The sequence below is a fragment of the Rosa chinensis genome, chromosome 1 (genome assembly GCF_002994745.2).
Source record: "Rosa chinensis cultivar Old Blush chromosome 1, RchiOBHm-V2, whole genome shotgun sequence".
NCBI classification, from domain to species: Eukaryota; Viridiplantae; Streptophyta; class Magnoliopsida; order Rosales; family Rosaceae; genus Rosa; species Rosa chinensis.
Window position 1 is genome coordinate 32,437,280 of NC_037088.1, and position 71,443 is coordinate 32,508,722.

The 71,443-nt window shown below is 38.1% G+C and overlaps 5 protein-coding genes and 1 long non-coding RNA gene across 13 annotated transcripts; 3 read left to right on the plus strand and 3 right to left on the minus strand.

Moving 5' to 3' along the window:
- Positions 1–7,037: 7,037 nt before the first annotated feature.
- Positions 7,038–8,931, minus strand: LOC112177354 (7-deoxyloganetin glucosyltransferase). Its single transcript, XM_024315652.2, has 2 exons — positions 8,329–8,931; positions 7,038–8,138 (listed from the first exon to the last, which is right to left on the minus strand). Exons 1-2 carry the CDS (start codon positions 8,849–8,851, stop codon positions 7,210–7,212), a joined length of 1,452 nt encoding a protein of 483 aa, XP_024171420.1. The 5' UTR covers positions 8,852–8,931; the 3' UTR covers positions 7,038–7,209.
- A 6,974-nt stretch (positions 8,932–15,905) lies between these two features.
- Positions 15,906–17,952, minus strand: LOC121051086. 3 transcript variants are annotated; one of them, XR_005805070.1, is made up of 4 exons: positions 17,642–17,952; positions 17,426–17,474; positions 16,717–16,802; positions 15,906–16,365 (listed from the first exon to the last, which is right to left on the minus strand). It is a non-coding gene; the product is annotated as an uncharacterized LOC121051086 (long non-coding RNA). The 3 variants fall into 3 exon arrangements; XR_005805069.1 differs by adding an exon at positions 16,477–16,569 and having other exon boundaries at positions 17,426–17,952; XR_005805068.1 differs by having other exon boundaries at positions 17,426–17,952.
- Positions 17,953–18,591: 639 nt separating this feature from the next.
- Positions 18,592–18,862, minus strand: LOC112191517. The gene is made up of 2 exons (XM_024330872.1): positions 18,741–18,862; positions 18,592–18,640 (listed from the first exon to the last, which is right to left on the minus strand). Exons 1-2 carry the CDS (start codon positions 18,860–18,862, stop codon positions 18,592–18,594), a joined length of 171 nt encoding a protein of 56 aa, XP_024186640.1.
- Positions 18,863–26,397: 7,535 nt separating this feature from the next.
- LOC112195869 (phosphopantothenate--cysteine ligase 2) lies at positions 26,398–32,807 on the plus strand. 4 transcript variants are annotated; one of them, XM_040516161.1, is made up of 11 exons: positions 26,398–26,539; positions 29,275–29,434; positions 29,560–29,683; positions 29,762–29,806; positions 29,915–30,000; positions 30,769–30,821; positions 30,977–31,036; positions 31,149–31,250; positions 31,510–31,629; positions 32,142–32,402; positions 32,510–32,807. In XM_040516161.1, the coding sequence occupies exons 2-10, from the start codon at positions 29,287–29,289 to the stop codon at positions 32,388–32,390; spliced, it is 987 nt and encodes a 328-aa protein (XP_040372095.1). In that variant the 5' UTR covers positions 26,398–26,539; positions 29,275–29,286; the 3' UTR covers positions 32,391–32,402; positions 32,510–32,807. The 4 variants fall into 4 exon arrangements, with proteins under 4 accessions (XP_040372095.1, XP_024191867.1, XP_040372089.1 ...); XM_024336099.2 differs by having other exon boundaries at positions 32,142–32,807; XM_040516155.1 differs by lacking the exon at positions 26,398–26,539 and adding an exon at positions 28,781–28,922 and having other exon boundaries at positions 32,142–32,807.
- Positions 26,400–28,838, plus strand: LOC112195855 (putative pentatricopeptide repeat-containing protein At3g49142). 2 transcript variants are annotated; one of them, XM_024336089.2, is made up of 2 exons: positions 26,400–26,539; positions 26,731–28,838. In XM_024336089.2, exon 2 carries the CDS (start codon positions 26,773–26,775, stop codon positions 28,798–28,800), a length of 2,028 nt encoding a protein of 675 aa, XP_024191857.1. In that variant the 5' UTR covers positions 26,400–26,539; positions 26,731–26,772; the 3' UTR covers positions 28,801–28,838. The 2 variants fall into 2 exon arrangements, with proteins under 2 accessions (XP_024191857.1, XP_040372079.1); XM_040516145.1 differs by having other exon boundaries at positions 26,414–26,539; positions 26,713–28,838.
- On the plus strand, positions 28,809–46,758 carry LOC112195879 (phosphopantothenate--cysteine ligase 2). 2 transcript variants are annotated; one of them, XM_040516147.1, is made up of 13 exons: positions 41,638–41,660; positions 41,867–41,915; positions 42,304–42,411; positions 42,920–43,018; positions 43,549–43,708; positions 43,840–43,963; positions 44,042–44,095; positions 44,205–44,290; positions 45,070–45,122; positions 45,298–45,357; positions 45,469–45,570; positions 45,839–45,958; positions 46,410–46,758. In XM_040516147.1, exons 1-13 carry the CDS (start codon positions 41,647–41,649, stop codon positions 46,461–46,463), a joined length of 1,083 nt encoding a protein of 360 aa, XP_040372081.1. In that variant the 5' UTR covers positions 41,638–41,646; the 3' UTR covers positions 46,464–46,758. The 2 variants fall into 2 exon arrangements, with proteins under 2 accessions (XP_024191878.2, XP_040372081.1); XM_024336110.2 differs by lacking the exons at positions 41,638–41,660; positions 41,867–41,915; positions 42,304–42,411; positions 42,920–43,018 and adding exons at positions 28,809–28,905; positions 43,179–43,343 and having other exon boundaries at positions 46,410–46,757.
- The last annotated feature ends 24,685 nt before the right edge of the window (positions 46,759–71,443 follow it).

The window sequence follows — 71,443 nt, forward strand, 5'->3', positions numbered from 1 at the left end:
GAGTTCCAACTACTCACATTAATCACTCAAGTTGAAGGCCCTAAACCATAGTCTTCTAGTCCGTTTGAGCTGGAGTTGGATAGTGGAGAATTGATTAGCTTGTCTTTTGTTGTTGGCTTCTTTTGCTTGCTTCTAGGAGTCTTTTAGTTTTCCATCTAGTGTTTACCTGTTCTCCTCAATTAATAGTCTTGAGAAGAGTAACCCGTGCTTGGAAGGTTGTTCCAAGAGTCCATTTATTTTTAGGAGTCCTGTGTACTGGAGAAGACAGTTTTGGGGAATCAATCAGTTAAAGAGTTTCCTAGAGAAGCTTTTCTCCTGCTCTGTATTTCTTTGGACAAGTCCATCGAGTGGTGAGTTTGTTACTTGAATCCTTTGGCAAACACTATAGGTGGTAAATTCTCTGTATAATAGGGTGTTGGCTTGGAAAGGGGTTTCAGTTTTATTTCATTCTGCTGTTGTTACTAGAATCCTTTGGCAAACACTATAGGTGGTGAATTCTTTGTATCCTAGGGTGTAGGCTTGGAAAGGGGTTTCAGTTTTATTTCATTCTGCTGATCTGGTATCATTTCGAGTTTTGAGCAGGCCAATTCCGAGAAGCAGAATGGAAAATATCACAGAGATGTGCAATGCTAGCTTTAGTAGGATTTCACTGCGTTCCTAATGCACTTGGGATAGAGCTTTTCAAGGATGGGACTGTTTAAGGATCTTTTCAGTTGATGATCACTTTAGTGATGATAAAAATTAAGTCATGGTTTTGATCGAATGAAGGTTGGTAGGACTTAGGGAGTTACAATTTTGATACTTCTTTAAGTAAAGAAGTTTTAAGAAAAGTTCCTTATAAACTCATGGAAGCACTGGTAACTGGTTGATCCTTAAACCTCAAGTTTCCCCTTGTAGATAAGCTACTTTGATTTGTAAATAGATTTTAATGCCCAGTGGTATAAATGAACGCCCCTCATCAATTTTGAAAAGATCGAATAGTAATATCTTGAATTCTATGTAACGATTTGGGGATAATCAGATGATTTAAAAACAAGATAGTTCTTAATGCATTTATTTTGCTTAAAGGCATGACAATCCTGCTATATCTTGTAATAGTTGTTCGTAATGCATTCCTGCTTTTGCTCAGTCACAGTTGTGTTAGGTATGTCCAGAAGGAAGATGCCATAAGTTGTCATACATTAAGCTCTCTATGTTTTGCGTAGGGCTTAGGCATTTCAAAATCTTTCGAGTTTTGAGCAGGCCAATTCCGAGAAGCAGAATGGAAAACACTACTAGCAGAATAACAATACACACGGATTTACTGTAGTTAAAAGCTACAGATATCCGTGTGAAATAGGAATACTAACAGAAATCCGTGTGAAATGAGTATAATCGGGCCCACAATAATTTATACAATAATAATATCAACGGAAATCCGTGTGCATAAACAATAGCAACATATATTTGTGTAAAAACTAAAACATTTTCACACGGATATCTGTGTGAAAATCATTTCACACTGATTTCTGTATGTATTATAAATTAGTTTATTTCAAAATCATTAATTTTGTTAGAAATGTGAATTATGGAGGGACAGATTTCCGTTACAATAAGTATTTGATACTGATTTCTGTGTGCAATGAGTAACACACAAATATTTGTGTGAAATGTTGACACAGATATCCGTGTGAAACAATAACAATATTAACGGAAATCCGTGTGAATAAACAACAGTAACAGATATCTGTGTAAAAACTAAAACATTTCACACGGATTTCTGTGTGAAAATAAATTCACACTGATTTCTGTATGTATTATAAATTATTCTATTTCAAAATCATTAATATTTTTATGTTATGTGAATTATGGAGGGACATATTTCCGTTACAATAAGTATTTGATACAGATTTCTGTGTGAAATGAGTAACACACAAATATTTATACAATAACAATATCAACGAAAATCAGTGTGAATAAACAATAGTAACAGATGTCTGTGTAAAAATTAAAACATTTCACACGGATTTCTGTGTGAAAATAAATTCACACTGATTTCTGTATGTATTATAAATTAGTTTATTTCGAAATCATTAATTTTTTTTATGTTATGTGAATTATGGAGACACAGATTTCCGTTACAATAAGTATTTGATACAGATTTCTGTGTGAAATGAGTAATGCACGAATATCTGTGTGAAAATATGCACGAATATCTGTGTGAAAATATAGACACAGATATCCGTGTGAAAAGAACTACAGATTTCCGTGTGAAAAATGACACTATACACAGAATTCCGTGTAAATAATCGACTGACAATTGACATGATAGTTAGTGGTTACCGAGGTAAATACACACGGAAATCAGTTACAAATATGTAAGTATTTCACACGGATTTCCGTGGCAATTATGCTTATAATTAGCAGATCGAATTGTAAGCAGAACTTGGCCATTGTTCTTCTGTTCTTCTCATCAAACCAGCTGCTGATGTTGTGCTCCCTATTGCTGTTGATTCTCTTTTCAGGTTTGTATTTCAACTTCTCTCCATCTCATCATGTATATTGCAAGTAGGTTTGATGGTTTATTCATTTTTGTGATATTGATAATAATAGCAATATTCTTAAAAATTTATTGTTTGGATCCTTATTTTAGATTTGTGTATGTAAACTAAAATGATCATAAATTGGTGGTTGTGAAATAGGTTGATTGATTTGCTAGTATGTGATATATAAATGATTAGAATTTACTACTTCAATGCTTAGAGTGGTATGGTTTAAATTTTTCAAAGAAAATATATAGGTATAATTTTATACCAATTGATTTTCTTTGAAAAATTTATACCATTCATCTTCCTAGAATGTTTATACTTTGCATTGCACAAAAACTTAGTACCCGTTTAAGGATTTGGTATTGGAATTTGAGGCCTCCATGCCAAATCCTTAAATTGTCCCATTTTTGGACAGTTTGGTAATGACGTATTATGTATATTCTATGATACTCATTCGTTGTTACATGTTATTGGAAAATTCGACCGGCCAACCCTATGATCCTGCTGGTGTGCATATTAAGTTCGTGCACATGTAGGATCATAGGCGGAGTGCTGCCGAATTTTTCAATAATATGTACCGACGATTTAGGGATCATAGGGATATACATAATATGTCATTTCCGAATGGGTTAGGTTCTACACCTTAGGAAAGAAGATATAAGGCGATAGTTGATTCATTCATCATATGCATTTTTTTTAATAGATTTTTTCATTATGCAGTGTTTCTCTATCAAAGCGGCTGAATAGTTGAGCAATATGGACAAAAATTGGGTGTTTCTGGATCGAGGAAGTGATGAATATATTTTTGGATTTCGTGCATTTATCAATCATGCACAAAATATCTCCCCTGTTCCGAATAAAATTTACTGTCCTTGTAAAGAGTGTAAAAATCGGTGGAGACAAACTGTAAAAGCTGTGGAGGACCATATACGTACGTTGTGTAGGCATGTGGAATGACTATGTAAATATTCCTTGGACCTCACACGGTGAGGAATTACCCGTAACAAATGAAAGATGTAACACGTCCCTCCTCCTCCCAACAAGTTATGCCAGACCATGATATGGTTGATATGTTACAGGATGCATTTGGGTTTCATGATGATACATCCAGGCCTCAGTCTTCTTTAGAGCTAGTTGGACGTCCAAACTCTGGTCCTACGCCAGATGCCAAAAAATTCTACAAACTACTTGACGATGCAGATACTGATCTTTTTCCGGGGGCACGTATAAAGAAGCTTGAATTTTTAGTGAGGTTATATAAGATAAAGTGTTTGCACTCAAATAGTGATGTATCTTTTTCTGAAACTTTGGATCTATTGAGAGACACATTTCCTGCAAGTACGACTCTCCCAAAGAGTTTTTACAAGACAAAAAAAATGATCAAAGATATTGGGTTGTCATATGAAAAGATTCATGCATGTCCGAATGATTGTATGTTATATTGGAAAAAGCATGAAAATGATACTAGTTGTCACGTTTGTGGTACTAGTCGATGGAAAAAGAAGAAGAATGGCACTGAAGCTGGTGGAAAACCAAAAGCAGCTAAGATTTTGCGTTATTTTCCATTGGGTCCTAGATTGCAACGTTTATATATGTCTCGCCATACTGCAGATTCGATGTCTTGGCATTCAAATTAAGGACTAAAGATGGGGTACTCCGACATCCTGCTGATTCTCCAGCTTGGGCAAAGTTGGATGAAAAGTATCCAGATTTTGGTAACGAGTGCCGTAATGTTCGCCTGGGGTTGGCTAGTGATGGATTTAACCCTTTTGGAATGATGAGCTCTTCACATAGTACTTGGCATGTTGTGATGTCTGTTTATAATCTACCTCCTTGGTTATGCATGAAGCAGCCATACTTGTTCTTGTCATTGCTTATACCAGGCCCAAAGGGACCTGGTAACAATATTGATGTGTATTTACAACCATTAGTGGTAGAGCTGAAGGTGTTGTGGAATGAAGGGATTGAGACATATGATGCATTCAAGAAAGAGACTTTTACCATGCGAGCCGCTGTGTTGTGGACTATTAATGATTTTCCTGCATATGCCATGTTATCCGGTTATAGCACAAAAGGTTACAAAGCTTGTCTGGTGTGTGCTGAAGATACCGAGTCTGTTAGGCTGGTGAATTGTCAAAAAGAATGTTTCATGGGTCATCGTCAGTGGTTGAATGATGATCATCGGTACCGTAGATGGAAAAACAATTTCAATGGTGCTGTTGAACGAAGGCATCGCCCAAAGCCTATGACGGGTACAGAATGTCTAAGAGCAATGCATGGTTTGATAATTCAATTTGGGAATGGGAAAAAGATGAAAATTCCTCGAAAACGTAAGCGAACATCTGAAGGACCACCCGAGCAGAACTTTGGCAATTGGAGGAAGAGAAGTATATTTTTTGAACTGCCTTACTGGGAGCATCTTTTATTGCGCCATAATCTAGATGTTATGCATATCGAGAAGAATGTTACTGATAGTGTTGTTGGCACTTTACTTGGAGTTAAAGGGAAAAACAAGGACAATAAAAATGCTCGAAATGACATGGTTATTCTCAATGTCAAGCATGGTCTTCATCCTGTGCCCGTAGGTGACGGCTTAAGATATCCTTCAGCTAGCTTTAATTTGTTAAAGGAGGAGAAAAAGATGATGTGTGAAGTAATGGCTGACTATCGACCACCAGACGGTTGGTCTTCCAATATTAGCAATTGTGTCCGAGTTGAAGAAAGAAAACTAATTGGGTTGAAGAGTCATGATTGTCATATTTTGACGCAGTATCTACTCCCAATTGCCATTTGTAGGCCCATTAAGTGTAAAACACTTATTAAAGTGCTACTAGAATTGAGTGGATTTTCAGGCAATTGTGCACTAAGGTTGGTTCAAAAGCTTACTTTGAAGATCTATCTCGGAAGATTGCCTTAACATTATGTGATTTGGAGTGTATAATGCCACCCTCATTTTTTGATATAATGGAGCATTTACCCATTCATTTGGCTGATGAAGCTGCAATAGCAGGCCCAGTTCAGTATAGATGGATGTATCCTATCGAAAGGTAATTTTTATCTGATACGTTTGTGAGTAATTAATATGTTAATTTATCGCTTGGCATGACTTATATATATTGTTATTGTTCAGGTACTTACACACTTTGAAAGATTACGTGCTCAATAAGGCTCACCCCGAAGGAAGCATTGCTGAAGGATACATAATAGATGAGTGTCTCTCATTTTGTACTATGTATTTATCAGGCGATACTGCATTAGAACGAACCATACTATCTCGTAATGCTGATGACCCTGATAACATCATCAGACTTGGATTGCCATTGTTCGTTACAAAGGGACGAGCTTTAGAAACTCCCCAAAAGTTTATATTGACTGATGAGGAGAAGCAACGAGCTCATACGCATGTGCTTCTGAATTGTCCAGAAATTGATAACAACCTGAAGTAATATTTGTTAAAGTGTGATTTTATATAATGTTACTTTTCATTAAATTGACTTAATTTACCTAATTAATGTCCCAAATTTTTTTTTTCAACAATAGGGAGCATGTGGAAATAGAAAAAAGTAAAAGAGGTCGACATTCCGTGCAGGACTCTGAGAGATTGGCAAATCTATCATTTTCCAAGTATTTTAAGAGCATGGTAAGTCATCATATATAAATGACATTCTCGTCAATATATTTAACTTGTTAAGTACTAACTCAAATAATGATCATTCTCTTATTTAGTAATCGTTATTGTGTTGTGCAGATAAGAGAAAAGATTAATGAAGGTGATATTAATATTGATCCTGATATTTGCGCATTGGCGGAATGACCAGACAATGAAGCCAAACGTTACAAAAAGTATGTTATGAATGGTTGTCGCTTTCATGTGAAGTCAATTGACACTGGTTCTACGTATCAAAATAGCTGTATTTTTGTTAACGCCGGTAGTAATTGCTATGCCACTGCTAATGATCGCCAACCAAGAGATGACATAAATGACTATTACGGCGTATTGAAAGATATCATAGAATTAGACTATTATGATGGTAGGAAAGTATTGCTATTTGAGGGGGATTGGATTGATAGTCGGACTCATAATCGAGGATTGAAGAAGGATGAGTTTGGGTTCATATTGGTAAACTTTAATCATTTGCTTCCACCATCCGATACTTTTATTTTTGCTAGTCAAGCAAAGCAAGTTTTTTATATAAAAGATCCAATTGAATCTGATTGGGAGGTTGTTGTGAAGACCAAACCAAGAGACTTTTTTGATATGGGTGTGGATCTTGATCCAGAACCGTACGCACCTCAACAGGTTGTTCATGGACTCAATGACGAGGAAGATGTGACGATAGCACGTACAGACATCTCAGGAGTTAATTTGGACTAGCAGATCATCATCCATGTGCACAATATTCATTTTTTGCTTCTAAATACTTTATAAGAAATATTGTGCGTTTTTGCAAGTATTTTTAATTAATATATTTTATGTCGTTAAAGGACAATTTTTTTTAATGTGTTAATTACAAGCTGATGATATTTTATAAAGTAAAGAAAGAATATATTTAATTTTGATTGGTGGTGAAATAGCTTAAAAGTAATTTATTAATAAATAAAAATAATAGCTAATTACTAAAACAATTAGAGCATCACCAAAATATTTAGAACTCCTCAGGGATAAACTCCTAGCTTCTTCTCATAGTAGGACTTGATTCACCAAGTTGTCCAAGTTTGTGGATGAAGAACCATGAGGACCAGTGGCTTCTTCTGCAAGTTTCTTCCACTCCATGGCCTGGTTTCTCATTCTCTTACCCTTCTCTCCTTCCATCACCTCTGTAACAAGCTTCTCTACTTCGTCTCTCTTTACATCGTTACTGATGATCTCAATGCCAATGCCCCATTTCTTGCAAGCAGACCAAGTATTTGTTTGTTGGTCCGAGAAGAATGGCCAACAGAGCATAGGCACTCCTGCAGACACACTCTCAATGATTGAATTCCAACCGCTGTGTGTTAGAAACCCTCCAACAGCTGGGTGGTTAAGCACTTGCTCTTGTGGGCACCAACTTGCTATTAGACCTCTTTGTTTGGTTTCTGCCACAAACTCCGGCGGCAAAATGGCTGGTTCACCAGCAACCAAATCAGGTCTAATCACCCAAAAGAAGGGAAGCTTGGTATTTGCAAGTCCCCAAGCAAACTCTATAAGAGTTTTTGATGTCATGATCATTATACTGCCGAAGTTCACATAAATAACTGAATTTGGTGCCTTGGAGTTGAGCCACTGGAGGCACTCAGTTTCTTCTTTCCATAGACTGTATCCAATAGGGTCCAAAGGGTGTTTTGGTATGCGATTGAGGAGTGATTGGAGAGGGCCAATGGCATAAACACGTGAATGAAGCATAGAGGAGAGAGCTTCCACAACATCTTCTTCCAACGCATCGAATGTATGAAGAACAACGGCTTCAGCTTTACCAAGTCCTTCAATTACTTCAAGGACTAAGTTCCAGACGCTGTCATCAGGATTTGTGACTTGAAAGTTGGTGGGGAGATCCCTTAACCGGATATCCTTCATTCCTGGAATCCAATCTATGACCTTGTCCAAATACCCGTTTGTCAAACAGCTCTCATCTACATGTTTTAAAAAAAAAACAAAAAAAAATAGCAAATTAGTCAAGGCATAGATGTTATTCACACACTTAGAATGTCGTCATGCACTACACGGCAACGAATGTTATCAAATATTTTGTTGTTTAAAATACTGTAAAATAACCATGAAGTTAATACGAAGGCCAATAAGCTAGTAATAACTATTTCTCACCTTTGAGTGGTGCGAGTCCTTTTTCCATCAAAGTGGGGAAGTGTGCATAGGCCATGATGCTGCTTGCACTCATTGTAAAGAAGAGTGTGACAGGAATTTGATGTTTTTCTGCTGCTGTAAGGACGTACGCATTCCAACCATCTGAAACTATGCGAGTCACCGGAGGATAAGTGTTTGAAGTACTTGCCAAGTCCTTGAGTTTTGTGAGGAGGCCATGAAACGGAGCCAAGAAGTTTTTCCTCAAAGACTCGCAAAGCAAATTGACGTCTTGCGATGCATCTTCATCACAAATCGGAAGGCCATCTGGAATGGTTTCAAACCGGAAATCAGGCAATCCATCGAGGGAGTTGGGTCCGAGAGATTTAAGAAATCTTTTGTGGTTGAACTCTGTGTTGACAAAGGTTATATGGAAACCTCGGTGGTGGAGGAGTTTTGCTAGCTTGAGCAGTGCCTTTATATGGCTTTGAAATGGGAGTGTAACACAAACAACATGAGGCTTTTTAGCTACTTCCTCGGAACCCATCTTAGTCGACTGTGTATATGAGTGTGTTCAACACTGGAAAAGATGCTGGTTTTATAGTGATCAATATAAGAACAGCGTAGGGCTGAGTCACTAATGACATGTTTCCTGCATCAATAATTCAATATAAGAGCAGCGTAGGGCTGAGTCACTAATGACATGTTTCCTGCATCAATAATTCAATATATAGCTTTCGCAGTGGGGTTTCCGGCTGTTAATGCATTTAGCTAAGAAATCTGTAGTAGGTCGGCCCAATTCTTGAAGATGCTCTAAAGATTTCGAATGGACAGATACAGATGATGAAAACACATGGTTAAGGCGGACCAATATTTATGTCAAAAAATAAGTACGTAGGGCACCAATTAGTAAAGACGAGAAATGTCAGAAAACGATGGAAGTCATGAATTCATAATTTATTTGGCAGTTCTGATGCATACGGATAGCAATTTCGAATGCGCTGAGAATCAGGGGAAAACTTCGTCTTCCATACAAGTTGCCCTCGAAGCATTCCAGACTTGCCCTATAAACTTTATACCGGAATGAGAATGATTTAGGTAGTACAGTCTCCGGCCGATCGGAGCAAGTAGAGCTCGCCTGGTTCCCTAGTCGATTCGGGTTTTTTTTTTCCTTGTCTTAAACATGAAAAGGCAGCAAAGCAGGAAGCCAGGAAGGTACACATGTTATTAAAAGAAGATCATGCCAATACAAAAACGGATATTGGACCTTGGAACAAAGGCATTCTCGATTCTCTTAGCACTAAGACGTGACAGAGAGTGTGGATTGGAACACGAGACGTACAGCTAGGTATTTTCTCTATATAGTTGAACCAAAAAAATCTTACAAACAGCATCAGTAATTGCCAACAAAGTGCATCTTGTGGCTAACACATATATTATACTCTTGTCCCGTGAGTAGACATGTATTACAGTGTGTATCTTTTTCTTTGATGAAAGAGGTTTATTTCTCAATCTTTCAAAATCATCCTTGAATTGGATTCCTTGTCCTTGGCCTCTGATCTAAATAAAGAGGAGGTTAGAAAGTGTCTTAATTGAGGAGGTGAAGACAATGTTGCACCCCTTTCCTTCAGTAGTTTGTACCTATTGCCCAATATACATGTTAGCTAGCAATGCGCTTTTGTTTCCTGCATTTCAAGTTTAGTAGAGGAATTAAGTGCCACAATGACTCTCCAATGTACTTTTTGCTTATGTACGTATCTAAGTGTTTCAATCAATATATTTCTTGAGTGGTGCCAGGAAAGAAATCTTGATAAAAGCAATACGTGATTCAAACTGTTCCAAATTATGTGATGAATTGTTATATGTTGCCACTTGGTTTATGTGATGATTTGCATTAGTTGTGTGTCGAATATCGGTGGGGTGGTTCTGAGGAGAAAAACAAGATTCATTAGAGGTCATGGGAACGTTTATGTGTTCCAAAGCAGGAGGGTGGAATGGGTTTTAAAAATTTACATTGGTTTGCCCTTGCAATGCTGGCTAAATAGGGTTGGTGTTTAATACAAAATCATGATTCTTTAATTGTTCAAATGCATCAAGCATTATATTATCCTGAGGGTGATTTCACTAAAGCATGCACAGTCCCCTTCTTTTCCTTGGCGTAGTATCCTGGAAGCAAGAGAAGTCTTGGTACAGGGTTTGAGATGGCAGGTAGGGAATGGAGAAAATTGCAATATGGAAGGATAGATGGATTCCAAATGTTTATCCTCATTACCCTTCTTCACCTTCAAGTAGGGATGCTCCTCGATTTGTTTCTGAATTGATTGATCTGCTAACTAGAAAATGGGATCAAGAGAAGTTGGAGAGGTTTTTGCACCGGTGAATGTGGATCTTACTCTTGCTACCCCCTTAAGTAGTAGAGCTTCAGTGGATCATCTTAAGATGAGATCAAGAGAAGTTGGAGAGGTATTTTGCACTGGTGAATGTGGATCTTATTCTTGATATCCCCTTAAGTAGTAGAGCTTTAGTGGATCGTTAAATCTGGCATTGTCACAAAAAGATTTTTTAGTACAAATAGTGTATACTATGTTGTTAAAGACATTGCATTGGGGCTAGTCTTAGCCTCCACATCAACATTGGATCCTTACACAGGCCTTCGGAATGCCATCTGGAACTCTAAAGTTCCTAGGAAAGTAGCATTGCATGCTTGGAGAACCTGTACTGGTATCTTGCCTACAAGAGAAGGTTTGAGTAAGAAGGGTTATGTGGGGGACATGAACTGCTTGGTGTGTAATCATGTACGTGAAGATGGATAGCACTTATTTGTGCACTATACGTACGCTCAAGAGACTTAGGTAGCAACTTCTTTAACACATGCTACTGGAGCTACAAATGTACAGGATCATTTGCTCGATATATCTCAAAGTATACAAAGGAAAAATTTATGCAAGTACTTATGGTCTATATGGAAACAAAGGAATTCTCAATTATGGGAGGACAAAAAATAGAGACCAATTGAGACAGCTATGTTAAGCTTGAGTTGGTATAACGACTTCAAGAAGGCTAATAGTAGTGAGGCTACTCAGTAATGACAAGTCATGCATTGGGCTAAACCAGAGTAGGGATGGTTCAAGTGTAACAGTGATGGTGCTTACATTGCAAGCTCTAGTAGAGAAGGTTGTGGTATGGTTATAAGGGATGAGAGAGGTGATTTCATTACGGGGGCTATCAAACCTTGCTTGCAATTGATGTCACCTTTCCATGCGAAATTGATGGCTCTCTTTGAAGGAATGAAGTTGGCTAAAACTTTGAATTATTGCGCAAAGTTATCTTTGAGACAGATTGTTTATTGTTATTGCAAGCTTTGAATCAAAGTGCAACTGACTTACCAAGCTTGGGTCTTATACTTAATCAGGTGGAAGACATTATGACTAGACATCCAGATAGTCAGCGTGAAACTAATAGAGTAACTCACGTACTTACAAATCATGTTCTACTTTCTTGTGAGAGTCAGATTTGTAACTACTCCCAAAATGATAGGGGATGTTGTTCTAAACGATTGTAATAGTTAATTTTTTCAATGAATTTATATATCAATAAAGAAACATAGAAGGACTTTGTAGTTTACAGAGTGACCTTGAGAGGTGAACCTAGGGTTCGTGTGGTGGTGACGGCAACCTTCTGGTCCCCTGACCAAGCAACGGTGGCAAGAAGATGACGGCGTGACTCGTGTGTTGTTTTCTCGACCTAATGTAGCTTGACAGAAAGGTTGAAGCGATGTCCAAGGCTCTGATCGCTGCTGTAGGCTGTTATAGGTATGAATCATAATGTGTAGTTCGGCGGGTGGTTCTCTCTTGGGTTGGGCATTGAAGGATCCTGTAGCGATTGCGTAGAAGGTTTCTGGTTCCAAGGAGGGCGGCTGTTGGCTTTTGCTGCTAATCAAGGTTGATTGAGCCCAAGTCAGGGTTGGGGTTTTTCGTCCACTATGATAGTAGAGGAGCGTGGCCATCCGCCAAAGTGGTGACGGGCGGCTGCTCTTGATGGTCTGTGTAAGCGGATCTAAGGGTTGGGGTAGGGATGATGGGCTTCAGGCCTTGGGCCTCAGCTAGCCTGAGTTGCAGCACTATAACCTAGCTGGGCTATTTTTGCTCTTTTTCTTTTTTTCTTAGATCAGGCTTGAGTTAGGCTATTGAGGAGCAGCTTAAAAAAGGCCAGTTAAATTTTTTCCCTACTTTCAATAAGTACCCTTACCTTGTTCTGCCCTCAATTATAACTATTTGCTGGTTGATGAGTGGCGCTCTGTACACCATGAAGGTTTTAGGCGTCAACGCTTTTCAAGACAGTGGCTCTGATTTAGGGCTGAGTTTTTCTATTAGAACCTCTAAATTTACTCACTTGACCTCCTATGCTTTTTACATCTCCTATCAAATTTTCAAATACTAAATTTACTCACTAAACCTCACTAAATTTCCTCAAATAACCTCACTCATATAAGTTGCAAACAAACTATTATCTTTAAAAAAAAAAAACTTAGTTAATTCAATGATTAATTACTCTATAAATCTTAATTACATATCCATTCCTTAATCAGACAACATAAATATTTTTTTCAATAAAAAAAATTAAACACAAGGTATTGAGTTTTAAAAATTAATTTCTAATCAACAAGAAAATAACATGAACTATTTTGTGGTTTTTTTTTTTTAACTTTTTTTTGTCTGTTTTAGCTCTGCAAAAAAAAATGAATTAATCATTTTTTCTTAATGTTTATTTTATGTACCTCATGATTAATTATTAAATTTTTTTTTTAATTGCTAGCTCATTTTTTGTTTTTGGTTTTTTGCAAATATAATGGATAAACTTAGATTTAGGTCATTATATGATTTGTTTTGTTTTCCCTCACCAATATGTGTTCAATATGTATATCATACATTTTTATGTCGCATAATCATAGTTTTAATTCTTATTAAATATATATGAATGCTTTAATGAGTATGTAGTGAAATTGGAAAATGAAAATAGATAAGGAAAATAATAAATGCAATCTAATATTATTGAATTGAAAAGTCTATAGAAAATCAATGTAATATTTTTAGGTATAATTATTGTCCTTAATAGTCATTTTATAGTAGGTTATATATGTACGTCATTTAATAATTCATAATAGAGTGATGTCAAGTAAGCAAATTTGGAGGTCCTAATAGCAACAATTTTTTTTTTTTTAAAGGGGTTTGGAACCCAGCCTAACTGGGAGGCTCAACCCCACGCCCGATAATATTATTAGTAGATAACATAGAGTACAACGGGGAGGACATAACACCTAAGCCCCGGGTAGAAATACAATTATCCTCTTAGAGCACATCCTGAATAATAACAGGAGCCTCCTCTAACCATAGTTCATCAATATTACTAAAACTAGCAAGGTAAGCTAACCTATGGGCTACACCGTTTGCTTCTCGGTACACATGGCGAAAGTGAATAAAAGAAAAGTCATGAACATACCGCTTGCAATCATCCACTATCCTGCCAATAAGTGAGAAATCTTGTTCAATGGTAGTAACAGTAGTAATAAGAGCCATACAATCACTCTCCACTTCGATCTCATCCCAACCTTCATGAATGGCAACAAGCAGACCTGCATGGAGGGATTCAGCCTCCATATGTAGAGCAGAACAGGCATCAGGGAAGTGGCGTGCCATGGCTGCAAGACAACACTCCATCGGCATCACGTATCACTATTCCCACACCACCCACGCCACTGGCATTAATAAATGCTCCATCCACATTAAGCTTAACTGGGCCCGTCAAAGGAGCTGACCACTTCCCAGTCTCTTTCCTTTTATGCCTCACATGTGTAGGCCCCAATGCATGGGAAGGACGTGCACCATGAATTTCCTCCAACCACCTTACCGCCCAATTAAAGACATTCTGAGGGCTAAAACAAGAATTCTTCCATATAACATTATTACGTTCAGTCCATATAGCCCATAATAACACACAGAATAACTCAAGGAAAGGTCCAGAGATATACTCAAAAGCAAACCTGACCTACTCATGGATGGAGAGATGTTGATGGCTAGAAAAATTAAAGTTGAAATTGCTGCACTTCCAAACCATTCGCACAATCTCACAATGCAAGTAGAGGTGCCTATCATCTTCAAACTTGTTATAGCACAAAACACGTACACTTTAGATTGGGCAGCTGTACCAGTTTGGATAACGCCGTCTTTGTGGGTAATATCATCCCCTTCACCAATCTCCAAGTATGCATCTTAACTTTAGGAGGCACCTTTACTTTCCATAGCTTCTGCCAAAACTGATCCTTCTGACCCCAAGTAGCAGAAGAAGAGGACAATGGTTGGTACATGTGATAGTTTAACAACCTGGCTACGTGATAACCATTCTTCACAGTATATCTACCAAATTTGTCATAGTGCCAAATAAGCCTGTCTCGTTAAGAACCCATGCTAATGGGATATGTGAAATCAGTTCCACCTCCACGTTAAAGATCACAGAGATGTGCAATGCTTTAGTAAGATTTTGCTGCTTTCCTAATGCACTTGGGATAGAGCTTTTCAAGGACGGGACTGTTTAAGGACCTTTTCCATTGATAATCACTTTCACTGCTATTGTTTAGTTCTATATTTGCAGCTGTTTTAAGTGATCTTAGTTGATTAGTACACTAGAAAATCCTTCAGAATCTGAAGATGGGTCATAAAATCTTGGATTCGAAAAGATGCAGAATGAGCCTAACCAAGCTTGATATGATACTTCAAAACTGCTTGGAAATTCAGATTGTCAATAAAATAACAATTTTTCTGAACCTATTGGTTAATTTTTCTTTCCCTGCACTACTACAAAAACTGCATCACACAACGGTGGAAATCTGTTGTGTGATGTGGACCATGTCTGTCGTCTATCTCGATGTTGTGTGATGAGCACAATCACACAACGGTGAAACACCGTTATGTGAATATCATAGACACAACGCACTGCTTATAACCGTTGCACCAATTCTGCGCATGCCAATGCCAGAAATTGGATGTGCCGCATTTTCGATGGTGATCAGACAACAGAAGTAAGACACGCTGTTGTTGGTTAACTTCTCACACAACAGGAAAATAACACTCAGACAACAGAAGCAAGTACACGCTGTTGTTGGTTATATTATCATACAACAGAAAAATATGGCGACTGTTGTTGGTTGTTCCTTCACACAACAGGTATCATAAGTAACCGTTGTATGTGTGAGGCTCAGTGTTGAAATCTTCACAAGTCATACAACATCTTATTTCTATACCGTTATGTGATTTAACATTGGACAACTGATATGTATTCGTTCTGTTGTGTGAGTTTTAATGAGACAACAAAATTTAGTTGGTACCGTTGTGTGATTAAAATGATTTGTTGTGTGATTAACGTAATGTAATTCACTATTGTATGTTTATTATCAATTTTTTACCTGAAATATTTGCACAAATATAATATTCAAAATATATTATGTACTGAAGTTCTCTAATTCAAGCATCTAATGTGCCAAAAGAGCTAGCATTTGTCAATCATCCATACATTCAAGTATCTATATATACAATGAAACAAAAAAAGAAGAAAGCAGCTTGATGACTGCTGCATTTTAACTAACAATGATAAACAACAAAAGTAGATACAATATATACTTGTTCCAAAAATATGCACATATGCAGCTGCTACATATATGGCTCCTACATAAATCGGTCACTGCTTTCCAATTGCTCAGTCCACTCCTACATATATGGCTCATGCACGGAAACAAGAGCAAGCTCTTCAATTAAGTGACCTGCCTCGTTTACTTCTCATAATCTTGTGCAGTGACATGAAAGACAAACTCAAAACATACTCTATTGTGCTTTCAATAAAATGTTAATGTAGGAGTATAAATGCTAAATCAATTACTTCTCCCTGTTTCAAAAATCTACCTCATCCATCTTGTACTAAAATCCCATCCAATCTCGGCAGTTGAAGCCATTTTGCGGTAAAATGTTGTTTCTCGGAAACACTCTCGATCATAGAAGCAAGTTCCTTGTCCTAACAAGCATAATATGTTAACAAGATTAGTCAGTCACTCTGTTTCCCCAACCATTGATTGATTGAAAAAAAAAAAAAAAAATAATGATCATTAAGCTGCAGAGGACACACAGTGGTTGAAGAATCAGGCCTGGGTTGGTTTCACATTGCATAATATCTACTTAAAGTGTGATTACAAATCCTGAATAACTACCATATGAGTACCTACATAACAGAACAACGGCGGAAACTAGCAACATTCAAAACCAAATACAAATAATAAACTAAAGCAGGATAGATATGCATTACTGTAAACACCAAATGAATGAAAACAAGAGAATGTGAAACTTCCAAAGTATAAAGTTTCTGTACCTGAATTCCAGAATTCGTGTTCTTTGATCATACAGGCAGAGCTTTTCTAGCGAACTCCAAATCTCCTATCATACATTTTTTACTTCCTAGCAATCCCCAGCAACGTAAAATTAAAGAGCCAGTTCATATATTTTTGTACAAGGAACAAAATCCCTTCAATTCCTAAATTCTGAGCATTAATTCCTAGTATTGCCTATCCCCTACCCAGCCAGAAGAGACAAAAACCACCATGCATATGTAGATTGAATCATTATAAGGTAAGCCACAACTTAAATACATATGAGAATCCTAAAAATGAAAACCTAACAAAACTGCAATTTATTATTAAATAAAGTGATTGACTGTAATTGGAAACTAAAGGTTTATTCCTCAAGCACTATGCCACTACACAAGATAAATAATAATCAATAGCCTAACTAAATGGGAATTCTGGGAATTCCAAACCTAAGTTAACAAACTTGTGAAAACCCAATATCATCGCTAACGAGAATATCATATTGCGCACAATTTATTGAAATGATAATTGAAAGTGTAGAGATAGAGACATGAAACTACAACAGAAGGACTACTTGACTATACAAGGGAAAATCTATCCTCAATTCAATTTTTATTTCTTCAATAGAAGGCTGTTTACACTGTCCCCATCTATGGAATAACATTTGTACAGGACATTAAACTGTAAAACTCCCCCTTAGGCAGTAGTATTTACCTGCTTATTGTCAAAAATAAGGAGAACTGCAACTTTAAACTCTTTTCTCCTGCCAAGGGTCAAGAATAGTAAGTTCAACAACACATAAATTTGCATAGATAAAACAAACAAAATAAAGATGTAAAATCTCAAGTACATGAAAGACAACAAATCGGGAATGCATGTGATGTTAAATAAAAGCAAAAGCATAAGGATATGAAAAGAGGTCCACTCAACCTTTAAGCTTAAAGAATATTCAATTTGGAAAACAAGATGCAGTAAAAAATGTGAGTAGAGAGAGAGAGAGAGAGAGAGAATCCAATCAAGAATGTGATCGACAACAACTCATATTACAAAGAATTTAGTATCACGATTATCCGAAGTCCCAATAGACCTATTTCTCTCTCCAACATAATATCCCTCGCATCAAATTTCATCAAGAATGTTGCAGGCAACATCTCATATTACAATGTTGCAGGCAACATCTCATATTACAATGTTGCAGGCTAGATATATATCAGTCAGATGCAAACCACAATAACAAATACAGATTTGTTACCATAGGGTTATAATAAGAAAGCTGTTAAAAATTCATGGTCATAACGCAATATAAGGATGTCTCAAAACTAAGTAAAGTGTTGTGGACACTGCTTATCCACAGGAAATACAAACAAATAATGAAAGAACAGTAAGGGTTCAACTTCAACATCGTCATTTCCTCACATGGGATTGGCATGTTACCTAAAACATGATGGAAAACAATGAATTCGCAATGGATAGCAGGGACAATTTATGAACAAAGAATGAAAGAACAGTAAGGTTCCAAGCATGATTACAATGCCCCATTCTTTTCTTACTTCCTCTGAAATTAAAAACTTTATAGATAGATATCTATTACCTTATATAGAGCAAACCGTGATTTATCCTCATTTAGGTATATGTGAGAGAGTCTTGTCACCAGGCCCATGAGTCTGAAGCCATTTTGCTGCAATTACATCGTTTCCTAGAGCATCTTTGGCAACTTGACCACCACTTCCTGCACCAGAGCTATAATTGTTCTCCGATTAAGAGTAAAATAAATATGTCAAAGAGATAATGATTTCTAATTCGCTTCCGTCTAAGCATAATTTTAGCCAAAGGACTTGTTGTATGCAAAAATTTATAATAGATTGGGTTGTTCGAGAGACCTACTTCTTATGCCTCTGTACAAAAGGCGAGTTCTTCGCATCCTCGATCCTTTGCAAAATTAGAACCCTAAAACAAATCAAATCAAAACCCTAGCTCATTGAAAGGGACTCATATTCACAAAATGAGAAAGAGAAATGGAGTGGAGTACCCAGTGAGACAGAGAGAGAACTTGGTGATGAGAATCCCGGTGATAGCGAAGCCGACGAGGAAAGGCCAATTCCAATTCCACTCGCGCTTGAAGAACACAAGCCAAGCATTGAACTTTCTCATCTTCGATGACTTCTTCTTCTTCCTTTCTTACCAACCATCTCAAAAAGAGGAAGTCTCAGCTAAGAGAATGACTTGAAATTGGGGCCAAGGTAAAAAAAGATGGGCGAATTTGGAGGATAAGAGAGTGAAACCTTACCAGAGAACCTTGCCGCAGTTATGGCGCCGGAGGGGTCGAGATTGGCCTTCTGGTTGGTATCGAACAGGAGAGATCTAACCCAGCATTGGTGGACAACGTAGCCACTGGCGGAGGAGGTTAGGTTTTGGGCCACGAAATCGGAAAACCCTAGGGTGACGCAGATCCCCACAAGAGAAAATTGAAATAGGAAGGTGAAGATTTGGTGCTGTGCGGTCTCAGAGACAAAGAAAGACGACCTAGAAAAGGCTAACAGCAGCCAAGGAATGCCATTTTGGTAGCAAAATACGGTGAACTGGAGATGGTAGAGTTGAATTGAAGTTTGGGATTCAAATCGGGGAAGCAATTGAATGAGATGAAGATAAGGAGATTTGGAATTTGAGGGTTTTGGATGAGATGATTAAGAGATAGCTCTGAGCTTTTGGCTCAGAGGAGAGAGGTTTCGTGTTTTGTGAGAAAAGAGAGAGACAATAGGTTTTGTGAGGATGAAGGTTTCGACACATTCAACAAGGGCTGGCAACTCTTTTTTTTTTTTTTTTTATAAGTCTGATACACAACAGATAGATAAAATTATGTTGTATGAATGTATACATACAAAAATTATAGGGAGGGAGTTTTTGCCGCCTGACTAGGTCTGGTGGGAGAGGTCAAATAAATTTAAGCCAAAATGAAAATTTTGCCGCCTATGTTCCTCGTTCAGACAACAGAATGATTACAATCTGTTGTACAATTTCTGCAGCATGCACTAGGTGTATCAAGTAGAAGACATTCAAGCGAGCTCCCTCAAAATCTAGCACCCAGTTTTTAATCATACAACGGAAATAGCTAAACCGTTGTACCTAGTAACCAAAATTTTAGTGTTTCAAGAGGCAACCAAGACTCAAGAGTGGAGGGAAATCTGCCGCTAAATTTTTTAAGACTCAGACAACGGACATTGCTTAATTGTGTTGTGCAATGTAGTTCTGAGAAAAAAGTTATCACTTTATTGACATTCACACAACAGAACATCACTAATACCGTTGTACAATAGAGTTCACTTAAACACACAACAGTCAATTTCTGTTCCGTTATCTGATTGGTGTTGTGTGATTAACTTTTTGTAGTAGTGCTGATACCAAGCATATACCATGCTCGTACGATCAAGGATTTGGGAAGATTCTGTATATTTCATAAAAAACTTTTATTACTCTATCTCCAATGATCGAGTGATAGCTACTTGCATGTTCTAGGTCTTGGAGAAATATTCCAATTCGGACATTGATATTCAGTCTATAAAACAGGTTTGCTTATGTTTTGTTATTGAAAGCTTTTTATTTTAAGTACCATTCTTCTGGCAAAAGCAGCAAGTGATTTGTTTTCTGATTTTTCATAACAAATTTGCCCTGAGATTTTGAATGCACTGTGATTTTTGTAGTATAGATGAGCAGGTAGCAAAGGATATACAGCTAATTGATTCCATTACTTTTCATTCAGTGCATATGTATTCTAATTCCTTTCAGTTTTTTGGCCCCTATTTATTATGCAATATATACTAGTCACTAGATATAGGACCTCAATGATGTCTTTTCTTATTAAGGTTGATTCCAAATTGGATTTTAACACATCATGAGGCCACCTTGACCATCCTATCTTCTACTTTTACAATTTCTCTATTGCCTCTTGGTACAAAAATATATTTATCCTATCTTCGACTAGGGGGAATGCATACTAAGAGATAGAGAAAAGGGGAGTCTATAAATTAGGGAGTAGAAACCAACTGCAGAACAAACTCTTCTAAAATCCTTGGTTTTTCATTCAGAAGTCAGAACAATAACAATGGTGGTAAAGGTGTATGACCACTCCTATGCTTCTCCTAAACGTGTGTTAGTGTGCCTTGTTGAAAAGGAGATCGAGTTTGAAACTTCCCCATTGATCTCTTCAAGCAAGACATAAAGATCCTGAATTCCTCAAATTACAAGTAATCTCTTTGGAAACGATAGATAATCTAATCTGTAATCTGTTTGTTTACTTGTTGGTTGATTGTTTGCATTGTCTTCTCTTGACATGCAGCCTTTTGGAATGGCTCCTGTTATTCAAGAGGGGGATCATACTTTATATGGTATCTACTTTTAATTTTCAAATGAGATTTCATATATTGCTCTGCTTTCTTGTTATTTTTTAACTATAATGCTATGTATGCTTAATATACTTATTTAAATATGTGGTTTAGATTGAGTGACGCCATTTATTTCCATTATTCATTAACTTTCTGCATGCCTCCTGAATTTGCAAAAGTTTGGTCATTATCTACAAGGAAATATTTTTCCAAAAAAAGAAAAAGATATTTTGTTATTTTCCAAATGCCTTAAGTCCATTATATATTTGGTGACAAATGCTCCTGTAATTTTGAGTTGTTACTGTAAACCTTTTGTATTATAGTTCCCCTAGTTGCATTAATATTTTCTTTTTCTCTTTGTGATTATAATTTCTCCCTTTTGCGTATAGCATGCTTACAACCCATATGAGGAGTATGCAGAGGTAGAATCCAGATTGCGTTCACATTTGGAATCTTTTCTAGAAACTGCAAGATCATTCAATATGATTTACACCAAGGTCTGACCTGCTTTTCCTTAATATGTTGCCTTTTGACATTCAGCTGTTTGGGTTTTTCTTGTTATCTCTTACTATATGTTGTACCAAACTTAAGGATTATGGCATATTTGTTACTTAGAATTTGTATTTTCTTTCATGATGTTGAACTTTATACTCTTTAGTGGACTCCATATTCACATAGTATGTATGAGCTTATTTAGGCTTTAAACAATCCTTTTTGTCAAAACCTGCTGGGTTTTTTTGTTTTTGTTTTGCTTAGGTAGTGTTTTGTCTATAGCATCACCTCAGTTATTTCCTTTCACTGAAACTACATGTGTGGAAGTTTATCTAATTATATTTAGTGTGGCTATACTAACTTATAGTTTGATGCCCTATAATCTATCAAAGATGGAGGTAAAGAAGCTCTTCAATAACATTAATAGCTCAGAGTATGTGATGGTTATCTAGACATAAATGTACTAAAAGCACTAGCAAATATAACTTCATTTTATGTGCATATTATCTGCAGGGTTATGCATATATACTCAAGTAGCCCGGAATACCTTCCGTTTCCTATGACCACTTCTATGATTCGGGTGATTCCATTCATGATCAGATTGTGAAACTGGTACAGCATTGCAGCTAGCTAGTTCCTTTATTAACTTGTGTCTAGTAGAAATTCTTCATTCATTAAGCATTTGGACTTGTCTGCAGATTCAAATGAGTAGATATGAGCTATTTTGAACTTATGCTCTATGATTAGGTTTGTGTACATATGACAATGGTGAATTAATGGAAATTGCAGTGAATGATTTTGGATGTGGATTTCATACTTTCATGAATTGGCAATTTTAATTTCCAGAATGCATGAATACCAATTGCAACAGGGGACTACAAATATGTGTTATCTCAAATTGCAAGCTACAACAAAAGCACATCAAAATGTGTGGTTGCAGCTGCACAAAAACAACACAAAAACCAATTACAAGTCTATTGTCTTTTTGGCGTTAGTACAACAGAAAATTGTAGTCTAAATGGCAAAACAACAATAGAAGTTAGATGAAAATGTTGGCTAAAGCGTATAATAACAACAAATAAGTGTGGTTAGACTTAACCAAGGACAATATGAAAGACCTACAATTTGTGGTCTCTTTTATATTCAGACCATAAATATTTGTCATGTTAATAACCTCAAATGAGAGAAATCTGTCTTGCAGATATGCTTCACACAATAGAATTTATATTGGAATGTGGTTGTTTTGTTTCTCATACAATACAAAACTGTTGTGTTACTGCTTTTAAAGATACATATTACATTGGTCCCGAAATGCAAAACTTATCAGACGACACAAGATTTTTATTTTTTTCAGTCGTCTGAAAAATTAGACGACAGAAGAGTTCTGTCGTCTGATACCCCCAAGACACTACACCGTATTAGACAACAGATTTATGTTCTATCGTCTGATGGACTTTTTGGCATAGTGCTACTAGCAGTAAAAGTTAAAACAGCCAATCAATCCTTTCTGACAATTCCTCTACGGCTGATTCTATACTAAAAAATATCTAACAAAAATGTCTTTAAATCATTGTAAATGTCCATAGTTCTTCTACTTTTGTTTTCATATGAAGGTGTCCCCTGTTTTATTAGAAAAGTGTCTTCTTTTTGTCCTGCCGGTCATGTAATTACAAGGTAAAAATTGGCCATGGTCAATGGGAATGTTGAGGGCGATTTCATACGACCGATGTATGAAGTACCTCAAGTTTCCTTTTAATAAAATAAGTAGGCAATTTTAATTAATTGATGAGCACAACCAATGTTAACTTGCGGTAGAAATACCGACCTTGGTTGGTCGTATTCAACTTCAACTTACACTATGGCCAATAGATGGAGGTAAATCATGAGTTCAAGTAATTGAGAATTTTAACTAGTATTTGAGATTATCCTACAAATGCTTGATGCAAGGAGAAATAGGTAAGTCTAGGACTTAGGAGGATATATCTCCTTTTATGCCTGTGGACCTCGACTGACTATACTTTTGTTTCTATTGCATATATAGATTTGCTAGTAGAGAAAACATTGATGTGGATGCTAACATTACATTGTGAGTGTCAACACAGGTAAGGATTAATGAACACAGAAACGCATGATAGGCATGGATTTACATATGTTAGGATAAGATTTGGATCTTAAATTGAAGGTATATATGTACAATATATTGAATTTAAAAATAGTGCAGTTTTGGTTTTAATTTTCTTGCAGAACAAAGTCGACGTAGAAACTAATTTAATCTCCTTAGTTGTGAGAATACAATTTTGTCATTCTACAAACATCGGAAGGAAATTTGGGTGGAAAATTGATATGCAAAGTTACAAACGCGCACTAGGCACTACTAAGCTCAACGACAACAAGTGTATGTTGATGTTGATCTGTATAAGAACTAGTATATATCATTCTCTCGTGAGTCTCATGTGGATCAAAAAGTTCACATTGCAGCGCCACTCTAACAAATTAGGTCCCTCGGATATTGAACAATTGATATTCTTCTTTTACGTCTAGTCGATCTTACACAGGCCAGCTAGCTAAGATGAATTAACGCATGACTACAAATGAGGCAATGTGGGTTACCAGAAAATGCATTCAGTACATATATCTGTATCTGACATAACTATACCATCACTGCATGGAAGGAGTGGTTGCATTTGGGTAAGAATTAGGACGATGGTAGGTGATGTAGGAGCTGCATGTCAAAGTTGCAACCCCGATACCATTTGCTAAATTCATGTTTGAGTCACCCATGGAGGATGGGGTTTCCTACTAACCCGAGGGTGGGCGTGCGTAGCAGTGCTCACCAAAGTGAACTACAAATCAAGACCCCAACATCTCTCTTGGCATGGTTTGGCAATCAATTCACTTTAATGCCCCACTTAGTTACAAACCCACGTTATTGGGCTTGGCAATAACTTAGGCAAGTGTAGTTCTTTTAGGCTGCCATTTATCCATGTTTTATTTGATGTGGGATTGTACCACTCTATTGGAACGCAGATTTCTATGGATTCTACAATTTTAGTAATATGAAAAAATTAAGTCATGTTCTTTTTGATCGAATAAAGGCTGAAGGCTAGTATGAGTTATAAAATTATAACTGAAGAAGTTTAAAGAAAAGTTCCTTATAAAACCATGGAAGCGCACTAGTTGATCCTTAAGCCTCAAGTTTTCCCTTGTAGATACGCTGCTTTAATTCGTACATAAATTTTAAATGTTCAGTGGTATAAATTTATACTTGAACACTCTCATCAATTTTGAGAAGACCGAATAGTGATATCTTGAATTTTATGTAATGATTTGGGGATAATCAGACGATTTTAACAAGAAGATATCCTCATGTAAAGGTTGGAATTCATCCCCTTTCTAGTTTTTTTTATTTTTATATTTTTATTTTATAAAATAAATAGAGGATTAGGCGATATTAGCTCCTCTGCAACAGCCGATTTGGGGTGTCAAGCACCCTCCCACATCCCCGAAGGAAAGGGGGCCATCATAACCGGGAACCCACCGCCCATCCGTCCATTTAATTTTATTAAAAAATAAAGGATAAAAGAAAAAATACAAAGAGGAAAGGGGGACCAAACCAAAACCTTTCCGAGAAAGAGCAATAATAGAAGAAAAAAGAAAACTCCTCCAAAAGAGAGAGTAAAAAGAAATCAAACTGTGTGCAGCTGTGATTATTATGTAGAAACAGTCCGTGCAATAAAACATTACTTGCGGCGAATATGTGAAGCGGCAGAAGCATCACGTAACAACAACCCGTGAATCTCCATTGGAGGAAATAAGAACCAAGAAAGAGATGGATAAGCTAAACCCAAGTTGGCGAGACCATCAGCAGCCGCATTACCCTCCCTGAGAACATGAGAGCAACAAAGTTGCATTACCCGAAGACGAGCTAGGCAATTACTCCAAGGGATTCACATAGGCCAAGGAGGGACAAAGGTTGATGACACGAGACAATTGACAACGCTAGTAGAATCACTCTCCAACCACAAATGATGCCAGCCATGCAGATATGCAAATTCAACCCCAATAATGACCGCCATCAACTCCGAATAGAAAGCATTGCCAATACCCAACCTACCACAATAACCCCCAATATAACAACCATTTTCTCCCCTGAAAATTCCACCACAAGCAGCTGGACCCGGATTGCCTTTGGCAAGACCATCAGTATTGAGTAGTTCTTACTTCTTAATGCAATTATTTTACTTAAAAAGCATGACAATCTTGCTATATCTCTTTATATTGCAATCCTGCTTCTGCTTACAGTCAGTTGTGTTAGGTACATCCACAAGAAAGAAGCCATAGAAATCACTCGGTGACCTTATCGGAAAAATCATCCGAGACCTGAAAATCAACATCGTCATCTCGATCATTATTGTTAGTTCAGGTCGCACGATGAGATCTAGGTATCTCATCAAGTTGCACATCATCGATCATTTTGATCTCTTCGTGTTACTTGGCATAATTAAGTAGTCCTTGTCCCAAAAAAGTCTTTGACACTATTTTCTTGTCAAAAAAGTGATCATGTTGTTAGGGCCGAGTTCAAGTCACACGATGAGATTCATGTCTCTTATATTCATGTTGCACACAATCAATCTCATCGTGCGACCCTTTTTGACACTATTTTTGACACAATCGACAATCACAAGACCAAATGGGGCAGGGGCACATCTGCCCCAATGGTAGGTCCAAGATAACAAAATATAGACTTGTCTACATGGGATTATACGCTCTAATAACCTACATATCTGATTTTCTAAAGCCGGTTGGGAAATACGACCGTTTTCTCCATCTCGGTTAATCTCCATTCTCGGTTTCTCACAGCTTCAGACTCAATAACCCCTCTCTCTTTCTCTTCACACAGTTGGGTTGGGACCGTGTTCACCGCTGCTGTGGTTGGCATCCTCTGCAACTCAAAAAGGTGATTGTTCTTGAATGCAGTGCAGTCTCTTATTTCTATTTGATTGATGATAGTCTTGGTACGAGAAATCTTGTTTACTACCTCAAACTGTTGCCTTCTAAGTGCTATCACAATCAAATGTCTTGTCAGTCTTATGGGTTCTTTTTCTTTTTTCTGTTAACTGGTGTTATCAATCAATTGGGGATTTATAGGTTCAAGAGCTAAACCCTGTTTCCAGATAAACTCTCCAATACATGAAAGCCATTACTCCCCTTTTTCGCCGTTTTTCGAAAGCCAAAGAATCACAAGCTTTGATATCATTAATTGGATGTTCCACTCAAGACCCAACTATTGCAAAACAAGTATTTGGTAAATTATTGGATCAATACCCAGGTAGCATTACATTGAGGAAACTCTATGCAAGCTTTATTGTCAATGAGAATCTCCACGGCGACGCTTCACTAGGTGTCAAGTTCATGAGAGCTTATGCTGCTTGCGGTGAACCCAGAATGGCACGCTGTATATTTGATCGAATTCATGATAAGAATGTCATATTTTGTAATGTCATGATCAGAAGCTATGTGAATAACCGTTTGTACCATGATGCTCTTGTTTTGTACAAAACAATGTCTGCCATTGGGTTTGATCCTGATAACTATACGTACCCTTGTGTCCTCAAGGCTTGTTCTGGGTCGGATAATTTGTGGGTGGGATTGCAAATTCATGTTGCTGTTGTGAAAGTTGGGCTTGATCGGAATTTGTTTATTGGGAATGGTCTGATTGCCATGTATGGGAAATGCAGTTGTTTAGTGGAGGCTCGCCGCATTTTCGATGAGATGCCATGTAGAGATGTGGTTTCGTGTAATTCTATGGTGGCTGGGTATGCACAAAATGAACGGTTCAATGATGCCCTAGATGTTTGTAGGAAAATGAAGACATTGGGGCTTCAACCAGATGCTGGTACCATGGCTAGCCTATTCCCAGCTGTGACCAACACTTCATCTGAGAATGTTTCGTATGTTAAGGAAATGTTTATGAAATTGGCTAAACAGAGTTTGGTTTCGTGGAATGTGATGATAGCAGTGTATGTGAATAATTCGATGCCTGGTGAAGCAGTTGACCTTTTCTTACAGATGGAGGAGAGTGGAATAGAACCTGATGCAGTCACAATTGCAAGTGTTCTTCCCGCTTGTGGGGATCTTTCTGCTCTGTTGCTAGGGAAGCGGATTCATGAATATGTTGAGAGAAAGAGACTTGGGCCAAATTTGTTATTGGAGAATGCATTGATTGACATGTATGCTAAGTGTGGATGTTTACAAGATGCAAGAGAAGTCTTTGATGCGTTGACATTTCAGGATGTTGTCTCATGGACTTCCATGATGTCTGCATATGGTAGGAGTGGACAAGGTCATGACGCTGTGGCACTTTTTGTGAAAATGCGTGACTCAGGTGTGGTTCCTGATTCAATTGCATTTGTATCAGTTCTTGCGGCTTGCAGCCATGCGGGATTGTTGGAGGAAGGACAATATTACTTTAAATTGATGACTGAGGAGTACGGGATTGATCCTAGGATAGAGCACTGTGCTTGTTTTGTAGATCTGTTGGGGCGTGCTGGAAGAGTGGATGAGGCTTATAGTTTTGTCAAACAGATGGCACTGGAGCCTAATGAAAGAGTATGGGGTGCTCTACTTAGTGCTTGCCGAGTATACTCTAACATGAGTGTAGGACTTTTAGCCGCTGATCGCCTTTTTCAATTGGCTCCAGAGGAATCGGGTTATTATGTTTTGTTATCAAACATCTATGCAAAAGCTGGTAAATGGAAAGATGTCACCGCAGTCCGGTCAGTGATGAAGAGTAGAGGAATCAAGAAAATACCGGGTGTCAGCAATGTTGAACTCAAAGACCAGGTTCACACTTTTCTTGCTGGTGACAGATCACATCCTCAGTCTAAAGTGATATATGAAGAATTAGATATATTGGTAGGGAAAATGAAGGAGTTAGGTTATGTCCCTGAGACCGATTCTGCTCTTCATGACGTGGAGGAGGAGGAGAAGGAATGCCATCTTGCAGTTCACAGTGAGAAGCTGGCAATTGTGTTTGCCATTCTGAATACTGAGCGAGGGGCAGTGATCAGAATTACCAAAAATCTTCGTGTTTGTAGTGATTGCCATATTGCTGCTAAGCTAATCTCTAAAATAGCTGAACGTGAAATTGTTGTCAGGGATACTAATCGTTTCCACCATTTTAAGGATGGCATATGTTCTTGCGGGGACTATTGGTGAGTCTCCACCCAGAACGCACAGTATGATGCCATATATACTTGGGACTTCCTTGAAGTGTTCGTGTGAGAAAATTGATCAGTAGTTTGTGATAGATCCAAATGAATGGCTATCTGCGGTGACTGGTAAGCAATCACTTTGCTCACTGGGAAAAGTGGTATATAAATAGTTTCAATGAAATTCTGGGTTTCTCAAATCTCGCTAGCGGATAACGTACTTTTCGTGCGACATATATGGGTGTGATTACGTTGGCTTTGATCCAAGTTATGTTGATGAGTATTTTGCAAGGCTGTAAGTGGGCACTTTTCTTCGACATATATTAGGGTTCACTTTGCTCATTTATCTAAATGAATATGATTTTCAATCGTTGTACTCCTACATAGAGATGGTTAAGTTTATTCGATTATAATTATAGCTTCTGCACTAGTGAAAGTGTATAAAGTTGGAAATTTTAGTGAGTAATTCTTTTGGCTGCAGGCAAATTTCAAAATGGCTCTAACAAATGGATTGGAAATTCCTAAAGAAGTGCTGGATGCAGAAATCAAATCCTTTTTTGACTCAGCTCCTCCTTTAAAGAACAAAGATGATGTCAGTGAAAAACTTGAGGCATTTGTTAAAAAGAATTCGCAGCCTTCTGGCACGTTCACTTTTTTTTCACTATTTTAATGTTTTCCAATTCTATTAAACTTTAGTTCCCTTTCCCTTCGTTTTCCAGGTTTTGAAAATAAGGTTCTATTGGTTTTTGATTAACATATATTGTAGGAAATGGAGGAGCTAAGAGGGTGGTTTGTGTAACCTCTGGTGGTACCACAGTTCCTCTGGAGCAACGATGTGTTCACTACATTGACAACTTCAGCTCAGGTCACAGAGGAGCAGCTTCCACAGAGTATACCACCTTAAAATCACTGAATAGGCCATATTTAATATATATGATATTGATAAGAGTTGTCTGATAATATTACAGGTACTTTTTGAAGGCAGGCTATGCTGTTATCTTTCTTTATCGGAGGTAATAATGATTTATATCACCTTATATATGATCTATTCGTTTCAACAATTTTAAATGGTATAAAACAAATCGTATTTTTATAATTTGTTATGTGCAAATGTTATGCAGGGGCACTTGCCAACCATATAGCAGATCTCTTCCCGATGATCCGTTACTTAAATGTCTGGAAATTGTGGACGAGTCAAACATTCAAGGTCTGTATTTACTGTAATGCTATGGTTATATATGTTCTCTTCTTATACTTGGGATATGAATACACATTATTAGTCAAACGCTAATTTATGTTTCCAGCTCTTCAAGTTTGGATATGACAAAATAATACATGGTTTTGTGACATAGCACTTATACTATATAATTGCAGAAAACCTCTAACTTGAGAAAGACCATCCATGCCATAATAAAATGAGACCTTTGTGCAAATGGGTACACAATTACACCACTCAGAAACTTAATTTTCATGGCCTAATTAACAGAAACAATTTCCTGAAGTAATGAAGCTTTTCACTCAATGACAGCTCAACACTTTTCAGGATAACTGTATTTATTAACAATTGGTTCCACCACATCCAGGTTCAATTTCCTTGAGTAGCTTACTAGAGATTTAATTTGTATGCACCGGTATATGTTTTGTATAGTGCTAAGTCATAAATACTGGTATATGGATGAGGATGTCAGTTTTTGGAAGGACGGTGGAGTGTTATGATCCTAAAGGTTGAGTTAAACTATTCAGTTAGCCTTACAATGCTTGACTATCTGGGTTATTGTTTTAGTTACTCATCTAGTTTTTGGGACACAGGAGGAGTCTTTTCTTTTCTTGCCGCCTTGTGATGTCAAAGTCAATCTGACTAGTAATACTATATAACCCTGTGATGATTATCCTGTGATATGAATTATAACTACATGTCATGAATATGTAAAAACAGTTCCTGCTTAGATGACAGAACTTTGTTTCATATTCACAGTACACCAGTCCCATTCACAAGCAGTGAGGAGTGCTATCACTAAGACTCATGCTGTATGGACCCCTTTTACTTTTCTTGCATTGAGTAATTTCTTTACGTAGTTGTCCATATATTGACTTTTTTCTCCTCTTGGCATATAATGCAATAATAGAATAGTAGCACGATGTGAGAACAAATCCTAAATGGTTATTTATTTATTTTATTGTAGGCAGTAGCAGATGGCCTATTGCTGAAACTTCCCTTTACAACAATATTTGAGTATCTCCAGGTTAGCTTTAGAGGCTACCTCAAAAGCTGCCTGCATTACTTTACATTATGTTAAGTGGCTGGTAGTTTTAGATATCTTCTGGCTTGACTAATTGGTCTTTGCATATGAGCAGATGTTGCAGATGGTTGCATTTACAATGCGAAGTATTGGACCACATGCCATGCTATATCTTGCAGCAGCAGTATCTGACTTTTACGTCCCTTGGAAGAGCATGGTAATGATTACCAACTGCTTTTTGTTTATGTGCTTTTCAATGTGTTTCATGGCTGCATTATACACCTCAAGAGGTAGATCACATAACCCATCCCTTTGACCTCAGTATTCCTTAAATAGTTTGCAGCGGCAAAATATGTAATCCTTGGAAGTTTCATAGCATGTCTTTATAGAGTGATATTTAATGATACCATTTGAATAGCATATTATTTCATGTGTCCTTCTCATTTTCTTTAGGACAAAAAACAATGCTTATGCAGGCAGCTCACAAAATTCAGTCAGGGTCTGGTCCATTGGATATGCGACTTGTTCAGGTGCCAAAGATGCTCTTAGTGCTGAGGAAAGACTGGTCCCCCATGGCCTTCTGCATATCATTCAAGGTTAGACACAAAGCTTCTGCTTTTCTTCTAGTCACTAATTCTATCCATCACAGTTTTATCTTTCAACGAGTTCTGATTACTGTAAGTGGATGAAAAATTATTTTCCTTACTAGTATCCAGATGAGTTTTGAGTGTCGCTGAATAACCTGATGATGACTTCAATACTTTGTTGGGGGAGTATCATTTATTAGAGTTCTTACCTCAGTATTTCAGACTTCCATTTGTTGTATTCTCAGTTGGGGAAATAGGAAAAGTTGGGTAGGTTTAGACAGGAAATAGTTTTCCATTATGGTTTGTGTCTCAAAGAAAGTGGACCTATATGCATCACTCCACTTGTTACGATGCAATTGTATATCTACTACAAAATGTCAGACTCGTTTACTTTCTTTAATGTATTAGTGTTTAATTTTTGTTTTCCACAAGAGTTTGAGGGTTAATTGCCATGCTTAATTGTCTTAACGTGATGCAGTATTATTTCTTGGTGACTAAAAACCTTTGACATGTCTGAACAGCTAGAAACAGATTCAAAGATCCTGTTAGAGAAGGCTGATATGTCTCTTAGGAAGTACAAGATGCATATGGTAGTAGCCAATGAGCTTTTAAGCCGAGACGAAGAGGTCGTAGTTGTCACCAGCAATGAAAAGATTTCAGTTCGCAGAAACAAGCCTCTGGGTGTTGATGATGTGGAGAGCGCCCTTATTGAGCTTCTTGTGGAGAGGCATTCAGCTTATGTTGAGAATTCTGATTATGATCAAGACTGATTTCGTATGAAGGTACAACAAGATTGTTCCCTTTTCTGGCTAGGATTGCCTATTAATTTGTGGTCTATGTCAGCGGTGAAATGTTGTTTTTAGCTCATTACTTCTACTTTGCTTTATAGAGGAAGATTATGAGGCAAAATTTGCTGTTGACAGCAATCAGATCTTTGTACACCATATCACACAATGGAGCCGATAAGGAAAATATTATTTCTCTGGCATGATGGAACTGTAAAGTTCCAGAGAACACAGCTCAAGTCTTATTGTCTGCTTAGAAGAGATTTCAGAAACAATTTGGCTCAAAAAACTCCATTTATCATTGCTACTCAACCGGCTATGAAAGCGGTTTGATCTCTATAGGAGCTCTATGTTTTGAATATCACGTTTTCATCCCTATTTCACATGATTGAATCCCCTATAGAATAGACCGGTTGGAAGACTTGGGAATTGAGCTTCAACAAACATGGTGGCGACAAAACTTTTCATTCTTGTTTTCTTCAATACCTTATTCATACTATTGAGATCTGACACGAAATCGAAATAATCCTCGACAAAGAAAAATACCTTTTTGTTTAAGTAAATATGATTCAAGAGAGATTGATGAGAGAATTGTATATTCAATATTGAGAATAGGAGCCCCGTATATATAGGGATTACAAAGTACATGCTCTAATGGTACAAGGAAAACTATTCCGAATAGGACTAGAGATTCTAGAACATTCTCTCATATTACAAACGTGAAACTAATCCTAGTTTGATTAGGCACACAAAGCTGATTTCCTTCAACACTCCCCCTTGTGCCGCCCAAACTTGATGGTGACGCTTCATCCGTTGCCTTGTTAAAAACTTTGCTCGAGTGAAAAACCCTGTGGGATAAAAATAAACTGGAAGAGGAGAAAAGAGTACAACACGTCCTTAATTCTTCAAGACCGAACATGTAGACATCATAACTCCCCCTGATGTCGATATCTCCCACTACAAAAAAAAATTGCAATGGCCACAGCGCAATGCCGTCGCAAAAGAGCATTGGCGACGGCTCTGTGACGGCAATGCTTCCGAGCCTATTTTACCTGTAATAATTGTATTACTCAATTTAGGAGCAGCAACTACAGATTGCAATTTCATGTTACTCTATGAACCTTCTTCACTCTTATATGTATCACAATGTAGAGGCAATCACTCAATCAGGCAACACACCAGAATAACTGAATTTCACCCCAGTCGCTTTCCTCAACTCCCAAGGCCTTCCAAACAGCCGGAGAGGCATCAACGATGTTGTGAGAGCATGGAGGCTAGTAATCATGAACAGGATCACAACCCATTGTGGAGTCATTCTCATCAACAGCCTTGGCATTCACACTCCTTCCATTACCATGTATGGTAAAGTAGTGTGGACAACTCTTCCTATTGTTGAGCCACCCGGTGGACAATGCCACGACCGCCGTGTTATCCGAGTGGAATTTGTTTTCACATTCAGACGGTCCACCACCATCACCACCTTTCTCCAACCTGTTGATAATCAAGGTTGCTTTTGTACGCTTGGACCCGGAGGCGAGCACTTGTAAGTGGTGTAGAGCTTGCCTTTTTTGCAGCAGTCAGACTGGTTCTCAGGGTTACTTGTTTCGGAGGAGGCCTTTTACCTACTATTTTGCCACTTGGATTGCAGGTTAGTGCTTCAATGGTCAAACAGTTTGTTACAAGAATGATAAAGATGAAGAGAAAAGCACCTGAAGAACAAAGTGGAACTTCATGTTCTTTGTACTCTTGGCTTTTGGGTTTAGGTTGGTTTGAAGAAGTTGGATCCTAAGTAGGCTATATACGGAGATCATGGAACAGATAGCTAGCTGGTTTTTAATATAAAATTACTTGATTTATCTCCAGAATGATCATACTGTCCGTTAAAGATACGGCTTGGTAATATTGCTGATAAGTATACTGTCAAATTGTGCAGTAAGCTTCCATATACATACAATCTGATTGTCTGCATACAGCTCATTATATCACCAAATACAAAGAACCATTTTTGTACTCAATACTGCAGCTGTGTAAGATTAGCTTGGTTGATTAATACTAGAAAATTCCTTAATACAAGAGAAACTAACTGAAGATTCACTAATGGTATATTACTCCAAAGATCCTTTAGAATATTAAGACTGGCCTCTGACCTAATTAGAGATGCAGAGTCAGGAGCCTATTGAAGTTTAACATGCATGATATATATTCTTGTTTGGAAATTCTGATTGCTAATACCAATTCTTGAACATTAATGTATACTTTTCCCCATATGATAAAATCTAGCTAGTCAGTAAATTTGGACTCAATTGACATGACAATTTCACGATTTTGATTGTACTAGCAGGAAAAGTTAAAACAGCTAGCCAATCGATCCTTTCTGACAATTCCGCTATGGCTGATTGTGTATTAAAAAATGTCTAACTAAAATGTGTTTAAATCATCGAAGATGTCCATAGTTCTTCTAGTTTTGTTTTCATCTGAAGGTGTCCCTGTTTTTTCAGAAAACTAGAAAAGTGTCTTCTTATTGTTATGTCGGTCATGTAATTACAAGGTAAAAATTGGCCATGGCCCATGGGAATGTTGGGGGCGATTTCATTTGACCGATGTATGAAACCCCTCAAGTTTCCTTTAAAAAAAATAAGTAGTCAATTTTATTTGATGAAAAACTTTCAGTAGAAATAACGACTTGGTCGTATTAAACTTCAACTTTCGCTATGGCCAATAGATGGAGGTCAAACACGAGTTCAAGTAATTTAGAATTTTAACTAGTATTTGAGATTATTCTACAAATACTTGATGCAATGAGAACTACGTAAGTCTAGGACTTAGGAGGATATATCTCCTAAAAAATTTGCAATGCCTGTGGACCTGGACTGACTATATACTTTTGTTTCTACTGCTATATAGATTTGCTAGTAGAGAAAATATTGATGTGGATGCTAACAATACATTGTGAGTGTCAACACAGGTAAGGATTAATCAACACAGAACGCATGATAGGCATGGATTTACAGATAGTAAGATAACATTTGAATCTTAAATTGATGGTATGTACAATATATTGAATTTAAAAATAGTGCAATTTTGGTTTTTATTTTCTTGAATGCAATTTTGTCATTCTACAAGCATCGGAAGGAAATTTTGGTGGAAAATTGATATGCAAAGTCACAAACTCACACTACTAAGCTCGACCACGACAAGTGTATGTTGATGTTGATCTTTATAAGAACTAGAATCATTCTCTCATGTGGATCAAAAAGTTCACATGACTCTAACAAATTAGGTCCTTCGGATATTGAACAATTGATATTCTTCTTTAACGTCTAGTCGATCTTACACAGGCTAGCTAGCTAAGATGAATTAACAAGCATGACTACAAATGAGGCAATGTGGGTTACCAGAAAATGCATTCAGTACATATAACTGTACCCTGACATAACTATACCATCACTGCATGGAAGGAGTGGTTGCATTTGGGTAAGAATTAGGACGATTGTAGGTGATGTAGGAGCTGCATGTCAAAGTTTTGAAATAAATTGGAGATTGCTGAGAAAAAATTAAGCTAGCATAGGATAAAAAAATTAAAGGAAGTCAAAAAGTGAATGTATGACGAGGGCGCATGCCAGGTCGCATGATGACCATGTAGGAGTATCTTGATCCGTGGGGTTGCACTTTGCAAGGTGCAACTGATGCAACCCCGATACCATTTGCTAAATTCATGTTTGATTTGCTACCCACCCATTGAGGATGGGGTTTCCTACTAACCCGAGGGAGGGCATGCGCAGCAGTGCTCACCGAAGTGACCTACAAATCAAGACCCCGACATCTCTCCTGGCATGGTTAGACAACCAATCCACTTTAATGCCCCGCTTAGTTACAAACCCACGCTACTGGGATCGGCAATAACTTAGGCAAGTGCAGTCCTTTTAAGCTGCCGTTTATTTATGTTTTATTTGATGTGGGATTATAACAAAGTATAAAATATTTTCTTCTCCATTGGAATGCAGATTTATGTGGATTCTACATTATTAGTGATATTAAAAATTAATTCATGATGTTTTTGATCGAATGAAGGCTGAAGGCTGGTATGAGTTATAAAATTATAACTGAAGAAATTCGAAGAAAAGTTCCTTATAATTAAAACAATGGAAGCACACTGGTTGATCCTTAAGCCTCAAGTTTCCCCTTGTGTAGATAAGCTGCTTTAATTCGTACATAGATTTTAAATGTCTAGTGGTATAAATTTAAACCCAAACCCTGTCATTAATTTAATTTGAGAAGACCGAATTGTGATATCTTGAATTCAATGTAGTGATTGAATTTATACTGCAGCTGCGTAAGATTGGCTTGGTTGATTAATACTAGAAGATTCTTAATACAAGAGAAACAAACTAAAGATTCGATCACTAGTGATCTCCAAAGATCCTTTAGAATATTAAGACTGGCCTCTAAACTAATTAGAGAGCAAAGTCAGGAGCCTATTGAAGTTTAACTTGCATGATATTTTTGTTTGGAAATTCTGATGGCTAATTCTTGAACAGTAATGTATACTTTTTTCCCAGATGATAATATCTTACTTCAGTAGTTAGTAAATTTGGATCCAATTAACATGACAATTTCACGATTCTGATTCTACTAGCTGTAAAAGTTAAAAATGTCAATCGATCCTTTCTGACAATTCCGCTACGGCTGATTGTGTACTAAAAAATGTCTAACTAAAATGTGTTTAAATCATAGAAAATGTCCACTGTTCTTCTAGTTTTGTTTTCATCTGAAGGTGTCCCCTGTTTTATTAGAAGTGTCTTCTTATTGTTCCGCTGGTCCTGTAATTACAAAGTGAAAATTGGTCATGGGAATGTTGAGGACGATTTCATATGATCGATGTATGAAACACCTCAAGTTTCCTTCTAAGAAAATAAGTAGTCAATTTTAATTGATGATAAGCTTAACCTATGTTAAGTTGCAGTAGAAATATCGACCTTGGTTGGTCGTGCTCGACTTCCACTTTCACTATGGCCAATAGATGGAGGTCAAATCATGAGTTCAAGCAGGCTAAGAACAATTAATATTAAGCTACCATAGGAAAAAAAAAATGAAAGAAGTCAAAAAGTGAATGTATGACGAGGGCCTATGCCAGGTCGCACGATGAGATGCATGAGTATCTTGATCCGTGGGGTGGAACTGGTATTGAGGATGGGGTTTCCTACTAACCCGAGGGTGGGCGTGCATTTACAAACACAAATCAAGACCCCGGCACCTCTCCTGGCATGGTTAGGCAATGAATTCACTTTAATGCCCTGCTTAGTTACAAACCCACGCTATTGGGCTCGGCACTAAATTAGGCAAGTGTAGTTCTTTTAAGCCGCCGTTTATCCATGTTTTATTTGATGTGGGATTGTACCAAAATAAAATATTTTCTTCTCCATTGGAACGCAGATTTCTATGGATTCTACAATTTTGGTGATATGAAAAATTAAGTCATGGTGTTTTTGATCGAATGAAGGCTGAAGGTTGGTGTGAGTTATAAAATTATCAACAAAATAAGTTTGAAGAAAAGTTCCTTATAACACCTTGGAAGCACTGGTTGATCCTTAAGCCTCAAGTTTCCCCTCGTAGAGAAGCTGCTTTAATTCGTACACAGATTTTAAACGTCTAGTGTTATAAGTTTATACCCGAACCCCTCTGATCATCAATTTTGAGAAGATTGAATAGTTGTATCTTGAATTCTATGCAATGATTTGGGGATAATCAGATGACTTTAACAACAAGGTATTTTCATGTAAGGGTTGGAATTCGTCCCCTTTCTAGTTCTTAATGCAATTGTTTTACTTAAAGCATGACAATCTTGCTATATCTCTTTGTATTGCAATCCTGCTTCTGCTTACTGTCAGTTGTGTTAGGTACCTCCAGAAGGAAGAAGACACAAGTTGTCATACATTAAGCTCTCTTTGTTTTGCTTAGGCATTTTGAAATCTTTCTTGACACGGGAGTGTATGAGGCTTTTCTTTGATGGAGGCCATGGAGTGTGGCGACGACAAGATCGGCATCAGAAACCGGTTGATTGATGGAGGCCAGAGAGTCAGCGATGGACTTTGCTTGTTGGAGATATGCATCAACAGTTTGGGTGCCCTTGTTGAGATCAAAAAGCTGAAGCTTGAGACTTGTGGCACTGGCAGCAGACCTCTGAGCAAAATGGCTAGACAAACAGTCCCAGATGGATTTGGAAGTGTCGAATCCAACGGTAAGACGAGCTATGTTTTCAGTTAAGGAGGTATTGAGAATGCTCACAATTTGTTGATCAACGGTAACCCATTTGTCATGCTCAGGGTTGGAAATAGTCGTAGCCGGAGAAGCGGTGGTGGCAGGAGTGGGGATGATGGTGGGTGGCTCTGGAATGGTGCCATCCACATAGCCCCAAAGATTGGCACCACGGAGGTAAGGTTTGATCTGTCGGAGCCACACTAAGTAATTGGTTTCAGTAAGTTTGATGAACTGGGAAGTGTTTTGGGTGGGGGTAGAGGGGTTGGAAGAGGAAGAAGGAGCCATGGATGACAGGAAAGAAGACAGAGAAGGAAGAAAATACAGGTGAGGATCCGAAACCTAATCTGATACCATGAAGAAATTGATTTTCATTGTCTTGTGCAATTGCACTCTTTACAATATATAGCAATATACATGATTACATTTACAGAAAGCATTCAATTGTAATTACAACAATATTAAGCTGCTCAATCCTAGCCTTGTAACTGATGCTAGACTCTAGCCATAACAGATCCTTGACAACAACAATATCAAGCTGGAGATAAGTCAATTAATGGAGGAGTTTTGGTTGTTGTAACTGAAGCTTGATTTGAGGAAGAGATATGCAAAGAATCTGTGGTTCTAACAGGCTGCACTACCGAAGGAGTTCCAACTACTCACATTAATCACTCAAGTTGAAGGCCCTAAACCATAGTCTTCTAGTCCGTTTGAGCTGGAGTTGGATAGTGGAGAATTGATTAGCTTGTCTTCTGTTGTTGGCTTCTTTTGCTTGCTTCTAGGAGTCTTTTAGTTTTCCATCTAGTGTTTACCAGTTCTCCTCAATTAATAGTCTTGAGAAGAGTAACCCGTGCTTGGAAGGTTGTTCGAAGAGTCCATTTATTTTTAGGAGTCCTGTGTACTGGAGAAGACAGTTTTGGGGAATCAATCAGTTAAAGAGTTTCCTAGAGAAGCTTTTCTCCTGCTCTGTATCTCTTTGGACAAGTCCATCGAGTGGTGAGTTTGTTACTTGAATCCTTTGGCAAACACTATAGGTGGTGAATTCTCTGTATAATAGGGTGTTGGCTTGGAAAGGGGTTTCAGTTTTATTTCATTCTGCTGTTGTTACTAGAATCCTTAGGCAAACACTATAGGTGGTAAATTCTTTGTATCTTAGGGTGTTGGCTTGGAAAGGGGTTTCAGTTTTATTTCATTCTGCTGATCTGGTATCATTTCGAGTTTTGAGCAGGCCAATTCCGAGAAGCAGAATGGAAAATATCACAGAGATGTGCAATGCTTTAGTCGGATTTCACTGCGTTCCTAATGCACTTGGGATAGAGCTTTTCAAGGATGGGACTGTTTAAGGATCTTTTCAGTTGATGATCACTTTTGTGATGATGAAAATTAAGTCATGGTGTTTTTGATCGAATGAAGGTTGGTAGGACTTAGGGAGTTACAATTTTGATACATCTTTAAGTAAAGAAGTTTTAAGAAAAGTTCCTTATAAACTCATGGAAGCACTGGTAACTGGTTGATCCTTAAACCTCAAGTTTCCCCTTGTAGATAAGCTGCTTTGATTTGTAAATAGATTTTAATGCCCAGTGGTCTAAATTTATACCTGAACGCCCCTCATCAATTTTGAAAAGATCGAATAGTAATATCTTGAATTCTATGTAACGATTTGGTGATAATCAGATGATTTAAAAACAAGATAGTTCTTAATGCATTTATTTTGCTTAAAGGCATGACAATCCTGCTATATCTTGTAATAGTTGTTCGTAATGCATTCCTGCTTCTGCTTAGTCTCAGTTGTATTAGGTATGTCCAGAAGGAAGATGCCATAAGTTGTCATACATTAAGCTCTCTATGTTTTGCGTAGGCATTTCAAAATCTTTCAAGTTTTGAGCAGGCCAATTCCGAGAAGCAGAATGGAAAAGATCACAGAGATGTGCAATGCTTTAGTAAGATTTTCCTGCTTTCCTAATGCACTTGGGAAGTTGGGATAGAGCTTTTTAAGGACGGGACTGTTTAAGGACCTTTTCAATTGATAATCACTTTCACTGCTATTGTTTAGTTCTATATTTGCAGCTGTATTAAGTGATCTTAGTTGATTAGTACACTAGAAAATCCTTCAGAATCTGAAGATGGGTCATAAAATCTTGGATTCGAAAAGATGCAGAATGAGCCTAACCAAGCTTGATATGATACTTCAAAACTGCTTGGAAATTCAGATTGTCAATAAAATAACAATTTTTCTGAACCTATTGGTTCATTATTCTTTCCCTGATACCAAGCATATACCATGCTCGTACGATCAAGGATTTGGGAAGAGTCTGTATATTTCATAAAAAAACTTTTATTACTCTATCTCCAATGATCGAGAGATAGCTACTTGCATGTTCTAGGTCTTGGAGAAATATTCCAATTCGGACATTGATATTAAAACAGGTTTGCAATCCGTGCACAGGTTTGCTTATGTTTTGTTATTGAAAGCTTTTTATTTTAAGTACCATTCTTCTGGCAAAAGCAGCAAGTGATTTGTTTTCGGATTTTTCATAACAAATTTGCCCTGAGATTTTGAATGCACTGTGATTTTTGCAGTATAGATGAGCAGGTAGCAAAGGATATACAGCTAATTGATTCCATTACTTTTCGTTCAGTGCATATGTATTCTAATTCCTTTCAGCTTTTTGGCCCCTAGCCTATTTATTATGCAATATATACTAGTCACTAGATATAGGACCTCAATGATGTCTTTTCTTATTAAGGTTGATTCCAAATTGGATTTTAACACATCATGAGGCCGCCTTGACCATCCTATCTTCTGCTTTTACAATTTCTCTATTGCCTCTTGGTACAAAAATATATTTATCCTATCTTCGACTAGGGGGAATGCATACTGAGAGATAGAGAAAGGGGGAGTCTATAAATTAGGGAGTAGAAACCAACTGCAGAACAAACTCTTCTAAAATCCTTGGTTTTTCATTCAGAAGTCAGAACAATAACAATGGTGGTAAAGGTGTATGACCACTCCTATGCTTCTCCTAAACGTGTGTTAGTGTGCCTTGTTGAAAAGGAGATCGAGTTTGAAACTTCCCCATTGATCTCTTCAAGCAAGAACATAAAGATCCTGAATTCCTCAAATTACAAATGATAGATAATCTAATCTGTAATCTGTTTATTTACTTGTTGGTTGATCGTTTGCATTGTCTTCTCTTGACATGTAGCCTTTTGGATCGGTTCCTGTTATTCAAGAGGGAGATTATACTTTATATGGTATCTACTTTTAATTTTCAAATGAGCTTTCATATACTGCTCTGCTTTCTTGTTATTGTTTAACTATAATGCTATGTATGCTTAATATACTTATTTAAATATGTGGTTTAGATGGAGTGACGCCATTTATTTCCATTATTCATTAAGTTTCTGCATGCCTCCTGAATTTGCAAAAGTTTGGTCATTATCTACAACAGGAAATATTTTTCCAAAAAAAAAAAAAGATATTTTGTTATTTTCCAAATGCCTTAAGTCCATTATATAGTTGGTGACAAATGCTCCTGTAATTTTGAGTTGTTACTGTAAACCTTTTGTATTATAGTTCCCCTACTTGCATTAATATTTTCTTTTTCTCTTTGTGATTATAATTTCTCCCTTTTGCATATAGCATGCTTACAACCCAGATGAGGAGTATGCAGAGGTAGAATCCAGATTGCGTTCACATTTGGAATCTTTTCTAGAAACTGCAAGATCATTCAATATGATTTACACCAAGGTCTGACCTGCTTTTCCTTAATATGTTGCCTTTTGACATTCAGCTGTTTTGGTTTTTCTTGTTATCTCTTACTATATGTTGTACCAAACTGAAGGATTATGGCATATTTGTTACTTAAAATTTGTATTTTCTTTCATGATGTTGAACTTTATACTCTTTAGTGGACTCCATATTCACATAGTATGTATGAGCTTATTTAGGCTTTAAACAATCCTTTTTGTCAAAACCTGCTGGGTTTTTTTGTTTTTGTTTTGCTTAGGTGGTGTTTTGTCTATAGCATCACCTCAGTTATTTCCTTTCACTGAAACTACATGTGTGGAAGTTTATCTAATTATATTTAGTGTGGCTATACTAACTTATAGTTTGATGCCCTATAATCTATCAAAGATGGAGGTAAAGAAGCTCTTCGATAACATTAATAGCTCAGAGTAAGTGATGGTTATCTAGACATAAATGTATTAAAAGCACTAGCAAATATAACTTCATTTTATGTGCATATTATCTGCAGGGTTATGCATATATACTCAAGCAGCCTGGAATACCTTCCGTTTCCTATGACCACTTCTATGATTCGGGTGATTTCATTCATGATCAGATTGTGAAACTGGTACAGCATTGCAGCTAGCTAGTTCCTTTATTAACTTGTGTCTAGTAGAAATTCTTCATTCATTAAGCATTTGGACTTGTCTGCAGATTCAGATTAGTAGATATGAGCTATTTTGAACGTATGCTCTATGATTAGGTTTGACAATAGGCAGTGTGGTTAGACTATTTGCGGTGACTGGTAAGCAATCACTTTGCTCACTGGGAAAAACAGTATATAAATAGTTTTGATGATAATCTGGGTTCCTCAATTTTCGCTAGCAGATAACTTTACTTTTCGTCTGACATATATGGGTGCGATTACATTGGCTCTGATCCAAGTTATGTTGATGAGTATTTTGCAAGGCTGTAAGTGGGCACTTTTGTTTGACATATATTAGGGTTCACTTTGCTCATTCATCTAAATGAATATGATTTTCAATCGTTGTACTCCTACAGAGAGATGGTTAAGTTTATTCAATTATAATTATAGCTTCTGCACTAGTGAAAGTGTATAAAGTTGGAAATTTTAGTGAGCAAGTCTTTTGGCTGCAGGAAAATTTCAAAATGGCTCTAACAAATGGGTTGGAAATTCCTAAAGAAGTGCTAGAAGCAGAAATCAAATCCTTTTTTGACTCGGCTCCTCCTTTAAAGAACAGAGATGATGTCAGTGAAAAACTTGAGGCATTTGTTAAAAAGAATTCGCAGCCTTCTGGCACGTTCACTTTTTTTTTTCACTATTTTAATATTTTTCAATTTTATTAAACTTTAGTTCCCTTTCCCTTCCTTTTCCAGGTTTGAAAAATAAGGTTGTATTGGTTTTTGATTGATTAACATATATTGTAGGAAATGGTGGAGCTAGGAGGGTGGTTTGTGTAACCTCTGGTGGTACCACGGTTCCTCTGGAGCAACGATGTGTTCGCTACATTGACAACTTCAGCTCAGGTCACAGAGGAGCAGCTTCCACAGAGTATACCACCTTAAAATCACTGAATAGGCCATATTTAATATATATGATTTTGATAAGAGTTGTCTGATAATATTACAGGTACTTTTTGTCAGTTTTGAAGGCAGGCTATGCTGTTATCTTTCTTTATCGGAGGTAATAATGGTTTATATCACCTTATATATGTATCTATTTGTTTCAACAATTTTAAATGGTATAAAACAAATCTTATTTTTATAATTTGTTATCTGCAAATGTTATGCAGGGGAACTTGCCAGCCATATTGCAGATCTCTTCCCGATGATCCGTTACTTAAATGTCTGGAAATTGTGGACGAGTCAAACATTCAAGGTCTGTACTTACTGTAATGCTATGGTTATATATGTTCTCTTCTTATACTTGGGATAGAAATACACATTATTAGTCAAACGCTAATTTATGTTTCCAGCTCGTCAAGTTTGGGTATGACAAAATGATACATGGTTTTGTGACATAGCAATTATACTATATAATTGCAGAAAACCTCTAACTTGAGAAAGACCATCGCTTGCCATTATAAAATGAGACCTTTGTGCAGATGGGTACACAATTACATCACTTAGAAACTTAATTTTCATGGCCTAATTAACAGAAACAATTTCCTGAAGTAATGGAGCTTTTCACTCATTGACAGCTCAACACTTTTCAGGAGTACTGTGTATTTATTATTAACAATTGGTTCCACCACATCCAGGTTCAATTTCCTTGAGTAGCCTACTAGAGATTCAATTTGTATGCACCGGTATATGTTTTGCATAGTGCCAAGTCATAAATACTGGTATATGGATGAGGGTGTCAATTTTTGGAAGGATGGTGGAGTGTTATGATCCTAAAGGTTGAGTTAAACTATTCGAGTCGGCCTTACAATGCCTGGCTATCTGAGTTATTGTTTTAAGTGCTGATCTAGTTTTTGGGACACAGGAGGAGTCTTTTCCTTTTCTTGCTGCTTTCTTGTGATGTCAAAGTCGATCTGACTAGTAATACTATATAACCATGTGATGATTATCTTATGATATGAGTTATAACTACATGTCATGAATATGTAAAAACAGTTCCTGCTTAGATGACAGAACTTTGTTTCATATTCACAGTACACCAGTCCCATTCACAAGCAGTGGGGAGTGCTATCACGAAGACTCATGCTGTATGGACCACTTGTATTTTTCTTGCATTGAGTAATTTCTTTACATAGTTGTCCATATATTGACTTTTTTCTCCTCTTGGCATATAATGCAATAGCAGAATAGTAGCACAATGTGACAATGAATCCTAAATGGTTATTTATTTATTTATTTATTTATTTATTTATTTTATTGTAGGCAGTGGAAGACGGCCTCTTGCTGAAACTTCCCTTTACAATAATATTTGAGTATCTCCAGGTTAGCTTTAGAGGCTACCTCAAAGCTGCCTGCATTACTTTATATTATGTTAAGCGGCTGGTAGTTTTAGATGTCTTCTGGCTTGACTAATTGGTCTTTGCATATGAGCAGTTGTTGCAGATGGTTGCGTTTACAATGCGAAGGATTGGACCACATGCCATGCTATATCTTGCAGTAGCAGTATCTGACTTCTACGTCCCTTGGAAGAGCATGGTAATGATTACTAACTGCTTTTTGTTTATGTGCTTTTCACTGTGTTTCATGCCTGCATTATAAACCTCAAGAGGTAGACCACATAACCCATCCCTTTGACCTTAGTATTCCTTAAATAGTTTGCAGTGGCAAAATATGTAATCCTTGGAAGTTTCATAGCATGTCTTTATAGAGTGATATCAGTGATTTGTAATGATGCCATTTGGATAGAATATTATTTCATATGTCCTTCTCATTTTCTTTAAGACAAAAAACAATGGTTATGCAGGCAGAGCACAAAATTCAGTCAGGGTCTGGTCCATTGGATATGCGACTTGTTCAGGTGCCAAAGATGCTCTTAGTGCTGAGGAAAGACTGGGCCCCCATGGCCTTCTGCATATCATTCAAGGTTAGACACGAACCTTCTGCTTTTCTTCTAGTCACTAATCCTATCCATCAGAGTTTTATCCTTCTACGAGTTCTGATTACTGTATGTGGCTGAATAACCTGATAATGACTTCAATAGTTTGTTGGGGGAGTATCATTTATTAGAGTTCTCACCTCAATTTGTCATATTCTCAGTTGGGGAAATAGGAAAAGTTGGGTGGGTTTAGACAGGAAATAGTTTTCCATTATGGCTTGTGTCTCAAAGAAAGTGGACCTATATGTCTCACTCGACTTGTTACGATGCAATTGTATATCTACTACAAAATGTCAGACTCCACTCTCCTTAATGCATTAGTGTTTAATTTTTGTTTCCCACAAAGTTTTGAGGGTTAATTGCCCCTGCTTAATTGTTCCAACTAACATGATGCAGTATTATTTCTTGGTGACTAAAAACATTTGACATGCCTGAACAGCTAGAAACAGATTCAAAGATCCTGTTAGAGAAGGCTGATATGGCTCTTAGATGAACTTGAAGACTTGGGAGGAGTGCTTGTTCACCCGGTCTAACATGAACTTCTCGGGGTGGCCTTTCTGACCCGAAGAGACGAACTCGTAGGTCTCTCCTATCACCGGGTAGCCGACGTTACCCGGCGGGAGGTTGTTGCTGGTGAACTGGGATCTGTGCCTGTAGAAAAGCACCAAGAGAGAGATTGCCAGAAAGGAAACAAAGCCCAAGAGGAGGGTGATGGGTTGGAAATAATATTGCTCCATCACCATGGTTTTGAGAGCTGAGGAGGATCTTTGGAGTTTGTTTGAATGGTTCATAGGGATCCAGTGAATGTGAGACGCATTGTATCATTGAGCTTATATGCAATTATATATGCCATACTGATCGAGTTCAAAGCTCCGAGCGAAGCTAGGCTGGGTGATCGACGTGCTAAGTCTCTTTTTTTTTTTTTTTTTTTTTTTTTAATAAGTGGCACTATCAAAGCCTTTTTAAATAAGGAATGGCAGTATCAAAGTCAAACTAAGTTGGCGATAAGATATGTGCCATCGGAGCTCCCAATAATACGGAGAAGATAATATTAATTGAAGTGTGGAGTTGAACGTACTATCTGGGATTATATTTTTTTTTACGTAGTTTACTATATTCCTGTGCAATTAAAATCTGGAATACTTAATTATTCAAATAAGAACCAAATTTAGTGATTAACGTTGTTGAAGAACTTATTACTTAAATGACGATGGTGTTTCTTAACTACCGTTATGAGTTGTTTTTTTTTTTTTTTTTTGAGAAGAGAAAAAACAAATTAAACGTACATAATTGAAATAAGTCATGTAATCTAACTAAGATGTCGCTCATCTTTAGAAATTAGAAGCATTGACCTTCGAATCTTCAACTATTGATTAAGGCACTTGAGGAAGGTTGAGGAAGATGTTGATGCAGCAAGGATTCTTGGCTTTGGATTAGAGGTCGGAGGAATAGTAAAGTGCTTTTGCATGATTTGCCCTTCTTTGACAGTTTTATCAGATTCTTGTCTATAATTTTGTCCTCTTCTATGATTGTATCCATGATTTCATGGCTATGGCGGGTCATCTTCACTGTGGAGGACTCTGGAGGTGTTCTATCAAAATAAAAAATTTAATTGTTGATTTTTATTTTAAATGAAAAAGAACAAATTAGGAAGACATGCAAGAAATTATTAGGATTAATATAATGATGTGGCACATGCCACCTCATTTGGTATAGGTTTTTTGTATAACATTTTGGGATATTAAGTATTTTCCTAATGTAAAATTACTTTAAAAGCTTTTTGTTTGGTAGTGTCAATTATGATAAAAAGAAAAGACTCGTTGGTGGTTAAGTAAAACTGTAAAACACAAGTTGAATATTTCACAGCACTGAGCAGTCTAGGTATAAAAATGCCAAATTAAGTAGTCAAGGAAGTGAACATTGAGGTCAGAGTGACATCGAATCCTATTCGATCATTCTGAGATAATTGTATTTCTCTTCTCACTTGTGGAGTCTTTATATACTCATATTGACAGGACCCGCCCCGGATTTCACCTTGAAATCCAAAGTAGCCCTGCGGGGCCCACCTTAGAAGAAATTCTGCCAAAAATTTGGCGGAACTCCCTCTAAAAGTGGACTACCCAAAAACCTGTAGAAAGACATTTACACTTCTAAAATAATCCATCCTTATTCTTTTGGAGCCACCCTGCTCTCTATGTCACAACATCTCCCATTTCACAAACAATTATGAAACTAAGAATATTAATCTCATAGGTTATCAGAGCAATCTAATGTACAGGCGTACAAGAGAATAGAAAACAAGATAAATGACCGATGCTTTTATAATGCGAAAGCTATGACAGTTATGCCTCAACCCCAAGTACGCTCGATCTCAAGCTAAACTGGCCTGCAAACTGGGCATTTAAAACCGAAGGGCCCAGGGGAAAACATTTAAAATCCGTTAGAGTGAGTGGACGAAAAATAAGTACTTTCAAATGTATAAGTAAAACTTAATGCTTGTCCAAGTTATTCTCTAAAATCTCGCATGCAGTAACAATCTTAAAAACACTCTTAATCATCCTCTTTACTGAAATCTCAATCACGTAAAAAATAGAACATCTTGAAATCTCTTGAAATCTCATCCTCAATCCTTATAAAAACATCCTTTCCATGAGGCTCGTTTGATGACTAGAAAGGACTGCTGTCTAGTCATCTCATGCCATCTAGGAGGGACTGCCACCCAGATGACGCATCGGAAGGGACTGCCAACCGGAATAGGAGGCGGTGGATAGAAGGGACTGCCAACTAGCCACAAGTAGTAGACGGGACCAATGTTTTAAAAGGCTAAGGCGTAGCCGAGGCGTAGCCGGGAGAGCCTCAGCAAGGCGCTCGCCTTGAGGCGTAAGGCGTAAGCCTTACGTATAAACTAGCTGTATTTACATATAGAACTAGTCTTATATATAGAACATGTATTGTAACCAAAAAAACATTATAAATTGTCATCCTTACATAACAATTACATAGGCCCAACAAACATAACAATTACATGTACGTTTACATTACAGAAACTTTCCTAAAACTAGGACTGTGATACAAATCAGCTAAACCTTCCCGTAGCAATTTCTGCAGATTCAATAATCAATAGTTCAATACCCATGCCATCTTAGCGAGACCGAACGAGGCAATGAACATGAGATTCAATAATCAATAGTTCAATACCCATGCCATCTTAGCGAGACCGAACGAGGCAATGAATATGAGATAGAGAACTTGAATGCAAATGCAGAACAAAGAAAGAAAAACTCCTAGATTCAGTTCATGAGCAGCCACATTGCAAATGCAGAACAAAGAAAGAAAAACTCCTAGATTCATGTTCCTGTAAATTATGACCTTCGCCTGGAATTTGAGCAAATATCTTCAAACCCCCAATGATTTACCATAATATAAATAGAGTCAATGGTGACAGAGGACGAACTAGAATGCAAATGCAGAAAATTTAAGCCATATCTACAAACAACCAGGTATGCCATAACAGATACTACTCAAGCCTCTATGTGTTGAACATGATAGTTACTGTAAGAGGAAGTGCAGAGCAGGTTCATCAAAGCAGTGAGTCAGTGACTATATTCAATTATTCAGTAAGAAATTAAGAATACATAGATGATAGATTGATGTCCAAATTCCAATTCCAATTGCACATAACAAAGAAAAACAAAACCATCCAAAGAAAACTAGGAAAATTGATCGAACCATGATCATACCTTGAACTCCTTTTCTTCAAATCGAAGTATCGAACTGCAACTCTCCAACTCTCTTCAAATCTTGCTCCACTTCTGCAAATAGCCTCCTTTAGAACCAAATTCTTGAGAAAACTTATGGGCTCTTTGAGATTTTATCAACTTTTCAAGTAAGGGATTGGGATTGGGATTGAGAGTGAAGATTCGGGGAGGACTGAGGAGGCAGGTAGAGTGATTTAGGGATTTGTATACCAGCCGAACACGACCTAAATGAATCAAAACTCTCAAAAAAAACACCAAAACGACGTCGTTTTGGTTTGTAACAAAAAAAAAAAACTCTCAGGCGTTCGCCTTTGACGCCTTAAGGCGCGTCTTCTACGCCTTCTGCGCCTTCCTCAGCGCCTTGGCCGCCTCTGCGCCTCAGCTGCAAAACAGAAGCTTTTTCCAGCACGCTTCACGCCTTTTAAGCCTTAAGGCGAGCCTGACGCGCGCCTTTTAATTCATTGGACGGGACTGCCGACTAACCACAGGTAGTAGACGGGATTGCCGACTAACTACCTCATGTCATCTGGAAGGGACTGCCAACCAGGTGACGCATCGGATGGGACTGCCAACCGGCTGTAGTCTGGAAGGAACTGCCAACCAGACTATTACCTAGAAGGGACTGCCAACTAGGTAAGATACGCATGCGCCAAAACTGGCCTCCTTAATAAACTGAATAGCCTCCTCAATAAACTGGAAACTGGAAACAACCTCTTTCAATTACTTGTTTTCGGAAAGAAACTCGCTGTTACTTCAATAAAACATTAAAAATTTACCGAAAACATATCTCAGGATTATCTCGCTAAATCAAACCTCAATATCTCAATAAATCCTCAAAAGCATCCTCGAAAGCATAAAAACAAATACTCTGTAAATCAATAAATGCTTTCGGAAAGAAAATTCAATCTAACTTCAAGGCTGGTAAGTGCGGTGCTCAAAGCTCAATAAATCTCGATAATTCAATAATGTTCAAATATTTGCTAAATCCTTCGCACTCGTAAATTATCATATAAACTGATATTCGAAATCAATAATTCTCAAATATTTTCTGAATCAGTCACTTCCCGAAAATCATTTCCCAACCCAATAACTCATAAATAACTATCTCGAAAATCAACTAAAAGCCCTCGGGAAGGAATTTCAATGCGAACCTCGTAATTCATAAATAAAACTCAATAAACTAAATCTCATAAAACCATAAAACTCAATAATTCAAATTATAAATCAAACCTCACTCAGAAAAATAATAATATACTGCATGCACATTTAATTTAAAATAAATTTCCACTCACAGTACTGTTTAGGCGACCATGCATACAAGTTCCTTCGTCGAGCAATAGCTCGGTACGTTGCCCTGTACACAATTATTTTTCGTGAATAACTATTCAACAATCAAATACGATTCTCAAAATCAAATCCTCATAAATCATCTCTCCACTTCTTCTCTGATTCAACCCAAATTTTACATCTAATACCAATTCATTATCTTAAAGGTTCCAAGTCAGAACCAAGAGATATCCGACGGTCGGATTCTCGTAAATCGATAATCGAAATCCTAAATTTCCAGAAATTCATAATCAATTAAAAACTTCTCCAATTCCAACCAAATTCACATATTCAACCCCTACCAAAATTATAGGATTTAACTAGCTAATAAAAAAAATATATTATAAATCACTGTTCATACACCGCACTATTCCGGTGACACTGTTCATGCGGCGGCCAACTCCTCCTCCGGCCACCAAATTTCATCCACAGCATCATCTCAACATTTCCAATAACTTTCTCAACTGTGACAAAGTCAGAAAATACCTTGAAGTGGCCGAACAATTAAGCAATCCGAAGTACAGTGAAATTTTCCAATTATGCTTTCTTCCTCCACGCTTCGAATCACTGCAAGAAGTTTGGAGAGCATGAAGAGTGGCTCAAGGCGCTTCTAATGGACCTGGTTTTGTGGCCGAAGGTGACCGGAAATCGGCGTTGACCATTTTGCTACAGTAAAAATGTTGACTTCGATCTCCACATTTCCGGCCAAATCGCGGTAAACAACTCCCACATGCAGGTTAAGGAGGAGGAGAAGAGTCTATCTAGGCCAGCAGCTCGCCATTTGGTGGTCTGGAGGAGGAGATATGCTGGAGGGAAAGAGAGTTGCAAAGGAGAGAAAGATAGAAAACCACGGGAGGGAGAAGAGAGGAGGAAAAAGAAAACTTACCCGGCTCAACAGTAAAAAATTCAAATATATACTTCTTACTATGAACAGTAATTTTCTTTTTTCGCGTATAACTTTCGCATATGAGCTCCGATTTTTACGTACCACATATGCACGCGCTCGGTTTAACGTCATCTACAACTTTCATGCAGAACATTTTCTCAAATTTTGACCCGAACAAAAAGTCAACTTTTAGGCCCCCTAAAATGTCGAAACGGAGCCAAAAGTAAATGTAAATGTCGTTTACCCATCGAAAGACTTGTAAACTGGTAAATTTAGGTTCGGGACGTTACACATACAACCTTGGACATTAAAGAAACTGATCATAAATATATAATGAATGCTTAATAGTTAACTAATTACAGAATCATACAGCTCATGTCCACACTTTCCTCAAGTTCGTGCATAGATGTACGTCAGTCGTGCCCAACTTTTTAAGTGAGCTGTTAAATACCTTTTTTGACATTGTTTTGGTAAGAATTTCTGCAAGCTGATCTATTCTGACTGAACAAATCAAAATCGAATCACTTTCAGGTTCAAATTGTCTTTAATGAAGTGTCAGTCCACTTCCCTGTGTTTAGTATGATTATATTGTACTAGTTTGTGTGCAATCTTTACACTGGCTTACTATCACACTGCAAGTCCATAGGTCTTGCCGACTTAAAACCTAAGTCCAATATATGTCAGGTCCATAACAACCCACACACGTGCCATGTGTACCATTCCTCTGAATTTTGGTTCTTTATTAGATTTTGCAACCACTTTTTGCTTCTTGCTTCGCCAAGTATGAGATTTTCTCCAACAAATGTGAAATACCCAAATGTAGGTCTCTTGTTTGATTTGAATAGCAACCCTTTACTTGGTGCACCTTTCCAGTACTTCAAAATTTTGTATAACTTAATGACGTAACTTTTGAAATAAATCACTTTATTAAATTTTATCAAACACATTTTACTATTTAATTATGAATTAAAAGGTTTTATATGGATGATAGTTTTTTTTTTTTTTTTAATCAAAGAAGCTACATGTTACTTTTATAGTAATTTTTGAGGTAATATTTAAATTTAATTGCCGATCTGACAACACAGTTACTAAGAGTGTGAGCAGACTCATTAAGAATAAGACAAAATATTGGTAACTAAGAAAAAGTTGTTATAAACTCCATGTGATTACATAGTAAGTTTTTTAAATTTGTTCAGTTAGATCATGGGCTTACTTCTTAATGGCTTCAAAGGCATGAGCTTCCTTTTGGTTTTCCCTGTTAAAAATAACATTAATTTAGAATTATGTTGACAGTTATGGTGAAAATAATGGTAGAATTATGATGAGCATAATGGTGAGAGTTAGAAAGGTTTATGATTAGGAAAAATGCACAGATAGTGACTGGACACTTTGAAGATTGTCAAAGTGATACCTGAACTTTAAAACGATCAATATGATACCTGGACTTATATTTTCTTGTCAACGTAGTGCCTACGTCAACTTTCCATCACAGAACCGTCAAGTTGACCACGTGAGGCCGAAAATGACGGCAAAATGACTGATGTGCCCCTCAAAAAAATTTTATATCTGATTTATTATATAATATGAATAAAATAATTAATTTAAATGGTTTTATAAATAAAAGAGAGAAATAAATGAAGAATTAAACAAATTTCTTCTCCTCTCTCATTCATCATCAGTTACCCAGAAGGCCAGAATCGATCGGCCTCCGACTTCACTCTCAATTCTTTGGCCTGCAATTGCTAATCTTCTAATCGAGAGCTTGCATTCAAATTGACCACACTGCCTTGTAAATCCATGGCTATCTTTTCCATTATCTTTTATGAAAATCAAAACCCAATACAACATTTAGTGAGGATTGAAGAAAAGGAGGAGAATTAGAGCCTAAATTAGCTCCATTAAAGACTAATCAGTTTCTGAAAACCCTAATAGAGAGGAGAGGAGATTAAGCTTTGAAATTGAATTGGGGCTGGTGTTTGGGAAATTGAAAGCTTCACTTTCCGGTGTCCAATTTGGGCCAGAGGCCGAAGTTGTCGGTGAGACCGATGAAGTTGTAGGTGCAGGTGGTGTGGAGGTGGTATGGCAAGTCAGGAACGACAGAGAGGATGGGCGAGGTAGGATTGGAGCTGTGATCTGAGAGTAGGGGGCTGGCGGGGTCTGAGTTTCCGATCAATGGTGTATACGGGGAATTGGAGGAAAGAATGAGAGTGGTGGCGGCTAAGTCGTTGGCGGCGCTGATGGGGATGAATTAGGAGCAAGAGGCTTCGTTGTGGACTTGATCTGTTTTTGTTTCTGTTTGTTGTGGTGTAAAATGTTGGAGAGATTGCTTTCGAAGCCCATGAGCAGCAACGATCTTTATTTGATGCTTCAAGGCAGGTTAATCTCCTAAAATCCGATGAAGTTGGGATCTTGATCTGCCGGATTACTACACCACATCCTCCTTCCCCTCTTTGAAGACTATGCGTTCCCGCCGGATTCAATCAAAGATGCCTTCCTCAAAGCTGCCACTACTGTGAAGTCACGCGCCACCTTGATCTTTACCTTTGATGAACGACGAGGAAGACTTCATGAGGTCATGCAAAAAGAAGCAGAAGATAGCTTCTAATCTCATCTAAAATCCGGAAAACACCACCTGATTCATAGAGGTCAGGATTTGAAGATGAGTTTCGGGTTAATAGAACAAAGCAAAAATTGCATTCAACTTTATTTTCAATATAATAATTTATTTAGTTTTTAATTTCAATTTTGAATAATCCATTTAGGATGATGGGGTGAAAAATATTTTTTGCCCTTATTTTCAGCCTCACGTGACTCACACGTGGTCAAAATTGACGGTTCTGTGACGGAAAGTTGACGTAGGTACTATGTTGACAAGACAATATAAGTCCAGGTATCATATTGATAAGTTTTAAAGTTCAGGTATTACTTTGACAGTCCTCAAAGTGTCCAGACACTGTCTGTGCATTTTTCCCTTATGATTATTATAACGGTCTAATACTTATGTTCGTTGTAATTGTTATATTTATGGCATTATATACTGTAGACCTATATAAGTAGGCAAGTCTAGTTGAGGAATGGGTGTAGATGAGTATTTTGTAGAAGTATCGTAAGAATGAGTTCTTTTATCAGGTATTTTGAGAGTATCCTCCATATCTCTCTCTAGGAGCTCTGTACATACCTTTGGACTGTTCATCTCTCATATTGTGTGTCATTCATGCATCATATCTCTCTATCCCAAATTAGTTTTCAATATTTAATCTTCCAGTGTTATCATCCAACATTCCCAGGCCAGCTATATGCAAAATGGGATTGGGTATACTGGTCAATGATCCCAAAGTATCGTTGCAGAGCGTTGAGATTCACAAAGTTGGGTAGCACCTTTCTCATCTTCGTGGCCTCTTTTACGACAGTGGTTTTGGTGGAAGATCAAACTGAAGAAGATAAGATCTTGTCGACACAGCTCGAAACCAAACTTGTTGCAAGCAGTGCCTAAGAAAGGCAGTTCTTTCCCCAGTCAAGGAGGTCTTGAAGACTGGGGAGGAGTGCTTGTTCACCTGGTCTAAGATGAACTTTTTGGGGTGGCCTGTACTGGCCGATCGAAGAGACGTAATCGTAGCTCTCTCAGATCACCGGGTAGCCGATGTTACCCGACGAGAGGTTGTGCCCGGTGAACTAGGATCTTTGCCTGTAGAAGAGCACCAAGAGACTGAAGAGATTGAGTGCCAAAAAGGAAACAGAGGCTATGAGGGGGATCATTATGGGATGGAAACAAATCAAATAATATTGCTCCATCACCATGGTTTTGAGAGCTGAGGATCTTTGGTGATGGAGATTGTTTGAATGTTTATGGGGATCAAGTGAATCTGAGATTATATACTGAGTTTCTACATCCAAAGTGAACACGCTGGGCACCATGGCATGATTATGGGTGTTCAAGTGCTGCGCTGCTTTATTGTGTTTTATATATACACAACACACACATACTTTATTATTACTACATTATTTGTATGATATTGGCTCTTTAGAGATGAACGTTATAGGTATAAGACCCATCCTCAAACCGGTAGGCGAGGGTCTGCCACTCTTTAAAAATGCGGCCCACCACTCGCCATAATCTTGTTTTTATATATTATAGAAAATAAAAATACAACCAAAGTTGGGGGGACAAACCCCAAATACATGGAAAAACAAGAAGGTAAAGAGTACAGCCCTCTCACCTTTCAAAGATGCAAAGCTAAAGCTAGAAACATAAAAGAACACAAAATTACAAAAAATAAACCAGAAGCAAGCCATAGATTTGATAGTTTAGGGGAGAAGGTCTTACTTTGAAAAGCATTCCTAAAATCTAACAGAGAACGCTAACAGTAATAAGGTGCCAAAACAAGAAGCAAGCCATTGCCAAATGTTTTGAGTGAAAAAAAAAAATTAACAAAAAAGACGACCGGAGTCTTCCGATCCACATTACCAAAATTACAGAGTTGACTAATTGAGACCATATGAATACTCTCTTTTCAAGCTGATTCTTAATAGATAGCTTATTAAATAACTTTGTGTAAAAGTAAAATGATAATTGGAATGGCCTACTCATTTCATTTCATAACCCCTTTATATAGGGAAGAAATTACAACGGAAATATTGATTACAATTATGATATTAAATACTGATTGATCTATCTTTTATGCTAATTGATTGGTAATCGCTGATTCCTTGATTCTCTCTTCGTCAGTTACTTTGACGAAGGCACATAATATGTTTTTCCTTTAACACTCCTCCTTGTGCCAAGTCAAAGACGAAATGGTGCATAAGTTGTTGCCTCACTAAAAACCTTGCCAAGTAACAATAAAAACCCTGTGGGACAAAAAATAAAACTTGGTCGAAGGAAAAGAGCACAACGCACCTTCTACATTTGAGAATGACATGTGTGTGTTAGACTCCCCCTGACGTCTACACCTCCCCCTGATCTTTACATTAATCAAGGGAGCTTGGAAAGTCTTCGTATTCCTATGCTTTTAACATGTTTCTCAAATATGGCCTTAGGCAATGATTTGGTGAACAAATCTGTCACATTATCCTCAGACCTTACTTGATTCACTTGAATCTTGAGGAGGGCCTATTGTTGCTGATTGTAGAAAAACTTTGGCGATATGTGTTTTGTATTATCACCCTTGATATATCCTATCTTCATCTGTTCGATGCAAGCTGCATTATCTTCATAAATGCAAGTAGGCTATTCAGTGGTAGAACTCAAACCACTAGTCCCTCGAATATGTGTGATGATAGCTCTTAACCATACACATTCACGAACCGCCTCATGTAGAGCAATGATCTCTGAGTGGTTCGAAGAGGTAGCCACAAGGGTTTGCTTGGTTGATCTCCAAGATATCGCCGCGTTCCCAATGGTAAATACATAACCAGTTTGGGAACGACCTTTATGTGGGTCAGAGAGGTACCCAGCATCAGCAAAACCAACCAAAACATCATTTGGCTTTTCGGTGTAGTGTGTGGCACTTTCACCATCAATATTTTCTTCAGGGATTGCAGTTCTATCTGCAGTCCCTCTTGTCTCTCTGTAGGGAAAGAACAGTCCCAAGTCAATGGTTCCTTTTAGGTATCTGAAAATGTTCTTGATACCATTCCAGTGACGCTGCGTTGGCGCTGAGCTAAATCTAGCTAACAAGTTCACTGAGAATGCAATGTCTGGTCGAGTACATTGGGCTAAGTACAATAATGCGCCTATTGCACTTAGGTAGGGAATTTCAGCTCCCAACACCTCTTCGTCATCTTCCTTTGGACGAAATGGATTTTTCTTTGCATCCAAACTTCGACCAATCATAGGAGTGCTAGCAGGATGCGCTTTGTCCATGTTAAATCGCCTGAGCATCTTTTGGACATACGCAGACTGGTGGATTAGTATTCCACAAACTCGGTGTTCTAGTTCAAGGCCTAGACAGAATCGAGTTTTCCCAAGATCCTTCATCTCAAATTCGGATTTCAAGTAGCTCTCGGTTTCTCTTATTTCATCAAGAGTACCTATTATGTTCATATCATCGACATATACTGCTACAATTGCAAATCCGGAACTTGTTTTCTTTATGAATACGCAGGGGCATAGTTCATCGTTCTTATATCCCTTCCCAATCAAGTAGTCACTTAGATGGGTATACCACATCCGCTCAGATTGTTTCAATCCGTAAAGTGAGCGTTTCAACCTAATTGCAAACGCACTCCGTGGTTTAGAGTCACTTGACTTGGGTAAGGTAAGGCCATCAGGCACTTTCATATATATCTCTGAATCTAGATTCCCATAGAGATATGCAGTCACCACATCCATGAGCTGCATTTCCAGTCCTTCGGAAAATACTAGGCTAACTAAGTAGCGGAACGTTATAACGTCCATTATGGGAGAGTATGTCTCCTCGTAGTCAATTCCAGGGCGTTGGGAGAAACCTTGTGCCACAAGGCGAGCCTTGTACCTTAGGACTTCATTCTTCTCATTACGCTTTCTAACAAAGACCCATTTATGTCTTACAGGCTTTACACTTGGTGGGGTTAGCACTACCGAACCAAATACCTGTCTCTTTGTTAGAGAATCTAATTCTGCCTGGATTGCTTCTTTCCATTTAGGCCAATCTGCACTTTGTTGACATTCTGTAATAGAGCGTGGTTCGATATCATCGTGCTTTATGATTTCTTGAGCAACAGTGTATGCAAATGCATCATCAATGTGTATGGAAGATCTTTCTATCAACTCATACGCACTCTCATAATCCATTGAGATTTCTTTGTTCTCTGGAATCATTTCAAACATCAGAGCGTCCTCCAGTATTGATTCATGGACATAACTATAATCAGAGACAATCTCATGAGAGGGATTCTATACATTGATGATTGGTTTGTGCCTTACTCACCCTCTTCTTCCTTGGGTGAGTGTCAATCGAACCAAGTGACCTCCCCCTCTTCCTTGGGGAGCCACGACCTCAACCACACCTCCACTAAGTGAGGTTGCAGTGCCTCTATCTGCGGCACCGTGCCCCTTGTTGGGGACTTCTAACCTTGCAGGCACATTTGCAGCTGGTATATGTGATCTCGTCACTTTTACGATATCAGTAAACGCATCAGGCATCGAATCTGCTACGTTTGGAAGATCGATTATTCTTTTCACTTCACTTTCACTTTATGAAGTGCGGGGATCAAGATGAGACAAAGTGGGAACAAACCACGACAATTCCTGTCGTTCCCTTGGAAAATCCTTTTTCCTATCTCCCCCTAACGACGGGAAGACTGTCTCATGAAAGTGACAATCCGCAAATCTAGCGGTAGAGAGATTGCCTGTCAAGGGTTCCAAATAGTGGATAATTGTTGGGGATTCGTATCCAACAGAAATACTTAATCGTCTCTGAGGACCCATTTTGGTGCGCTGTGGGGGCGCAATAGGCACATATACTGCTCAACCAAATATGCGTAAGTGTGAAGTGTCAGGCTCATATCCAGTTACCAATTGGTGCGTGTACATACATGTGCATTTGCAAGCATAATTAGGTATAATGAGCCACGCTCATTGTACCGCCAGGGGTACCAACGCCCACCATATGAGTGACTGGCGTAAAGACAGCTAGCCGGGTTACCGCTTGAGCCCCGGATCAACCCCAAAGCACCGCCGACGCGCCATCACGCGCCGTGTCAAGTTAGCATCAGAGGCTACTGAAACTGGGAACTGAAGCACATCAGTCCCACATCGAAAACAAGGAGAAGATCATCCTCTTCCTCACCTATAAAAGGTCCTCTCCTCTCTCCTCATTAATGACGCACTTACTACTCATTATTGTTATGCTGCCCATATGCATTGACTGACTTAGGCATCGGAGAGTTGAAGACCGCCCAACGCAGTCTCCCTCTAACGCCCTGTCTTGTGTTTGGCAGCTAGCAGTAATCCTCAGAGCGGCAGAGTAGCGGTCCGCCTGCCGGACCAGCGTTAGACCAAGGTTTGGCTACCGCCAGACTTTTGAGCATTAACAGTGCGCAGAAAATGGTTGGCTATCTGTGGGTCTTAAACGAATAAGTAAAGCTGCGTGCAATATTGCATAACCCCATGCAGATATAGGCAGGTTAGTGCGCATAACTAATGCCCTGGCCACCATCTGTAGCCTTTTGGATGGTGGCTTCTGTGAGACCATTTTGTTTATGCACATGGGGTACAGGATGCTCTACATCGATCCAAATAGATATGCAATAATCATCAAATGCTTTTGATGTAAACTCTCCAGCATTATCAAGCAGTATAGACTTGATAGGGTGATCAGGGTGGTGAGCCCTTAAACTTATAATCTGTGCTAGGAGTATTGCAGCATTTCTTGTGGACAATAAAACGACATGTGACCAGATTGTCGAAGCATCCACCAGAACCATAAAGTACTTGAATGGTCCGCATTCTGGATGGATAGGTCCACAGACATCTCTTTGTATCCTTTGTAAGAATGGAATGTTTTGTTTTGTATCTTTAGCATAGGAAGGTCTCGATCCTGTTTTTGCTAAAGAACAGGCTTTGCAAAACGAGTGATGTGCCTTTGAAATAGTCAATGAGGCATAATGGGAGGGAAGGAGTGCTTCTGGTACTTCAGAAAGCACTGACTACATTTGAGCAATCCTAGAACCGACACCTTGCAGTGTGGCGGATTTTTCTCCCATTTTTCACTCGAAAGAAGGGATGTCCGTGTGAGTTCTTTGAAAAATACGGATCATCATGTCATGACCTCGGTGCCATAGGCGGTCATGCAAAAAGCCTGTATGAGTCAATGTCCCACATTTCATTGTTGGTGACAGTATAGGATTCAATGATCTGAATCGTAGTGAGGTACAGTCCACTAAATTGACTCATAAGTTTCTCTAAAATGTGTTTCCTTCCACATTCATTAGAGTTAATATCAAGGTATTCAGTTCCATTCTCACAGTGTGTTTTTACATGATAACCGTTGGCACGAATATCTTTGAAACTTAACAAGGTTCGATTAGCTCTTGGTGCATATAGAGAGTCTGTGACTTGAAATGTTGCGCCATTAGGCAGCAAAAATTTGGCAGTTCTTCGCCCTTTTATTACTTGTGATGATCTAATCATCGTAGTCACAGAGGAATTATAGGCTATTGATTCAATTAATAATTGCCTATTTCTTAATATTGTGTGGGTAGTCCCACTAACAATTAAGCACTCAAGTTCTCCTCCATTCATTCCTACAAATAAATGGGAGGTATTTAGAAAATATAACTCATATTCTTTAGAGTATTTCTATTTGCGTAGAATGGTATTCTTTTCATTCTAATAATTTTTCTCTAGATGTATTGCTTTACATCTTTATATTGCAATTTCGAACCATGTAAATATGTTTAGTAAATAAATTTGAATAAATTCAAAATTTATTAATGAGCCAACAATAATCAAATCAAGGTCTTGTTCAGAAATCTTATTCATCAATCCATGATTGAAAATAAACTTTAAGACCAAATAATAGTCTAATTAAAAATGGGGCATTATGCCTTCACAACTGTCTTTGGAAAATAAAATGAATAAAGCAGATCAGTCAAGATTGAGAGCATCCATTGACTTAGCAAGTTCCTCTTTGCCATTGGAGTCTGCAACTGTAAGGTTGACGTCTAGGTCATGACCTCCTTCTTCCATATAGTGAGTCTCTTGTTCTTTAGACTCTCTATACCTCTTGTAATTGGCTGTTACTCTGTTGTTTGCTTGGCAGTTCTTGTACCAATGCCCAATGAATCCACATCTATAGCATGGTTCATTGTCAACTCTTTCCTTTAGCATCTTGTTTCCATGATCCCCGTGTCCCTTTCCACGTGGTGCATTGTTGCCACGTGGGTAGGGATTAGCACGTCTAAACCCCCTTGCATTGGAGTTGTTTCCACCTTTCATTTTTCCATAATTAGCCTCAGGAATTTTCTTTGTCCCAGTGGGCCTGGCATTGTTATTCAAGAGAATCTTATTTTATCTCTCAGCCACTTGCAGTAGGCTTATCAACTTATTGAAGGTTGTGATTCTTTTGTTGTCATAATCCAACTGATACTAGTTCACTAGTATAAAAGCTGAATTAGGAAAGGTGGTAAGAGTCTTGTAGATCATATCATCTTCTGTGATTTCCCTTCCACAAAAATTGAAACGTGCTTTTAAGCGCAACATGTCCTTGTTGAAGTCATTGACCTTTCTATAGTCAAGCAAGCGGATTCCATTCCACTGAATAGCTAGTTCTGGGAGCAAAGTATCGTGAATGTTCCCAAAACATCCTTTAAGGGCATCCCACAGTGCTTTGGGTGTCTTCAACTGAAGGTACTCCCAGCGTAGGCTAGGATCAACATGTCGCCTCAGAAAAATTAAGGCATCTGCTTTCACCTTATTAGATAGTTCATCATCTTTGGGATCAGTAATGGTGGCAGTGTAGTCTTTTGCCACAAAGGCAGTTTCCATATCGGAAACCCAACGATGGTACTCAAGTCCTTCTGAGTCCAAGATGTCAAACTCAGGTCGAGTTGGATCAGCCATCTACATAAACAAGAGAGAAGAAATAAATTACGCAGTCATAAAGACATCCACGTGAATTATTTTCCAAAAATATGAGTTAGATTTCAAGACCAAGATTCGTAATGGTCACACATTTTTTTTTTTTGATGCTATGTGAAAATACTTTTATCACAGTAAGTGAGTGTATAATGCACATGAATTTGCATTATCATGGCCAAACGATATTGATATGTTGCATTAAAAATAATCATAGCACGTAATAAATAATAAAAATATAGCATATATTAAAATAAAAATATAGCATACTCAAATTTCACAAATCTATACCAAAATCTATGTTACACATAATAATAGCAATAATATATCATGCGTAAAATAAAATATAAATAATAGCAAAATATAAAGGCATGCTTAGGAATAATTATATAAGAGTAAATAAAATTCACAAAACATGCTCACAATTGCATAATAAAAACATAAGCAATAAAATATAAAGCATGCTTAAACATAATTATAAATCATATAACAAATAAATGACAAAGCATGCTTAAAATGATTAATATAATCTAACTAAACATGCTCGAAAATTTATAATAAAAGCATAAACAATAAAATATATAGCATGCTCAAGAAAATAAATAATGAGAATCTACCATAGTATGAAATTAAATAAATTAAAAAGAACATACTTGGTTGCGAGAAAATAAAACAATCCTAGCGCACGCGCGTGTTGATGCAGGCGTGCGTAGCGATGTGCTTGAGAAAAAACTAGGCTGCTTCCTCTTTTTTTTTTTTTTTTTTCAACAGTTGGCCTTGTTTTTTTTCTTTTACTTTTTTTTTTTTTGGGCTGCAAACCTTTTTTTTTTTTTTTTTTCTTGTCTGGACCGCAGGGCCTCTCTTTTTGTTTCTTTTTTTTTCTTTTTTTTCTGGGTCGCCCTTATCTTTGGGCTTCTCTTGTTTCTATTTTTCTTTGGGCCTGTTCAGTTTTTTTTTTTTTTTTTATTCTTCCTCGCGTCTTCTTCGTTATTTTTCTGTTTCTGTTCCGTCTGAGGCGGATAGGCTAGGTGGGAGGCCGCTCGAGGCGAGGCGAGGCTGCGCTGCAGGTTTGTGGTGAGCCGGCGCCGGGATCTGCGCAGACGAGGGGTCAGAGGGCGCGGGGCTGGGCTGCGCAGGAGAGGAGGAGACCGACGCAGCAACGTCGTTGCAGATGCGAGGGAGGAGACGCAGGTTGGATCTGCAGGCGCGCAGGTGGTGGCTGATGCTTTGCAGCGGGGGCTGTGCAGATGGGTTGCTGCTGATATGGACGGAGCCGGTGTGGGCTTGAGGTTCCTCGATCTGGACAGAGCCGGTCTGGACGTGCTGGTGGCCGAACTGAACGTTGCTGGGCTTGCGGCTCTTGGGGGACTACTGGGGAATGCCGCTGGGATTGGTGTGGAAGGGAGCAGACGGCGTGTAAAGCTAGCCAGCTAGGCCGGGTCGTGCCAGCCGGAAAATTTTTTTTCTTCTGAATTGGGTGGCGGCAGAGAAAGAAGAAAATATGGTTTTCTTCTAGGGTTTTTTTTTTTTTTTTTTTTTTTTCGATAGAAAGAAAACTAGAAAATTAGGATATTTTTTTATCTTTGGCTATTGGCTCTGAGCGTGCTGATAACGTGTAAAAGTAAAATGATAATTGGAATGGTCTACTCATTTCATTTCATAACCCCTTTATATAGAGAAGAAATTACAACGGAAATATTGATTACAATTATGATATTAAATACTGATTGATCTATCTTTTATGCTAATTGATTGGTAATCGCTGATTCCTTGATTCTCTCTTCGTCAGTTACTTTAACGAAGACACATAATATGTTTTTCCTTTAACACTTTGTGTATTATAGAGGCACCACGTTTCTTTATAGATAGGATTAAATTTTGCTTACTATTTTGTACTTTCAAGGGTTCATCAGTTCAGTCCCTGCACTTCTAATTTAATCAGAAACGTCCTTGCACTCTCCAATTTCATCAAATCAATCCAATCAGTCACTATTCCATCAATTTTCACTGTTAAAATGCTGACGTGGGACCTTCTGACAGGGAAAATTCCCAAACTACCCATCGCTAGCCATCCCGCCGACGCGTCAATGTTGTGAATGCAGATGGGTAGTTTGAAATTTTTCCCCAAATTGACGGAGTGGTGACAGATTAGATCGATTTGATGAAATTGGAGAGTGCATGAACTTTTCTGATTAAATTAGAAGTTTAGGGACTAAACTGATGAACCCTTGAAAGTACAGGGTAGTAAGCAGTCCCTGAACTTCTATTTCACACGTTTAGTCCTTGTATTCTTCAATTTTGGACCAATAGATCAATTCCGTTACTCTCCATCCAAAAACCCGTTAAATTGCTGACGTGAGAATCCTTTCAAGTCGAAAAGTCTACTATACCCTTACTTTAAAAAAATATATTATTATTATTTTTTTTTTTTCTGTTTATATCTTCTTCTTCCATCACTCTCTTCTTTTTTTCTCGCCGAGCTGTGAACCCCAACCGACCTCGTCTGGCCAGGAGCCTTAGTCAAACACCGCCAAACTCCAAATGGTGTCTGCGGAGGAGTGCTCTACAGTGGAGCAGTTGTTTGGAGCTCAGATTAGAACTTGAAATCGAGGCTGAGAGAGAAGATGATTTGATCTGGGAAGCAAATCGAGCGTCGGCCGGTGGGTTGGGTTGTTTTCCGATGGCGGCTGAGCGAAGAAAAATGACAGGGATTAGACCCTGGGCTCTATCTTTGGTTGAGTTATATGGCTTGCGTATGTTTTCTTTGTTTATAGAGGTGCTGATGCAGGTGGTGAATGGGGAGGGCGGTGTAGGGGACGCTGCAAAGGATGTCGTAGGAGGCGGAGGAGGGGATGGTGGAGGATCCGGTCTTGTATTTCTCGATGGTTTTCCACCAAGAGTAGGTTGAGGGAAGGAGTGAGGCACGACGCTGGGAACTGAAGGATTAGATGAAGTCGACGATTATGGAGCGCTGGATTGGGGTAAAATGGCCGTACCATATGAGATTGATGATGATGTTGCTCTTGAGAAGGGCGTTGTTGTGGTACTTGAGCACCAGTGGCTGCTACTCCACTAGAGCGGAGAGTTTTCGACCACCAAAACCGGGCTGGACCAGAAACAAGAGGAAGAAAGCAATTGTAAAGTGGTGAATACAAGACATGAAGAACAAGGTAAGATTTGAGGTCTGAGATGGAGAATGAAATTATTAATTAATGGCCACGAAAGTGAGGAGGGGACGGCGGAGATTTCATGGAGTTGGAAGAATAAGAGAAAACAGAAAAGAAAGAAAAGGAGGGAGAGGGAGAGAGAGTATAAATTAAAAAAAAAAAATGAGGGTATAATAGGCTTTTCGCTCAAAAGGATTGTCACATCAGCAATTTAACGGAGTTTTTAAATAGAAAGTAACTGAATTGACCTATTGGTCCAAAATTGAATAGTACAAAGACATTAGAAGGTCATCGACTGAAGTATTTTAAAAGTAAAATTTCGAGGACTAAAGTAATTAATCCATATATATATAGGGCTTCCACTAAATGATCCTTTTTTTTTGTCTTTTATAAGGATAGACATTAGACCAACTTTTAGATAATATTTTCACATCTTAACCGTTCAGTTTTTAGGTCCTAATATATAGATCACTTCTGGAAATTTTCAGCCAAATTAGTGATCGTTAAGGCATCCAAAATTACAATTTACACGAACGGACCAAATCTGTCAAACCGGATCCGTTCATGTTTATAATGGTAAATTACAGTTTTGGATGCCTTAGTGATCATCAAATTGGCTGAAAATTTGCAGAAGTGATCTATACATTAGGACCTAAAAACTGAACGGTTAAGATGTGAAACTATGATCGAAAAGTTGGTCTAATACCCATTCCTATAAAAGACCAAAAAAAGGGATCCCTCACTAGAAGGGCCCTCTGTGTGTGTGTGTGTGTGTGTGTACAAGCCCGATCAAGAGAAGACGTCCGCATTTTTGCTAAAGTGCGGATGACGGCGCTGCAGCCCCGTCAGGCCTCGATGAAGGTGCGAATCGAGCCGGAAGGAGGCCAGAAACATACCAGACGGCTTCTGGACAGCGATTGAGGTCGGAGGAGGTCGAGGTTGTAGGTTTCTGGGCAGCAACCTCACCTGCAACTGCAACCTGACCTGCAGCGCTGTAACCTCGTCGACGGCGACTCCACCCGACTGCAGACTGGTCCGTCCGACCCCTGGCCTCCCTCCGGCAACTGGTGCCGCACCGTTGTGGCCTGAGTTAGGCTATAGTGCCAGCGTCCGCACTTTAGGGAAAGTGCGGACGTCTTCTCTCGATCCGCTCCATGTATATATATATATATAGGGCTAAATACTGGTTATTACTTTGTGGTTGCGTCCAAAATCAATTCAGTCTATGGACTTCTAATTTCATCAAAAACACCCTTTCACTATTATTTTGTCATCTAATAGGTCATTATGTCATGTGTCTGTGAAATGGAGCCGTTAAATCGCTAACGTGGCGTGCCAACTCAGCTTTGGTGGGGCTCACTTGGCAGAGAAATTTCCTAAATTAACCCTAGCTTTCTTCTGACCCAGATTAGAGCCACTCCCTAAATTACCCTCCTTGAAATTCTGGCTCCTCTTCTGACCCAGATTTTTAGTGAGTGTTTACACTATGCAGTTTCTTAGTTAGGTATCATGACGATGGAGGAAGCAGAGGAGGAGAAACTTCCTCAATCTAATTGGGAGAAGGGAACACGTCACTGTACTCTCTATAAAAGGGAGCAATCCTCCATTTAACTCTGCTTCAATACCGAGTTCTCCAGCTATTCTTGATTTTCAGCGTAGAATCTGGTATCCCTCTGAACTCTTCATCTCTTCTTGACGTGAACTTTTATCAATTGGAAAGCTGCTGCATAATCAAACTTTTCTTGCGACAACTCATCGAACAATTGGCTTGTTGAGAGCTTGCCACTCATCCTCTGGTACGACCCACCTGTATGAATACTTGTGTTCACCAAAGTAATCAATTAAACTTGTTTTTCATCTCCTTGTTGATCATGTATAGCACTGCCTCCAGCAAATTTGAAATCAATTATAATTGCCACCATTCTTTTTTCTTCTTTCTTATCACACACAGCACTGATTCTGGAAAACAAAGCAATTGATCATCAATTAGACTTTGCCTCCATTTCTTTTGTCTTCGATCAGCACTGTTTCTAGAAATAAGACATGTTCAAGTTTGAATGCTTGGTCAAATTAAACAATGAAGCTTGGCCTCCATTATTTTCCTGCTTATCACCAACAGCACCACTTCTACAAACAAAGCAATTGTTTATTAATCAATTAAACTTATACACCACCGCTTCCATTAATGAATTAAGCTTGTCTCACTTTGTCTTCTTGTTGATCAGACCACCGCTTCAAGTAACAAATAGAATACGAGATATTGAAAGAAAGCAAAGTGGTGCGAGAGCAACAGGATAAAGCAATGCAGCAACTCTTGATGAAGCGTCGTGGCCGTCCCCACCAACGACAACGCCGTCAGGACTCGTTTGCGGCATCTCGGTGAGCCCAGGACTCTGTTCAGAGAACAGGAGATTGAAGGCTAGACCGGATGAGGACGATTTTGGCCAAACTCAATTCAGCGCAGCTGGAGACGTGATGCTAGGATTCATATTGCCTACTACTCGATGCCTAGAGCAACCTTGCGGCCTCAACGTGCGAGGAGGGAGGAGGATGACCCCGATCAGAGTCAGGGTAAATTCGGAAATTTCACCAACCAAGTGGGCCCCACCGGAGCTGTGTGGCATGCCATATCAGGGGTTTAATGATTCTATTTCACGGAATGACCTATTAGATGATAAATTATAGTCCAGAGTATTTTTGATGAAATTGAAAATATATAGATTAAATTAATTTTAGACCTAAATCATAAGATAGTAACAAATATTTAGCCCATATATATATATATATATATATATATATATATATATATATATATATTTCAAGCTGCTCTGGGTGATCGACGTGCAAAAGGAAAGATCGATGGTGCCATCTGCGGTAACGCAACAGCATAAATAATAAATTCAAGTGTCGATCATGTGAACGAAATTTTATAATCTGCCTATGGCCCATGAACAGATTGACTCATTTTAGTCATTTATATGTCCCCTTCTAAAGATGATGTCTTTTGTTATTCTTTCTTTGTTAAAAAGACTCTGTGACTAATATGGATTCCCAAGTTCAACGTTTCTGTCTTGGGGATTATTCATCATTACTTATCTATTCTATTTTTTGAATCAAAAGAGGTACTGATTTATTGATCTTGTGCAATATGGTTACAATCATAGCTTAGAACATCGATCTCTAAGCAATTCTGGAACAATATCTTGCCATTCGAACTTATCAACAGACTCATAAGCTTCACTTGCCAGTCTCTGTGCCACTGCATTTGCAGTTTTAGGGGTATGAGAAACAAAGACTTGAGGCCTACCATCGAGCCACACTTTTATATCATCAATTAAGGTTTCCATACTCCAGATTTTGATAGTCAGCCAACTGAATTTCAGATACAGCCACAAGGCAATCTGTTTCAACAAGACAATCTGTAATTTGTCTTGTTTGCAACATCTGCAGACCCGCTAGCAGGCCTAAAGGTTCAACATGCTTGGCAGATGTGACAAATTAAGCTGACATGGTGAGCAAAAGCAGCAAGGCATCTTCCTCGAGCATCTCGGAGTACACCACCTACCCCTCCTTCACTACCGTTGGGAAAAAGAGCTCCATCCACATTGAGTTTTAATTGCCCCTGCTGAGGAGGAGACCATCACTCTTTTCTGTGGCTGAGGTTTTTTTATTTGTTGGCAATGAGCTTGCTGATACTCATGGTACCAAGCCATTGTGCTGCATACAATATCCTGTGCAGCGTTTCTATTCTTCCAATTGCCCCAGATTAGCATGAGTAATTTCTGGAACTCATCAGTACTGAGATTCATTGCTTCCTCAAGCATCCACTCTTTAAAGTTGAAAATGGGAGAGACAAAAGCTTGCAGATAGAAAGGAGCACCTGAAATAATAGTCTTCGCAATAGGGCATGCACAAAAGATATGACCAAAAGAAGATGTATTTTTTAATTAAAATAAAAAAATTGACAGAAAAAGGTCCCTAAAGTATTAAATCTTTTTTTTGAAAAACAATTACTTTTGGGGAATAAAAAGATAAATATAGAGACATATTGACAAAAATCATATTTAATATAACTTAGGAAGAACAAATGTACTAGAATTAGACTTTTGAGACATTGTTATCAGTACATCGATGAGACCGACATGAAAATTCTGAATGACAATTCGAATCTCCATTATAAAAATGAGCGGTTACATATTGTGGAGCTATAAAATACACTGACCCTGGGTCAAACAATTCACTACTTGAAATGACAAAACTATCCTCAAAGAGAACGAGCTACACCCACAACAAACGTGGAATCAACCTTGGTCCGGATATTCTTGGAAACTATCTCTGGAATGTCTCCACGACACATGGGCTCTAGCCCAAAACCAGTTCACAACCTCACCAGTTAAGGAATGACCAAGGCCCAGCGCCTTGGCCCAAAAGACCAATGCAGAACCCATGGTTCCCATTCGAGTACATCCAATCCGGACTAAAGGCTCTAAAACTGGTCTAAGCATGTGGTGACTTACTTGTTAAGTCTACTCTTTCAAATGGGCTCCTTGCATTAGGCCTCATCAACGGGCTGGGCCGGGCTTTATTGTAAATTGAAAGATCCAAACCCATCCATTTAATGCGGGCCTCGCGAGCTTTTTCGGGCTAGGCTGGGCTAAGCCTTGCGGGCTTTTTCGGGGCGGCCTTGCGGGCTTGATTTACAAATAAATCTTTAAAGATAATATTTTTTATAAACTTATATTTATATATAATACACTCCAAAGATTATTATAATAAATAAAATGGGAAAACCGACCGTTGGATGAGATTATTATAATAAATTATGAGTGTGGTAAAAAATTTAGCCAATTTCACCATATTTTGGAATCCGATCGAATTGGTCAACCGTCGTTACTTGTATGTTTTCTTGGTTGACCAATGGCATGACGACCGCGAAACGTGTTTATTTTTTCACATGTCACGCCCCTGATTTTTACAACAATAAAAATCGATATATATAATCCCATAATTATACATGCGTGAATGTTCAGTCATCAATACAATACCTGGAACATCTTTCCCTTAAAACAAGTACTTACTGATACACTAAACCATCCAAGTTAATATACACTCGCTCCACAGAGTTATATATTACACAAATTTACGAATTTAAATTGTCATCACAAAATAAAACGTAAATGCTCCTCAGAGCTACTGCATAGCGGAAGTCATATATTGGCAAAGCCAACAAAAATTGCTTCCTACCCGTTCTGCTGCCAACAAGCTCCTTCAGCTTCAGCCACGATTTTCCTGACCTGCAGGATTAGCCCCTACACCAATGAATGGTGCACTGGGGTTGCCAAACAACAAACCCGGTAAGCTTCTTCAAGCTCGTATGAGTAACTCATGAACATTAATCAACAACTCACATCAATCTACTTAAGGAAACATGCCACCATGATTTCCTTCTAACATTCCATATCCTTTCCATAGAAAGGACAACATGAGTCATCGCTATGACCATGCCCTATTTGCTAACTTAACCATCAAGTAGCAATTCAAGTCTCATCTAGACAATTAAAGAAGAATGCCATCGGAACTCTCCCTTAAACTGCATACCTATGAGTCTCAAGCAACCTCGACCGTTACTCCCATAGCTATCATGGCAGATAAACTAGAACTCTATTGAAATTGTAATCACTCGTCCTACCAAGGACGTGATTACCTATTTCCTGCCTTGATCACCATCTGCGATCTGTCACCATCTGTGATCTATCACCATCTGTGATCTGTCACCAT

Bases quoted from the DNA above. Each gene is read 5' to 3' on its own strand.
- LOC112177354 (XM_024315652.2), bottom strand. From the start codon at position 8,851: ATGGGTTCCGAGGAAGTAGCTAAAAAGCCTCATGTTGTTTGTGTTACA. The intron at 8,139-8,328 runs GTGAGAAATAGT...TAAAACATGTAG, and splicing joins AGGACTCGCACCACTCAAAG to ATGAGAGCTGTTTGACAAAC.
- LOC112195879 (XM_040516147.1), top strand. The intron at 44,291-45,069 runs GTCTGTACTTAC...TCATATTCACAG, and splicing joins GGACGAGTCAAACATTCAAG to TACACCAGTCCCATTCACAA. The intron at 45,959-46,409 runs GTTAGACACGAA...ATGCCTGAACAG, and splicing joins CCTTCTGCATATCATTCAAG to CTAGAAACAGATTCAAAGAT.
- LOC112195869 (XM_024336099.2), top strand. From the start codon at position 29,287: ATGGCTCTAACAAATGGATTGGAAATTCCTAAAGAAGTGCTGGATGCA. The intron at 29,435-29,559 runs GCACGTTCACTT...CATATATTGTAG, and splicing joins AAAGAATTCGCAGCCTTCTG to GAAATGGAGGAGCTAAGAGG. The intron at 31,251-31,509 runs GTAATGATTACC...ATGCTTATGCAG, and splicing joins ACGTCCCTTGGAAGAGCATG to GCAGCTCACAAAATTCAGTC.
- LOC112195855 (XM_024336089.2), top strand. From the start codon at position 26,773: ATGAAAGCCATTACTCCCCTTTTTCGCCGTTTTTCGAAAGCCAAAGAA.
- LOC112191517 (XM_024330872.1), bottom strand. From the start codon at position 18,862: ATGAGAAAGTTCAATGCTTGGCTTGTGTTCTTCAAGCGCGAGTGGAAT. The intron at 18,641-18,740 runs GTACTCCACTCC...AATTTTGCAAAG, and splicing joins TTCTCTCTCTGTCTCACTGG to GATCGAGGATGCGAAGAACT.